The sequence below is a fragment of the Mobula birostris genome, chromosome 28 (assembly GCF_030028105.1).
Source record: "Mobula birostris isolate sMobBir1 chromosome 28, sMobBir1.hap1, whole genome shotgun sequence".
Lineage (NCBI taxonomy): Eukaryota > Metazoa > Chordata > Chondrichthyes > Myliobatiformes > Myliobatidae > Mobula > Mobula birostris.
Window position 1 is genome coordinate 32,465,424 of NC_092397.1, and position 71,777 is coordinate 32,537,200.

Here is a 71,777-nt window from a genome sequence, read left to right on the forward strand (position 1 = left end):
CCCACTAGTCACCACCTGCCATTCCGAGAAACACTCATTCACTGCTACCCTTTGCTTTCTATCTGCCAACCAGTTTTCTATCCATGTCAATATCCTCCCCACAATGCCATGAGCTCTGATTTTACCCACCAATCTCCTATGTGGTACCTTATCAAATGCCTTCTGAAAGTCAAGGTACACCACATCCATTGGATATCCCGCGTCTATCTTCCTGGTTACATCCTCGAAAAACTCCAATAGATTAGTCAAGCATGATTTGCCCTTGGTAAATCCATGCTGGCTTGGCCCAATCCTATCAATGTTATCAAGATATGCCGCTATTTCATCTTTAATAATGGACTCTAGCATCTTCCCCACTACTGATGTTAGGCTAACAGGGAGATAGTTCTCTATTTTCTCCCTCCCTCCTTTCCTAAAAAGTGGGATAACATTAGCCATTTGCCAATCCTCAGGAACTGATCCTGAATCTAAGGAACATTTAAAAATGATCACCAATGCATCCGCAATTTCCAGAGCCACCTCTTTTAGTACCCTAGGATGCAGACCATCTGGACCTGGGAATTTGTTAGCCTTCAGTCCCATCGGTCTACTCATCACCGTTTCTTTCCTAATGTCAATCTGTTTCAGTTCCTCTGTTACCCTATGTCCTTGGCCCATCCATACATCTGGAAGATTGCTTGTGTCTTCCCTAGTGAAGACAGATCCAAAGTACTTATCAAATTCGTCTGCCATTTCTCTGTTTCCCATAACAATTTCTCCCAATTCATTCTTCAAGGGCCAAACATTGTTCTTAACTATCTTACTTCTCTTCACATACCTATGTTACGTACCCCGTAACTGGGTTGCCAAACCAGCAGAAATGGATCACTCAGTTGGAGTCTGGATTACTGGAACTAAGAAAGTTTTATTAAAGACATAAGCAACACAGTACTCTAATAGTAAGGATATAAATGCAACGGGTTAGCAATGAATAAACACACATGTACACAGAACTAGGATAATAGGATCAATCAAGCTCTATCGTTGTCTAGGGGTAAATGACCAGTTTCAAAGTGACAGAGTTCAGTTTAGTTCAGTTCGCAGTTATCGCCGTCGCCGTGGGAGAGAGAGAGAGAGAGAGCGAATGAATATTCAAATCAGATTCCAATCAGACCTTCGATATTCCTCACAGTCAGCTTTCGGGCGAGCCCTTTGTAATGTCTTCTGAGGTCACTGACTGTGACCCCTCCATTTCAGATACGATCGTTCCTCTGCAGTGAACCTGGCACCCAGGGAAGGGGGGACGCACACCAGGTTCCCGCCGATCGTACCTTTCCACCCTGTACGTCTATGGCTTGGTCCCGCGACAGCCCTCCAAAACTCCCACCGACTTGTGGGAGGTGCAATGCTTCCAGGGTCTCGTTACCTTGTGGTGTCGTGTGTGCTGCCTTAGTGAACCTGTCCCTTTTTATCCCCCTGCTGGGGTATCGCCTGTCCATCACACTTCAAACAGTTCAGGGTTCATAAAGGAGCCGATTTTGACAGTTCTCAGACCGGTGTCTCCTTCCGTTAAACTCTCTCGTCTCTTCATTAACATTTCCAAATGCTGCTCTATTGTCTTCCTTATCTCTCTTTCTCCTGAAGAGAGGTGGCAGATCAACTGCTGATCCCACTGGTGCCAGCACAGGACAGTTAACATCTTAGTCTATGTGTACGATTTGTAACCCTCTTTCGTCACACCTAAAAAGAAAAACTTTTGCTATCCTCCTTTATATTCCCAGCTAGCTTGCATTCATACCTCATTTTTTCTTCCTGTATTCTCTTCTTGGTTAAGTTCTGTTGCTCCTTAAAAATTTCCCAATCATCCGTCTTCCCACTCACCTTAGCTCTGTTATACTTCTTTTTTAATGCTATGCTATCTCTGACTTCCTTTGTCAACCACTGTGGCCACTTTCCCCCCTTTGAATCCTTCCTTCTCCAGGGGATGAACTGATTTTGCACCTTGTGCATTATTCCCAAGAATATCTGCCATTGCTGTTCCACTGTCTTTTCTGCTAGGATATCCGACTAGTCAACTTTGGCCAGCTCCTCCCTCATGGCTTCATAGTCTCCTTTGTTCAACTGCAATACTGACATTGCTGATCTGTACTCTGATTGAATGTCCTAGGTGGACGGAATTTCATTGATTCTGTTATAGTTATTATTTACAGATTTGTTGAATAGACAAGAAAATTAATCGGAGTTATATATAGAGACATATATGTATATTGAACTCTTGTCTAATATCTTCAACTCTTCCTTCCTTTTTAAAAGTTCCTTCATCCTACCATTCCTTATCTTCCTCACCAGGACAAATTTATCCCTAACATCTTGCAAACTGCAAGGTAACCTTCAGATATCCTGCAGGAGGACTCCCAAGTCTCTTTGCACCACAGTTTTTGAATTTTTAAACTGCTTAGAAAAAGGCCCACGTCATTACTGCTTATATACATGACTATACAGTTCCCTGCATGACATTCTATCTGCCACTTCTTTGTCCATTCTCACAATCTGTCTGTCCTTCTGCAGATTCCCTGCTTCCTCAACACTACCTAACCCCCACCTATCTTCGAATTGTTTGCAAACCGGAATGAAAAGCCATTAATTCTGTCCTGCGACATGAAAGGAGGTGACCCAGCAGTCCCGAGCACCCGTCACACCTGAGCGCATCCACCTCACCTGTCAAGCCGCTTGCATCGAGCTTAAACTCATTGTCTTTCCTCTCTTTTGTCTGTGCTCCTGTCTATCCTGTTTACCGAATTAGCTCTCATCGGCGACAGTATTATCTCCTGCTCACGGTCACACTGACTGCAACTCACATTTACACTATTCTGCGCATCACTCACAAATCTACAGGATATTGGTCCCCCTCCAGTTCAGGAGCATATAACCATATAACTATTACAGCACGGAAACAGGCCATCTCGGCCCTTCTAGTCCATGCCGATCCCCTACCCTCACCTAGACCCACCGACCTGCACTCGGTTTATAACCCTCCATTCGCTTCCTGTCCATATATCTATCCAACTTAACCTTAAACGACAACATCGAACTTGCCTCAACTACTTCTGCTGCAAGCTCGTTCCACACAGCTACCACTCTCTGAGTAAAGAAATACCCCCTCATGTTACCCCTAAACTTTTGTCCTCTAATTCTCAACTCAGAATCCATCTCTTCTGTACATATCGCTCTACCACAGAAAAAATTGCAATGATCCAAGAACTTCAATCTTGCCCCATGCCTCAGACCCTCAGTGACGTATTCATCTGAATCATCATTCTATTTTTATCCTCACCAATATGTAGCACAGCGTGTAATCTCGAGATTACTGCTCTGAAAGTTGAGCTTTTTAAGTTCTCTCCTAATTCCCCCTATTCACTTTGTAGAAGTTCAACCAACTTTTTACCATGATTTTTTGTTAAGGCATTTGATAAGGTTGCCCCATGCAAGGCTCCTTCAGACTGTATGGAGGCATGGAATACAAGGAGACTTTGCTTTGTGGATCTAGAATTGGCTTGCCCACAGAAACAAAGGGTGGTTGTAAATGTTTCATATTCTCCATGGTGGTCGGTGACCCATGATTTTCCAGAGGAATCGATTCTGGGACCTATCCTCTTTGCGATTTTTATAAATGACCTGGATGAATGAAGTGGAATGGTGGTAAGTTTACTGATGATACCAAGGTTGGGGCTACTGTGCTTTGTCTGGAGGGCTCTCAGTGATTAAAGCGGACATTTATAGGATGCAGAACTGGGCTGAGAAGTGGTAGATGGATTTTAACCGAGGGAAATGTGAAGTGGTTAAATTGGTATGTCCAATTTGAGGACAGAATATAATTTAAATGGTAAGACTGTAAGCACTGTAGAAGATCTAAGAGATCTTGCAGTCCATTTCGATAGGACACTCAAAGCTGCAGTGCAGATTGACAGTGTTGTTAAGAAGGCGTATGTTCTGTTGGCATCATCAACTGTGGGATTGAGTCCAAGAGTTGTGAGGTCATGTTACAGCTATGTAAGACCTTGGTCCGACCCCACTTGCAGTACTGCATTCAGTTCTGATCACCTCTCTACAGGAAGGATGTGGTAACTATACAGGGAGTGCAGAGGAGATTTACAATGACGTTGCCTGGATTGGAGCATGTACCTTATGATAATAGGTTCAGTGAACTTGGTCTTTTTTTCCTTGGAGTGACGAAGGATGAGAGGTGACCTGATAGAGGTGTGTAAGATGGTGACGGACATTGATCGAGTGGATAGCCAGAGGCTTCTTTTCCACGGCTGAAAAGGTTGACCAGAGGGGACATAGTTTTATGGTGCTTGGACATAGGTACCGAGGGGATGCGAGAGGTAAGTTTTTCACACAGAGGCTGCTGGGTGTGGGAAATGCACTGCTAATGCTGGTGGTGGTGGAAGTGAATACAATAGAGTCTTTTAAAAGCCTCTTAGATAGGTACATGGAGGTCAGAAAAATAGAGGGCTATTCAGTAACGACATTTTTGGTGGTCTCTTGAGTAATCTACATGGTTAGTACAATATTGTGGACCAAGGGACCTGTAATGTGCTGTAAATTTCTATGTTCTATATGTACCAGGAGCACTTGAGAATTTTCTGCAGCTGCTGCAACACGTTCCTGATTCTGGTTCTCTGGAGACAGCACAACATCCCTGTATCCCTTGTACAGCCACTGAAACTTGAGTCTTCTCTTGAATGCTGCTCTGCCTGGGTGTGTTGTGATCCGTGTGGAGGGCTGTCAGAGGTTACAATGGGACATTGATAGGACGCAAATCTGGGCTGAGAAGTGGCAGATGGAGTTCAACCCAGATAAGTATGAGATGCTTCATTGTTGTCGGTCAAATACGATGGCAGAATATAGTATTAATGGTAAGACTCTTGGCAGTGTGGAGGATCAGAGGATTAGGGTTGCGAGACGGTGTGGTCTGAGTCCATAGAGCACTCAAAGCTGCTACGCAGGTTGTCTCTGTGGTTAAGAAGGCAGATGCTGCATTGGCCTTCATCAATCCTGGGACTGAGTTTAAGAGCCGAGAGGTAATGTTGCAACTATATCGGATCCTGGTCAGACGCCACTTGGAGTATTGTGCTCAGTTCTGGTCACCTCACTATAGGAAGGGCGTGGAAACCATAGGAAGGGTGCAGAGGAGACTTAGAAGGATGTTGTCTGAACTGGGGAGCATGCCGTATGAGAATAAGTTGAGTGAATTCGGCCCTTTCTCCTTGGAGTGACGGAGGATGAGAGGTTACTTGATAGAGGTGTACAAGATAATGAGAGGCATTGATTGTATGGATAGTCAGAGGCTTTTCCCCAGGGCTGAAATGGTTAGCACGAGAGGGTTTTAAAATGCTTGGAAGTAGGTACAAAGGAGATGTCAGGGGTATGTTTTTTTTTTACGCTGAGGGTGGTGAATGAGTGGAATTGGATACCAGCAGCGATGGTGGAGGCAGCAACGATAGGGTCTTTTAAATGTGAGGGGATCCAGGAGTACCCCTAATAACTGTTTGGAGAGAGACATTTATCATTGATGGTTTGTTTGGAAAGGAGAGAGAGACAGAGTTATTTACCACTGATATGTTGCTTTTGAAAAGAGAGAGACAAAGGTTAACAGTGGACTGTCACTTTAAGGCATTGGAAGTAACTTTGGATTTTTACTGAGTTGGGAGTTGAAGACAGCACCGAGCAGTTCGAAGGTTGCTATGGTGACTGAAGACGGTTGACACTCGATGTTATGATTTTCAGCTGGTTGTTGATGCTACTTCCAAGGACTTGCTGCGTGCTTGTGCACTCCTTTACAGACAAAGGAAGGGGGGACTCTTTGAATGACAGGTGATGCTCAGCCTGGTGAAATAAATGGGAGGTCAGATGATACAGACCTCAGACACATGATCTGGACACTGAATGAGCATAGTTGTGCCCGCAGAGAAAGTGGGTTTTCGAGGATCAATCAGGCGGATTGATCCAAATTGCTATTCCAGTTTGAAGGAGAAGGCGTTGACTGGTGGGGAGTTGTCGATTTGTCCACCCTCACCTGGGTGATAGCTCCACCACAGAAGACCGGTCCCCCTGGTTAAAGTCACAGTCGGTGACTTGTAAAGGGCTTCGGAGGATGACGAGAAGATCGACGGCATCAGCTCACCTGAAGACTCAACTCACTCTCTCGCTGTCTCTCCCCATCACTACTCAGCTAAATACCACAAACTGAACTGAACTGAACTTTACTCAACATCGTAAGACTGTATCTTTTTATCCCTAGACTTAACAAAGCTTGCTTTTTCATACATATATATTCCACACAAGTTTATATATAATCATTGTTAACCTGCTTGATTTATTTACATTTATATTACTGTATTGTGTAGTTACTAATAAATATTATTAGTTTATAGCAATACGAGGCTCCAAAGTGTTTTCCATCTCTGCTGGTTCTTTATCCCCGTCACAGGGTACGTGACATAAGAGACTCCTGGATAGCTACATGGAGGTTAGGAGACAGGGCTATGGTTAAAGCCTTGGTAGTTGAGAGGTAGGGACATGTTCGGCACAGCTTTGTGGGCCGAAGGGCCTGTATTGTGCTGTATGTTTTCTATGTTTCTACCTACATTAATTTACTGGATGACCTCAACCTTGTGACATTCTGCCTAATGAGCAATGCAGCTCCCCAACCTCAGTCACCTCCCTCTGGACTGTTTGAATCATCTGAATCCTGGAATATTTAGCTATCACCCCTGCCTTTCTCTCAGCCAGATCTTTGTAGTGGCTAATTTACTGTGTCACAGAGTAATATTTGCTACAATTACATCTACCTTAACTGTACTATACCTTGCACTGAAATAAACACACTTCAGCCCCTTGGAGCCACTGTGCTCATTAACAATGCCCCATCTTGACTTCCTGATGGGGTTTCTCGACCTCGTCTCTACCTTTTGATCAATGCTACTTACTGACCTGTAGCTCTGGTTCCCACCCATCCCCTTCCTCCACACACATGCCAAATGAGAAAACTCTGCAATGCTGCAACAAAACTCCCTGGCAGAATATTAGCTCCCCTCAGTATAGTGTAACCCATCCTCCTTACACCAGTCCCACCTATCCTGGAATATAACGCAGTGATCTGTGTACTTGATGTCATCGCTCTTGCACCAGATTGTTAGCCATACATTTCCCCTTATACCTTACAATCTCTTAGCTCGCAAGCATGTGGCCCCTGAATTAATCCTGAGATCACCACCCCAGAGTCCTACTTCTTAAATTTCTACCCAACTACCCAGATTGTATTTGCAGAACCTTCTCTCTGCTGTAAGTTCTAATAAGGAACACGACCTCTGGCTGCTCCCCCTGCGTGGCATGATGTAGGTAACACTCATTTCAACAGATACTCTCGACTGTGTCCCCCACTCCCACCCACACCCCGCTAAAGTATTTGCTGCCAGTGATTCCAATGCTGTATATTCATGTATTTATCTGATTGCCTCTTTGTAATGAAAAATGTTTTAACAGTCAGTCAGCGTTCTTTTTTTATTTCAGCTCAGGGTATTTACATATGCATTTGAAAACAAAGGAATTTTGAGAACATCTTTTGGTATCCTGCTTTATACAGGTATTCCTGTCATTTTGAGAACATCTTTCTCTGTGCAACATATCTATGCTGTACCTTGTGAAATAATCCCAGAAACTTCAGCCATCTCTTCACTGCTCTAATCACTGCCAATATCCTTCTCCAGTGTCCTCTGGGCAAGGTCCTCTCTCTGCCTCTGTAAATCCCTTTATTGCATATTTGTGAGTTACGCATCACCCTCTTAAATTGCCACATGAATTCCATCATATTATGATCACAGCCTCGTAAGGGTTCAGTTACATTAAGTTCCCTTATGATATCGGGGCTGTTACGTAACATCCAATCTAAAGACAGATTTTCCCTGAGATTTTCAATCACAAACTGCTCTAAAAAGCCATCTCGTAGGTATTCAACAAATTCTCTTTCTTGTAATTCAACACCAACCTGATTTTCCCAGTCCCCTTCCATACTGAAGTTAACCATTAAAATTGTGTCATTACCCTTCATTTCAGAATCAGGTTTATTATCACCCGCATGTGACATGAAATTTGTTAACTTAGCAGCAGCAGTTCAATGCAATACATAAGAAAGAAGAAGAAAAAAACTGAATAATTAAGTAAATCAATTACAGTATACGAATATTGAATAGATTAAAGTCCTGCAAAAAACAGAAGTAGTATATATTAAAAAAGTGAGGTGGTGTCCAAGTGTTCAATCTCCATTTAGGAATCAGATTGCAGACGGGAGGAGGCTATTCCTGAATCGCTGAATGTGTGCCTTTAGGCTTCTGTACCTCCAACCTGATGGTAACAGTGAGAAAATTGCACGCACTGCATGCTGAGTTCCTTAATAATGGACGATGCCTTTCTGAGATGCCGATCCTTGGAATATCCTGGGTAGTTTATGGCTAGTACCCAAGATGGATCCGTCTAAATTTACAACCGTCTGTGACTGGTTCGGAAGTTGATGGAAAAAAACTTGAGAGGCAAGATTTATGAACATTTGGAGAGGCATAATATGATTAGGAATAGTCAGCATGGCTTTGTCAAAAGCAGGTTGTGCCTTACGAGACTGATTGAATTTGTTGAGGATGTGATGAAACACATCGATGAGGGGAGAGCAGTAGCTGTAGTGCATATGGATTTCAGCAAGGTATTGGACAAGTTACCCCATATAAGGCTTATTGAGAAGGTAAGTAGGATCCAAGGGGACATTGCTTGTGGAAAGCATAGACAGGGTGCAGAGGATATTTACAAGGATGTTTCCTGGATTTGGGATTACTCCTTATGAAAGCAGGTGAATCAACTTGGCCTTTTCTCCTTGGAGCGATGGAGGATGAGAGGTGACCTGATAGAGGTGAATAAGGTGTTGAGAGGCATTGATTGTGTGGATTGTCAGAGGCTTTTTTTCCCAGGGCCAAAGTGGCTGACCTGAGATGGAACAGTTTTAAAGTGCTTGGAAGTAGGTACAGAAGAGACGTCGGGGTAAGTGTTTTTGCACAGAGAGTGGTGAGAGCGTGGAAAGGGCTGCCAGCAATGGTGGTGGAGGCAGTTACAATGGGGTATTTTAAGAGACTCCTGGATAGGTACATGGAGCTTAGATAATTTCTATAGTAAGGACATGTGAGGCACAGCTTTGTAGGCCGAAGGGTCTGTATTGTGCTGTAGGCTTTTTAACTTCTTTCCATCAGGTGCAGTAGTGCACCCATTCCCCCCGCCCCCACCACTTGCAAGACGGTGATGTAGCCTGTCAGAATGTTCTCCACGGTACATCTATAGAAGTTTTTGAGTGTATTTGTTGACATACCAAATCTCTTCAAATTTTTAATAAAGCATAGCTGCTGTCTTGCCTGCTTTATAACTGCATCGATATGTTGGGACGAGGTTAGATCCTCGGAGATCTTGATTTCCATGAACTTGAAACTACTCACGCTCTTAACTTCTGATACCTCTGTGAGGATTGGTATGTGTTCCTTCATCTCTTTCTGAAGTAGCGTCCACAATCAGCTCTTTTATCCTACTGACATTGAGTGCCGCGTTGTGCAGTGAAGCTACTTCACTAGTTGGCATTCCTTATACCTGTATGCCCTCTCGTTACCACCTGAGATTCTATCAAACATGGTTGTATCATCAACAAATTTATAGATGGTATTTGAGCTATGCCTAGCCACACAGTCATGGGTATAGAGAGAGTAGAGCAGTGGACAAAGCACACACTCTTGAGGTTCACTAGTGTCGATTGTCGAGCATGAGGAGATGTTATCACCAATCCGCACAGATTGTGGTCTTCCGGTTAGGGAAAGGAGGATCCAATTGCAGAGGGAGGTACAGGGGCCAATGTTCTGCAACTTCTCAATCAGGATTATGGGAATGATGGTATTAACTGCTGAGCAATAGTCGATGAACAGCATCCTGACATCGGTGTTTGTGTTCTCCAGGTGGGCTAAAGCCGTGTGAAGAATCATTGAGATTGTATCTGCCGTTGAACTATTGCGGCGATAGTCAAATTGCAATGGGTCCAGGTCATTGCTGAGGCAGAACTTCAGTCTAGTCATGACCAATTTCTCGAAGTATTTCATCACTGTATATGTTCGTGCTACCAGGCGATAGTCATTAATGCAGATCACATTATTCTTCTTAGGCACTGGCATAATTGTTGCCTTTTAGAAACAACTGGGAACTTCTGTCCGTAGCAATGAGAGATTGAAAATGTCCTTGAATACTGCCACCAGGTGGTTGGCACAGGTTTTCAGAACCTTTCCAGGCTCTCCATCGGGACCCTCCACCTTGAGCGGGCTCACTCTCTTTAAAAACAGCTTAACGTCGGACTCAGAGACAGAGATCACTGGGTCATCAGGTGCAGCAGGCAACTTCACAGCTGTAGTTATATTCTGCTGTTCAAAGCCGGCGAGTTCATCTGGTAGTGAAGCTATTAGGTTTCACTTTGTATGAAGTAGTGTCTGGCAAACACTGCCAGAGTTACCATACATCCAATGTCACCTCCAAACTCATTCAAAATTGTTTCTTCGCCCTTGATATACCCCGCCGCAAACCATACCTGGTTTTCTGGTACAGGCCTCGATCGCCAGAGTTGTATGCCATAGATCTAGCCTTCAGCAGACGACGTACCTCCTGGTTCATCTACGGCTTTTCGTTTGGGAATGTAAGTACATGACTTTACAATCTCAACCCCACATTTTGGCTACTATAAGGAGACCTATTTTGGATGACCAGTTTTTACCCTTGCAATTTCTTAAATCCGCCCACAAAGATTCAACATTCTCTGACCCTATGTCACCTCTATCTAAAGATGTAATTCCATCTTTTACGAGAGGAGCCACATCACCGCCTGTGCCACCCTTCCTATATTTTGATACAAAGTATATCATTTGATGTTACACTCTCAACTATGGCCTTCTTTCAGCCATGACTCAGTGATGCCCACAACACCAAACTGACCAGTCTCTCATTGTGCCATGAGTTCATTCACATTATACCAAGTGCTACACACATTTAAATATATCACCTTCAGTCCTGAATTATTTCTCCTTTTAAATGTTGTTCCTGTGGTACAATTTAACTCTTTGCTCTGCTTGGATTTGTACCCAATCATTGGCTTGTTCTTCTTTACATTCATGTTATACCCATGATCTACTTGTAAACCTGTTGGGTTACGCTCAGCTCTGTCATAATGGTTCCCAGTATATGGAACAAATCGTAGAACAGTACAGCACAGGAACAGACTGTTTGGCCCATAATATCATGTCAAACCATCTGAAAAGTAAATCAGTAAACCCCAAAAACTAATCCTACTGACCAACACAAAGTCCATCTCACCCCATCCTACTCATATTAATGTACCTACCTCAACATCCCGTAAAAGCCCCTAATGTATTTAACTCCACCATCATAATTGGCATCCGGCACTCTCTGAGTTAAAAAAAAAAAGCATCTCCCTCACATCTCATCACCTCTCATCTTCAATGTATTAGACACTTTACCCTACGATAAAGACACTCCATGTCTAGTTGATCCATCTCTGACATATAGTTATAAATCTCTATCTGATCTCCCCTCAGCCTCTGCTACTCCAAAGAAAACTATCAAGTTCGTCAGACCACTTATTTTAGCACATGCCCTGTAAACCAGACAGCATCCTAGTAAACTTCTGCTCCTTCTCCAATGTTCAGTTCTCAAAATGGGTGAACTAGAACTATATTCGATAGTTCAGATGTGGCCTCAGTGGAGTCCTTTTACAGCTGAAACATCACTTCTTGAATTGAGCTCAGTAACTCAGCTAATAAAAGCAAGCATTTGATAAGCATTCCTAACCACAGATTGACCCGTGTAGTCACTTTCCAGGAGCTGTGAACTTGGACGTCAATCCTCTCTGTTCAGCAACACTGTTAAGGGTCTTCTCCTTAGCATTTAACTACTTGCTTTTGGTCTACCAAGTTGCAACCCCTCACATTTATCCGTGTTCAGCCTGATCTGCCATTTCTCTGTCCTTAGCTGTGAATAATTTATATTACGCTGTATTCTTTGCCAGTTTTCTTCATTATACACAACTGCACCACTATTGGTATAATTCACAAACTAACTAAAGCACCCATCTACATTTTGATTTCGGTCACTTTCATTTCATGGTAAAAATCTTTTTAATTATTATTTAAAATCAACAACAAATACATTAAAGTAATCAAGTGAACATGTCAATACGTACAATAAGAATTAAATTATTGTGACAAGAATACACATCGATTAAGATGTAGCTGTCCTGTGCTGGCACCAGTGGGATCAGCAGTTGGTCTGCCACCCGTCTTCAGGAGAGAGAGAGATAAGGAAAACCATGGAGCAGCATTTGGAGATGTGTAATGAAGGGACGGGAGAGAGAGTAACAGAAGGACAGAGCTGTCCAGATCGGCTCCCCCTTTGAACCCTGAACTGTTTGAAGTGATGGACAGGCGATAGCCCAGCAGGGGGATAAAAAGGGACTGGTTCCCTAGGGCAACACACACGACACCCGAGGTAACGAGACCCTGGAAGCGGTGCGTCTCTCACAAGTCGGTGGGAAGTTTTGGAAGGCCGGTTGCGGGACCAGGCCATAGACGCACAGGGTGGAAAGGCACGATCGGCGGGAACCTGGTGTGTGTCCACCCTTCCTTGGGTGCCGATCTCACCGCAGGGAAATGATTGTATCTGGAAATGGAGGGGTCACGGTCGGTGACCTCAGACGACATCACAAAGGACTCGCCCAAAAGCTGACTGCGAAGGTCTGTGCGTGGAAGCCGTTTTGAATATTCATTCGTTTTGCTCTCTCTCTCCTTCCCTTCACTATCTGCGAACTGAACTGAACTAAATTGAACTGAACTTTGCGTCACTTTGAAACTAGTCATTTACCCCTAGACATTGATAGAGCTTGATTGATCCTGTTATTTTAATTCTGTGTACATGTGTGTTTATCATTGCTGAACTGTTGCATTTATTATCCTTTTGATTAGAGTACTGTGTTGCTTGTTTCTTCAATAAAACTTTCTTAGTTCTAGTAATCCGGACTCCAACTGAGTGATCCATTTCTGCTGGTTTGGCAACCCAGTTACGGGGTACGTAACATTATCAAATAAGTGATTAACAAAGCTAAACAATATATCAATAATAATAAGAAAAAAAAATGTTAAAACTATTTTTTTGGGAAAAGGAAAGGAGGAAAACAGAACCTCTACTAACTAAAACAAAAAAAAACTACTAAAAACAAACAAACATTGGGAGCAGAACCCCAGAGCTATACGCCATACAAGCTTCCATAAAAGAAAAATATCAATCCGCCAACCAAATCCATTTAAACAAGAATCTGAAGGGTCCATCAAAAGAACCCCACCTTTTCTCAAAGACAAATCGAGGATCAAAAGTCAGTTTCCAGGAGCTGTGACTTCTGATTTTCTCCAAACTAAGACATAACATCACCTGAGAGAAGCATTGTATCAAAGCGGGGGCAGAGGCATCTTTCCATTTCAATAAAACAGCCCTTCTGGCCAATAATCTGACAAATGCAATTACATAGAAATACCATAAATATATTGAGGGACAATATCGAACAAAACTGTCAATTTATTAGGTTGTACGTTAATTTTTGAAGCTTTAGAAATTGTAGAGAAAATACATTTCCAAAACTGTTTCAATACAGAACACGACCAAAACATATGTGTCAATGTAGTGGTCTCAGGTTTACATCTATCCCACTGACTTTCAACATTAGGAAATATTTTAGACAGTCTCTCCTTTGTCAAATAGTAACAATGTACAATTTTAAATAGAATTAGAGAGTGACTGGCATAAATCGAAGAAGATTTAACAAACTTCAAAATTCGCAACCAATCCTCTGTTATCAAAGTCATGTTAAGCTCTCTTTCCCAATCTTGCTTAATCTTAAGTAAAGGATAATTGTACTGTTGTAATATTAAATTATAAATTTTCCCAATAAAACCTTTCACTAAAGGTTTCATTTTTAAAATAATGTCTAACCGGTCAGAATCTTGTATATATGGAAAACTACTTAAAGATTTTTGTATGAAATGTCTGACCTGAAGATATTGCAAGAAATGTGAGTACGAGAGAGAAAATTTAGTTACAAACTACTCAAAAGACATCAATTCGCTTTCTTGGAACAGATCTATGAAGGAATAGACCCCTTTATTCCTCCAAAGAGAAAAGGTAGGATCACTAAGTGAAGGTTCAAATAAATAGTTTTGATAAATTAAACTAAGAAGGTTAAATTTTTTAAGATTATAAAAGTTACGAAACTGGTACCAAATTTGTAATGACTGCTTAATCACAGGACATAAATTTAGATTGGAAATTTTTGCTAATTTTACAGGTAAAGAAGCTCCTAAAGATGAAGTTGAGTAAAATTGTTCACAGCTTTTAATTCCAAATCAACCCAAGCTGGTCCTTCATTTTTATCAGTCCAATATAACCAAGAGCACACATAACATATTGCTGTTCGTCCATCGTTGACGTCGAAGAGGACCTCGACACCATAATGATGGTGTCGAGACTAGCGCGTGATTTGGATTTAAGCGAGGGAGAGTTGCACAGCGTCAGCCTCACTCTCTCTTCCCAATTCCCATCTGGATCCAGTGGCAAGACAGAGCCTAGACAGTTGGAGATGGGACTAGGCGCAGTGTGACCAGGACGTCTTCTGTGTCTTGTCCTGCTCTACACGTTCCACGACGCTTGCAGAGACCGCCTTCTTGACCATTGGACCTTCCGCTGCTCTCATCCGCTCAATCCGCTGGAGCCTGTCTTCACATGCTGGGATAGACAACTCCCTATCTCACCGAGGGTTTGAGACCGGTCGGCTACCCTCACCTGGTTTAGCCGGCTTGTCGAAGCCGTTGCCCGGGGTGTGGCTGCTGTCCCATGCAAACAGCTATGGGGAGCCACAGGTGAGAGCTGAGTGCCAGGTGGGGACCAAAGGTGGACTAACCGCCCTGAAAAGGACGCGACATGTTCCCCCACCAGAGGGGCTACCCCTCCCTGACACTCCATATACCCCACACATAATATATATTAACAGCCCAATAATACATTCTTAAATTAGGCAGAGCAAGACCTCCATCCTTTTTTAAATTTTTATAAATGATATTTTCCAATTCTTGGTCTTTTATTATTCCAAACAAAAGATGAAATGATAGAATCAGCCTGATATAAAAACTCCTTAGTTAGAAAAAAGGAATATTTTGAAATACATTTGAAAATTGGGTAAAATCACCATTTTAACTGCATGAATATGGCCAGCTAACGAAAGTGTAAGTGCATTCCATCTACAAAATAATTGCTTCATAACATCCTCTGAGGGAACCAAATTAGCTCTATAAAGGTCTCCATAATTTTTAGTGATGATAACACCTAAATATTTAAAAGAGTCCGTGACGTTACAAGGAATGTCATCATATATAGAAGCAGAATCATTTAGAGGAAATAATTCACTTTTATAAAGTGTTACGTAACCAGCAACAATGAATATCAATCGAGACAGGTTATATAAAAACAACCAAACATTTATTAAACACGGATAAACAATAAAAAAACAAACAAACACCTTAACCAGAAGTTAACCGCTATGTGGCTGTTCAACAAATCGTCACTCGGTACTGATTCTTAAAGCGACAAATACGAAAACAGTTCTTAAAGCGGTAAATTCAAACACAGTTCTTCGAACAGTAAATTTTAAAGTCCAAGAGATTTATACAGTCAATTAGGAGAGACTTTCATGAAGTAACGAATTCCTCGAAAACACGACGTCACTGCCACTCCCAGATGGAAACTGCCTTTTCCACAGGATTCACGGCGACGGAAATAAAACTATTTTAAAGGCACTGACCTTCCTCCATAGAAGAACCTTGCACAGCCTTCCTGCCACTTTCAGCAGAGTCTATCTCATGCAGATTACTCCTTGTTGAACGAATTCAGTAATGGTTGATCCTTTCCAAACCCATCGAAAGTTTCCTTCAGGGTCCCATCTTCACTCTCCAATGTTACTGAAAAGATACATTAACAAACCTAGCAGCAATTGTCAAACTGCTGGCTCAGACTTCTGTACCTTATGCTAGAACACAAAACTCTGTTTAAAATCAAAACTCCGTCATAATGCAAATACACAGCGGAGCGGAGTACCTCATTAACGTTCAAACTGGAAAAACTAACAGCGTCATCAGAGGTCTTCCCTTTTATACTCGTGGTGAACATGAGGTCCTCACGTGACCTCACATCGGCGGGAAAACTACATCAGCTGACCTCCAAAAGACAATTCCATCATTCTCACAAGATCTCCTTGAGGTATGTAACACCTCCCTCCATAAAGAAATGGGTCTCTTAAAGAGTAAAATTTTAACAAATAACAATTTACACAAAAAAATACAAAGGTATAAAATTTACAACATACACAATATATAGTCTTATCTTTCAACACTTTACAAACTAATATACAGTAGGAGTGTTAGAAATGTTAAAATATCACTCCATAAAAAGCTTTTCATTGCACATTTAACATCTAGATAGCCAATCAGCGATCACATTATCTTTACCCTTAAAATCAAAATATTGTACTCCTGTAACATTAAACTCCAATTTAGTAATCTTCTATTTTTGTTTTTTATCTTATCAAAAACACCAACGGATTATGATCGGTATAAACTGTGAGTGGTTTATGAGTAGTACTAACATACACTTAAAAATGTTGTAAAGCCAAAACAAGAGATAATATTTTTTTTCTATTGTTGAATAATTTCTTTGATGGGCATTAAATTTCTTAGAAAAATAAGCTACTGGACGATCAACTTCTTCACTATCATCTCTTTGAAGTAGCACTGCTCCTGCAGCTTCATCACTGGCATCTACAGCTAACGAAAATGGTTTTTCAAAGTCAGGAAATTTAAGTGCAGGTTGACTACATATTATAGCTTCAATTTATCAAATGCCTCGTGACAAGCTTCTGTCCAAACAAACTTTTCATTTTTCTTCAAGAGATTAGATAATGGAAGAGTAATGTTCGCAAAATTCTTACAAAATTTTCTGTAATATCCTACCATATTCAACAATCTTCTGAGAGTTTTTCTACTAGTTGGAGTGGGTACTTCTAAAATTGTCTGAACTTTCGTCTCAACAGGTGCTAATTTTCCCTGACCCACAACATAACCAAGGTAGGTCACTGTGGCATGGCCAAATTCACTTTTAGCTAAGTTAAGAGTTCAGTTAGCTTTTGAAAGTCTCTCAAATAGTTTCTCCACCACAGTAATATGTGCTTTCCATGTATTATTTCCTAACTAAATCATCAATATAGGCATCTGTATCTTTTAATCCCTGAATCACGCTATTAATCATCCTCTGAAAAGTACCTGGTATTTTTTTGGCATTCTTCATTCCAAATGGAAGAACATTATATTCTTATGTTACATACCCCAGAACTGGGTTGCCAAACCAGCAGAAATGGACCACTTAGTTGGAGTCTGGATTACTGGAACTAAGAAAGTTTTATTAAAGAAATAAGTAACACAGTACTCTAAATGTAAGGATATAAATGCAATGGGTTAGCAATGATAAAACACACGTGTACACAGAACTAGGATAATAGGAATCAATCAAGCTCTATTGCAGTCTTGGGGTAAAATGATCAGTCTCAAGTGACGCAGAGTTCAGTTCAGCTCAGTACAGTTCGCAGCAATTGCTGTTGTGCCATTGGAGGGAGAGAGTGAGAGCGAATGATGATATGCAAATCGAATTCAGACAGACCTTGATGTTCCTGCACAGTTAGCTTTCGGGCAAGCCCTATTTTTAATGTCTTCTGAGGTCACCGACTGTGACCCCTCCGTTCCGGATACGTTCGTTCTTCCGCCGTGAACCCAGCACCCAGGTAAGGGCGGACACACACACCAGGTTCCTGCCGATCATACCTTTTCACCCTGTGCGTTCTATGGCCGGTCCCGCGACGAGACCTCCAAAACACCCAGCAACTTGTGGGGGCACACCGCACTTCCAGGGTCTCATTATCTGGTGATCTCGTGGTGTCCCTTGCCTTAGCGAACCTGTTCCTTTTATTCACCTGCTGGGGTATCGCCTGTCCATCAAACTTCAAACAGTTCAGGTTCAAAACAACCAGTGTGACAATACTCGGAACTGTGTCTGTTTCCGTTAATCTCTCTCGTCTCTCATTAACATTTCTGAATGCTGTTCCATTGTTTCACTTATCCCTCTCTTTCTTTCTAAAACTTTTTTATTGAATAAGTATACAAAAAGGTAAGCCATATAGGCACTAATACACTGTTAGAATATAATAAAATTACAGGAGATATTAATGCAGAAAGAAAAAGAGATACAAGCAATGTAATTTAAACATAACATACTAAGGTAACATTATAGTATACTAATTTATATATATCAATAGAGAAAAGGAAAAAAAAAACCCAAAAAAACCCACCGTGCAACTAAACTGAAAGCAAAGCAAAGCAATGGGTTAACTTGGAACCAAGTCCAGTTAAAGAACTTAAAATCACGTCCTCAAACCCAACCTCCCTTAAAAACAGTAAAAAAAAAACAAGAAGGGTATATAAATATGGAGCAAAAAAGAGAAGAAAAAAAAAGTTACATTAAATGAAAATATTGAATAAAAGATCTCCAGGTCTGTTCAAATTTAAGTGAGGAATCATAAAGATTGCTTCTAATTTTCTCCAAATTCAAGCATAATATTGTCTGAGAAAACCAAAAAAAGGTGGTTGGAGCATTAAGCTCTTTCCAATGTTGTAAGATACATCTTTTCGCCATTAAAGTAAGAAATGCAATCATTCTACGGGCTGAAGGAGAAAGATTACTGGAAATTTTAGGTATTCCAAAGATAGCAGTAATAGGGTGAGGAGAGATATCTATATTCAATACCTTTGAGATAATATTAAAAATGTCTCTCCAAGAAGTTTCCAGAGAAGGACAAGACCAAAACATATGAGTTAAAGAGGCTATCTGCTCCGGACATCTATCACAAAAAGGATTAATATGAGAATAAAAGCGAGCTAATTTATCTTTGGACATATGTGCTCTATGAACAACTTTAAATTGAATTAGGGAATGTTTAGCACAGATAGAGGAAGTATTGACTAATTGTAAAATCTGCCCCCAGTCATCCACGGAAATGATAGAACCAAATTTCTGTTCCCAATCTACCCTAATCTTATCAAATTGAACTTTCTTGAGTTTCATAATAATATTATAAATCATAGCCGATGCACCTTTCTGATATGGATTAAGGTTAATTATAGTATCTAAAATGTATGTAGGAGGAAGCATTGGAAAGGAAGAAAGTATAGAACTTAGGAAATTTCTAACTTGTAGATATCTAAAAAAATGTATTCTTGATAGATTATATTTATTAGATAATTGTTCGGAAGACATAAGGGAACCATCTAAAAATAAATCCAAAAACCGTGAAATACCCTTAGTCTTCCAAATTTGAAAAGCACGATCCGTAAAAGAGGGAGGAAAAAATATGTTACCTAAAATAGGAATCGCTAGCCCAGATTGGTTAAGATCAAAAAATTTTCTGAATTGAAACCAATTACGTAAAGTATATTTAACTATCGGGTTAGATACCTGTTTGAGGCGTTTCAAATCAAAAGGAAGAGAGGAACCTAAAATAGAGCCAAGTGTATAGCCCTGAACAGATTGTAATTCCAATGCTACCCATTTAGGAATGGATAGTATATCCTGGTCAAGTAACCAAAATTTCATATGTCGAATATTAATTGCCCAATAATAGAATCTAAAGTTAGGTAATGCTAAACTTCCATCTCTCTCAGCTTTCTGTAAATGTATTTTACCCAGTCTCGGGTTTTTATTTTGCCAAATAAATGAAGAAATTTTTGAGTCAACTTTATCAAAAAAAGATTTTGGAACAAAAATCAGTAATGCCTGAAATATATATAAAAACGTTGGCAGAAAAAAACATCTTAACTGCATTAATACGACCAATCAAAGTTAAATATAAAGGAAACCATTTAGATGAAAGTTGAATGATATGGTCAATTAAGGGTAAAAAGTTAATCTTAAATAAATCTTTGTGTTTACAAGTAATTTTAATCCCAAGATATGAAAAATAATTATTAATCAATTTAAATGGAAAGTTATGATATAAGGGAAATTGTTTATTAATTGGGAAAAGTTCACTCTTACTAAATTTAATTTATAACCTGAAAAGAAACTAAATTGTGCTAATAACTCTAAAACAGCAGGGATGGATTTTTGAGGATTAGAAATATATAAAAGTAAGTCATCAGCATAGAGTGATATTTTATGGGACTTTAAGCCCCGAGTTATCCCAGTAATATTTGGAGATTCTCGAATGGCAATTGCAAGAGGTTCTAATGCAATATCAAATAATAAAGGACTAAGAGGACAACCTTGTCGAGTACCTCAAAAAAGAGGGAAAAACGGTGAGCTTAGAGAGTTAGTATGGACCGAGGCCACAGGAGAATGATATAAGTTTGATCCAGGATATAAATTTCGAGCTAAAATTAAACATTTTAAGCACCTTAAATAAGTAAGGCCGTTCTACTCTATCAAAAGCTTTCTCAGCATCTAAAGAGATAACACACTCAGGAACATTTTGTGAGGGGGTATAAACAATATTTAACAGTGTGCAAATGTTATAAAAAGAGTAACCACCTTTAATAAAACCCGTTTGGTCTTCCGAAATAATAAAAGGAAGTACTTTTTCTAATCTGTTTGCTAATAACTTAGAAAAAATTTTAGAATCAACATTTAATAAAGATATTGGTCTATAAGATGCACATTGAGCAGGATCCTTATCCTTCTTTAATATTAGAGAGATTGACGCTCTATTGAAAGATTCGGGAAGCTTAGCAAGTTTTAATAAAGCCTCAAAAACCCTACAGAACCAAGGGATTAATAAAGGTGCAAAACATTTATAAAATTCTGCGGTAAATCCATCACGGCCAGGAGCTTTCCCCAGGTTCATAGAGGAAATAGCATTCTTAATTTCATCAGTAGTAATGGGAGTATCTAGCATAGAAGACATATCCTGTGAAATCTCAGGGAAGTCTAGGTTATCTAAAAAATCATTCATATATTTAGAGTCTCGAGGAGACTCTGATTGATACAAGGAAGAATAAAAATCAAAGAAGGTTTGATTAATCCCTGCATGATCAAGTATCAGTCGGTCATTTTGATTATAAATCTGATTAATTTGAGATTTAGCATAATTAGACTTCAATTGGTTAGCCAACAGTTTACCAATTTTGTCACTGTGTACATAAAATTCACTTCTTGTTTTCTTTAATTGGTTTACAATCGAGGACGAAAGTAATAAACTGTGTTCCATTTGAAGTTCAGTTCTTTGCTTATATAACTCCTCAGAGGGAGTTGTAACATATTTCTTATCAATTTCCTTAATCTTGTCCACAATTACCAACTCCTCCTGCTTCAGCTTCTTCCTCAAAGCAGCAGAATACAAGATAATCTGACCACCAATATAAGCTTTAAAAGGATCCCAAAGAATGTTCACAGAAATATCCTCTGTATAGTTGATTGTAAAAAAAAGATCAATCTGTTCATTCATAAAGTTAACAAAGTCCGAGTCCTGAAGCAACAGCGAATTAAAACGCCATTGTCTATTATTTTGTGCATTGGCCTGAATTTTAATTGAAAGCTTAAGTGGAGCATGGTCCGAAATGGTTATAGAGTCATAATCACATTTAATCACTGAAGAAATAAGGCGAGAGTCAATAAAGAAATAATCAATTCTTGAATAGGAATGGTGAACATGTGAAAAAAAAGAAAAATCTTTTTCCTGAGGATGCAAAAAACGCCAAATATCCATCGACCCAGAATCAGAGAGGAATGAATTAATCAAAGTTGCAGATTTATTAGGTAAGGTCCGTAGAGGAGCCGAACGGTCCAAAGCTGGAGATAAACAGGTATTAAGATCTCCGCCCCAGATCAACGAAAACTCATTCAAATTCGGGAACTGATTGAATAATGATTTATAAAATTCCGGACAATCCATATTGGGAGCATAAACATTAACCAAAACTACCTTTTTATTAAATAGTAGACCACTAACCAGTAGAAATCTACCATTCGGATCAGAGATAATATCATGTTGTATAAAAGTAACTGAGGAGTCTACAAAAATAGAGACGCCTCGAATCTTAGCGTTAGAGTTCGAATGAAACTGTTGCTCCTTCCAGAATTTAAAGAATTTAAAAAAACGTAGTCTGTCCCCCCTCCGCACATGGGTCTCTTGTAAAAATAGAATTTGTGCTTTAAGTCTCCGGAACACTTTAAAAACTTTTTTCCTTTTAATAGGATGGTTAAGACCATTAGTATTCCAGGAGACAAAATTAATAATAGACTCCATAAACCCTAAAGTCAACCCGCAAAAAGGAGGATTGACGATAGGCTCGATCCACGAACCCGGAAAGGGAACAGAACAAATAAGAGATACCGGGAAGGAGAACGCAACCAATACTTCAATAATGTACATAGCCCAAGAAGAAAAAAACTAAAACGTGAAGCCCCTCCCACCACCCCCCACCCCATGACCCCAAGGCTAAATCTAAAACAGACCAGCCAGAAAGAAGCAAGCACTAAAACTACCCCCATGACTTCCGATAGAGCTCCCTAAAAGAAAGTGTAAATATAAAAAAGATCAGCTAGTTATAAAACAGTAAAAGAACAAAAAAAGTAGATCAATTAAAACAAACACTTAATATAACAGAGAAAAAGCCAGAAAATATAAAAAATACACAACAAACCCCAGACCCTATGAATAAACAAAACAAAATGAAATTATTAACATAAACTAGTTATGAAAACCTACAAAAAAAAGTAGATTCAAAAACTACAAAATTTAAGGCCTCAAAGGAAATATGTAGAATGACGCTGAGGAAATAACCACCCAGAATCCCCTGGGAAAAAGGAATGACGCAGATAGAAAGAAAGTTTAGCAACCATATTAATTAATCAAAAATAAACTTTTCTGCCCATATAAGGCAAAAAAAAAGTGAAAGCCGACAGATTCACAACCTCCGATCAAACGGAGGTAGTTAAAAATTACGATTAAGATGTTGAAGGTGAAAATTGATCCAGATAACTCTGGGCATCCGATGGAGATTCAAAGAAACGGAGGGCTCCATCCAACGTGCGAATCCTGAGACGTGCTGGGTAAAGCAGCGCTGGTTTTAAATCCATCTTGTAGAGTTCCGATATCACAGATCTGTAACGAACCCGTTGATCCTGAATCTGTTTGCTGAAGTCCTCCACGAATCGGAACTGAAGATCCAAAAAATCAATATAACCTTTAGATCGAACAAATCAAAACAGTTTCTCCTTGTCTTGAAAGTAATGAAAACGTAAGATGACATGTCGAGGTTTATCTGACTTAAACGAGTATGATGGAACTCTGTGAACACGATGCAATAACGGTGGTTGGTCAGGAAATACAGTAGGAAATGCATCTCTTAAAAGTTGAGAAAAAAAATTCATTGGGCTGTCAGATTCAGCAGCTTCACGCACCCCAATCATTCGAAGATTCTGCCATCGCATTCTGGATTCTAAGTCAGAGTTTTTAAAGGTCAGAAAGTCAAGTTTCTTCTTCATTACATTGTTTCTTCAATTTTCCCCATCTTGAGTTCATTTTGTTGCGTGGATTTTTGAAGATTAGATATAGCCGACTGGTGTTCCGTAATAGATATTTGTATTTTATCGATTGAATCGGCAATTTTCTGGAAATTAATTGAAATTTCCGCACGAATCAGCTCCGTAATAGAGGTTGAAATTTCCCTTTGAATTAGTTCCGATATAGCTTTCCAAGTCACCGGTGGCTCAGTCGGAGGAAAATCGGTACCTTTCGGTCTAACCGGAGGTTTGCCGTCCTTCCCATTTTTTCCAATCTTAGACATAGCAGACCTTAAAAGCATCCGATTATCAAAGAGCCCAATTTGTTTCAAAGTATTGTAAAAGTTGATGCCTTAATGGTTGGTTAAAATATAGCTGGTCATAAGAAGAAAAACTCAGAGGTAATGGAGCGAGTCAAGAACACGACTTCACTCCATGAGCTCTACCGGAAGTCCACTTATCTCTCTCATTAGCATCAATCTTCTAATAACTTGGTCTTTCGTCACACCCCTATCCTTCAAAGGATTTTTACAGGGGTAAAAATTATAGGCATGAATACATTATTAGATACACACAAATATACATTGGTCATCAGCTATATGGCTAATACAGAGAACTTTAAGTTGTCAACACCTTGATAGACAGTCAGCAATCACATTTTCCGTTCCTTTTATATGTTTTATTTTAGTAATCCTCTAAGACCAGGCTCCAACTTAGCAAACTTCATAGTGGCCAAAAACACTAATGAGTTGTGATCAGTGTAACTTCTCCGTGGTTTTCGTCCCGGACAAAGATAACAAGGGTCGTCCCACACCAAATTAGCATTCTTTGGCAAGAGTTTAGTAAGTGGGGGGGGGGTAATATCTGCAAAGTTTTTTTTTGCAAAACTTCCGATAGTACCCCACCATCTCCAATAACCTTCTCAAGGCTCTCTCGTCTTTCGGGGTGGGGACTTCAGAGATAGCCCGCACCTTAGCCTGCATCGGTGCCAGCTGCCCCTGTCTTCCCACCAATCCCGGATAAGTGATCTTTCCGTGGCTGAATTCACTTTTTGCAAGGTTCACTGTCAGGCTGGCTTCAAACAGCCCCTCCCACGTGTCACTCCAGACAACTACATCGCCAATATACGCTTCTGCGTTCTTTAGCCCTTTTGACACTGAATTAATTGTCCTATAGGGGTGTTGCTCACTAGGCTGACCTGATTTGACAACAACACCATGTCCCGGCTCTTTGCATTGTCTCAGGACATCCGGACATACGAGTGCGTGCCATTTAATTAGCTGTCTTAGCGGCTCGCTCTGTTCGGGGGTTAAGGGAGAGACCTTATCAGCAAAGCTGGCCAAAACAACAGACTTCTCCCATCTGGTCAGCACCATACTTACCTTTTCAAAATGGGTTTTCCCCTTATCAGGTGGCACCCTAGCCTCATTAATTTTCGTGATAACACCGACTAGGTCTGTTAGCCTATCCTGGCAAGCTGTCAGCATATCAAAAGCCTGTAACTGTGTTAGCTCACGTCTACAATAGTCAATAGCATCCTTCCTCCTGTGCGGCCAGTAAAACTCTTTCATAATTCTGTCGACTGTCTTCCTCACCCCAAAATGTCCACTGAGGGGTATCTTGTGGGCTGGGTTAAAAATCTCGCCCCTGTAAATTTTTGGCACCACCGGGCATTCCTCATCTGCGGGCATGGTACTTGGTCACCATTTCCTCCTTAGTACTCTTTCCTTCACATAATAGCCCACAGACTCCCTTTTTAATTCTGCTTCAGAGAGAGCTGTCTCCGTCAAAACCATCAGCTCCGCGTCTCACTCCTGTGCCAGTACAAATTCCTTCCTTGCTAATGATAAATCTAACTCAACTCCCTCACTTCCTCCTGTTTCACTGTGCTCTCTCTTACTTTCTAACCCCTCCTAGTACAAGGTTGGTAAAAACGTCTCAGCTAAATATATATTAGCTTCGGCAGCCTTTCTGGGCATGCGCTGAGTCACTGCGCAAATAGGATAAACCTGTGAGTCCATGGGCGGGTCCTCAATGCTGGCAGGCTGGCTTGTCAGTTTTACTGCTGGGTACACCTCTCCGCCGGTGAGGTCATTACCGAGTGAGACCTCCACATCTTCCATCGGTAGTTCGGGCCTCACCCCGATCGTGACCGGTCTGGAGCCAAGTCGCTTTTTAGGTGTATCTGGTGCAAAGGTACTGCTTCAGTCCCTTTTCCAATGTCTTTTATCACCCTGACCTCACCAGTCTGGGTCTCTGAACTAAAGTCTAACACAATCTTTAATATCAATGACTGACAAGCTCCAGTGTCTCTCCAGATCCATACTGGAACTGGGTATAACCCCTCCTCCACCGACACCAATCCGGCCGAGATAAAATTCTCGCGCCCTTCCTGAACTTTATCAGACCTCGTCTTCCCTAGCGGTCTGTTTACAAGCTCAATACAGCCAGTCGGAACCGTCATTTTCCCTTTCCCCATCTCCTTCTTTGGAGCAAAGCACCTGGACGCAAAGTGTCTGACATTCCCACAATTATAACAGACGACCCCAGGAGACTTCCTACCAAACTGCTCACGGTCTACCTTATCCTTCTCACTAGTCCCCGGCTTACTTTCTGACTTTTCTGGCGGACTCTCTCCGCCGTCCTGACTACCCTTCTGGTAGCCTTTACTTGGGGTAAACTTCGTTTTATGTGTCAACACGTACTCATCCGCTAACTTAGCAGTTGCGGATCAGGTGTCTGCCTCTTTCCCATCTAGGTAGGGTCTCATACATTCAGGGGAACAACCTTTAAACTGCTCAATCAGGATTAGCTGTAGTAGTCTGTCATAATCCCCATTGACCCCTTTCGAGGCGCACCAACGCTCACAATATATCTGCATCTCACGGGCAAACTCTAAATACGTGCGGCCCCATTGCTTCCTCGCATTCCGGAACCTCTGCCGGTATGCCTCCGGGACCAACTCATAAATCCTGAGTATGGCCTCTTTCACCACATCATACCTCTGGGCATCTTCTGCAGACAAGGCCGAGTAAGCTTGTTAGGCTTTTCCTTTAAGTACACTCTGAAGCAAAACAGCCCACTTATCCCTCGGCCAGTCCTGATTTGCAGCAACCTTTTCAAAATGGAGAAAGTACCCATCAACATCGGTCTCCTCAAATGGGGGAACCAGCCGAACTTCCTGGGTTGCCCTGAACCCTCCATCTTGGTTCGGCATGGGCCCCAGCGCTGTCGTCATCTTTAACTTCTCCATCTCAAATTCCCTTTCCCTCTGCTTCTCTCTCGCTTCTCGTTCTAACTGCTTGTCCCTCTCTTCTCGCTCCAACTGTTTGTCCCTCTCTTCTGGCTCCAACTGGTTTACCCGGAACTCGTGCTCGAGTCTCAATATTTCAATCTGCAGCTGTACTGCTTCTGCACCAGGTTTTCCCATAGATACAACCTCCAGCTCCCCTTGGGGAAACACACCTTTAGATACATAATGCTCTATGATAGCTCTGTGCATCCCCGCTCTCCTCATTGTCCACTTCCCCTTAAAAAGATTCAACCATTTGGCCACAGCTGCTAATTCTGATTTCCTGGCATCCTCTAATGCCTGCAAGGTTGGTGCCTTTAGAAATTCCTCAATCTCCATTTCTGCTGTTTGCCCTTTCTTTCTTTCAGGAATTTTAATCCAATCAATTTACCCCGCCCCAAATTTAGCATTCAAAATCCCAGATGAGCCCCCACTTATGTTACGTACCCCGTAACTGGATTGCCAAACCAGCAGAAATGGACCACTTAGTTGGAGTCTGGATTACTGGAACTAAGAAAGGTTTATTAAAGAAATAAGTAACACAGTACTCTAAACGTAAGGATAGAAATGCAACGGGTTAGCAATGATAAAACACACATGTACACAGAACTAGGATAATAGGAATCAATCAAGTTCTATCACAGTCTGGGGTAAAATGATCAGTCTCAAGTGACGCAGAGTTCAGTTCAGCTCAGTACAGTTCGCAGCAATCGCTGTTGTGGAGAGAGAGAGAGAGAGAGAGAGAGAGCGAATGATGATATGCAAATCGAATTCAGACAGACCTTGATGTTCCTCCACAGTTAGCTTTTGGGCGAGCCCTTTTTTTAATGTCTTCTGAGGTCACCGACTGTGACCCCTCCATTCCGGATACGTTCATTCTTCCGTGGTGAATCCAGCACCCAGGCCAGGGCGGACATACACACACCAGGTTGCCGCTGATCGTACCTTTTCACCCTGTGCGTCTATGGTCTGTCCCGTGAGCAGACCTCCAAACTCCCACCAACTTGGGGGGCACACCGCACTTCCAGGGCCTCGTTATCTCGTGATCTTGTGGTGTCTCTTGCCTTAGCGAACCTGTTCCTTTTATTCCCCTGCTGGGGTATCGCCTGTCCATCAAACTTTAAACAGTTCAGGTTCAAAACAACCGGTCTGACAGTATTTGGAACTGCGTCTCTTTTCGTTAATCTCTCTCGTCTCTCATTAACATTTCCGAATGCTGCTCCATTGTCTCACTTATCTCTCTCATTAGCATCAATCTTCTGATAACTTGGTCTTTCTTCACACATATAATCCGGATGGAGTTACAAATGCAGATAACTCTCTACTTCTATCCGTCAAAAGAATACATGAATAAACTTTTAACAAATCAATCTTTGTAAGGAATTTGGCTTGTCCAACTTTATCCACACAATCATCTATCCTAGGGATTGGATATGCTTCAGTTTTTGTCACAGCATTCACCTTCCTGTAATCCTTACAAAACCTAATACTATTGTCTGGCTTGGGCACCATAACAAACGGTGAACTCCAATTCGAATTAGAATGTCTCATCATATCATTTTCTAGCATATACCCAATTTCTTGTTCAGCAAGTTCACATTATTCCCTGTTCATTCGATACGGATGTTGTTTTCTGGGTTTTGCGTCTCTAACATCTACATCATGTGTAGCTACAGTGGTTCTTCTAGGAACGTCTGGAAATAAAATCTCTATATTTAAAAATTAACTGTTTCATCTGCTCTCTCTGCTCTGGCTGTAAATGAGCTAATTGTTCATCAATATTTTCTAGAATTTTTGAATTTTGTAACCTGGCTGAAATAATGTTGGGTTTAAAATGAGTTTCAGATGAATCATCCATTAAGGTTTTATCAAGATCAGACTCATTATTGACCACGACAGTCATAGTAGCAGCTTCTCTCTCATAATACGGTATTATCATATTTATATGACAGCTGTGTTGTCTTTCTATGATCTGGGGTTTTTACCATGTAATCCACATCATTCACCTTAGATTTAATCTCATAAAGACCACGAAATTTAGCTTGTAATGAGTTTGTTTGCACCGGGAAAAGAACCAACACCTTATCTCCAGGCTTAAATAACCTCATCCTAGCTTCCCTATCATACCAAGTCTTCATCTTCTCTTGAGCCAATTTTAAATTTTCCTTTGCCAAGCTATAAGCTTTATATAACCTTTCTTTAAATTTTAAAACATAATCTAGCAAATTAGTGTGTATTTCTTTATTAATCCACTATCCCTTCAACAAAGCCAAAGGTCCTCGAACTCTATGCCCAAACACAAGTTCAAAAGCACTAAAACCTAATGATTCCTCTACTGACTCTCGTACTGCAAAAAGTAGTAAATGTATACCTTCATCCCAGTCCTTTTCATTTTCCACACAATATGTTCTAATCATAGTTTTTCATGTAGAATGAAATCTCTCCAGGGCTCCTTGCGATTCTGGATGATAGGCTGATGAAATAATCTGTTGCGCTTCCAGTTTATAAACTATCTGCTGAAACAAACCAGACATAAAATTACTACCTTGATCCGATTGTATTTCCTTAGGCAACCCAAAATAAGTAAAGAATTTTTTAAGAGCCTTTGTCACAGTTTTGGCTGTTATATTCCTAAGAGGTAATGCATCTGGAAACCTAGATGCTGTGCACATAATAGTCAACAAATATTGATGTCCAGTTTTAGTCTTTGGCAAAGGACCTACACAGTCTACAATGATTTTTCAGAACGGCTCACCAAATGCTGGAATTGGATGTACTGGGGCCACTGGAGTAACTTGATTAGGTTTACCCACAATTTGACACGTATGAGACGTTCTACAAAATGTCGCCACATCTTTTCTTAAACTAGGCCAATAAAAATGTTTAGAAACCTTGTTCATAGTTTTCTTTACACCTAAATGACCACCCAAAGGAATACTATGAGCCATAATTAAAATCTCATTTCGATAAATTTTAGGAACTACTACCTGATGATTAACTTTCCATTCCTCACTAGCAGGAATTGTAGGTGATCTCTACTTTCTCATTAATACTCCCTTTTCAAAATAATATCCTACTGGCACTTTTTCAATTTCACTATCTGGAAGAGCTTGTTCTTTTAATTTGCCTATCTCAGGATTTCTACCCTGCTCTGCTATCATCTCCTTCCACAATAAAGACAAATCTTCAAGGTGAGACTTACTACCAAAATCCTGATCAAATAATGTGGGTAAGAAAGTTTCTGATACATCCTCAAAATTCGAATCTTGAATTGAACAGTTGTGGGTAATAACCTCATCCTGTATATCGGTCTTTTTAGCCTTAGCTCTTGTTACGACACAGGAAGAATCTGTTAGAATCCCTCTGTCGTTCCTCAGAATTTGGATTTACTGTCAAATGCACTTCAGGAAAAACCTGTCCACCTGCTAAGTCGTTCTCTAACAAAAGAGAAACATCATTCACAGGTAAACTGGATTACAGTCCAACTTTAACAACCCCTGTAACTAATCCTGACCTTAAATTTATTCTATGTAAATGTACTGGCATAAGGGAACTCCCAACTCCTCTTATATAATTTACCTCACCAATGTCAGACTCATCACTAAACTTTAGCGCACTGTCTAATATTAGTGATTAAGCAGCTCCAGTATCTCTAAGTATTCTTATTGGTACTGAATTGGATCCTTCTTTCAAGGATACAAACCCTTCTGTTATAAAAACTTCATATCCCTTCTTAACTTGGTCAGACTCTGACACATCTTCATTAGTATTTTCTAAATCCTGTGAATTTACAGATGTTTCAATATGCTGCACACAAGCATCTGGGATGGCTTATTTCTCTTTCTTTTAATCGAGAGCAGTTAGCTACTACATGTCCAGGTTTCTCACAATAATTACAAATAATACCAAAATGTTTTTCTTTCACATATCTCCCTTCATCCTTACTTTTCTCACTAACTTCAGATTTAATTTCTGGTTTACCTTGCCTCTCTGTGCTATTTTTCCTTTTAAAAATTCTACCTGGAGAAAATTTATTCTTATGAATTAAAGCATACTCATCAGCTAATTTAGCAGTCTCCTGCAATGCAGAAGTGTCTCTTTCATTTAAGTATGTTCTCCCTTCAACAGGAATGCTTCTTTTAAATTCCTCCAGTAAAATCAACTCTTTTAATTTATTATACTCCCCATTCACATTTTTAGAGGAAACCCATCTCTCAAAACGCACAGATTTCTCATAGGCAAATTCCACATAAGTTTTTTTTCCACAGATTTCTTCAAATGTCTGAATCTTTCTCTATATGCTTCCGGAACCAACTCATATGCCTTTAATATTAGCTGTTTAACAATATCATAATCCAGTGCTTCATCAGCATTTAAAGCTGTATAAACTTGTTGTGCCTTGCCTTTAATTACACTTTGTAATATCACTGGCCATTGCTCTTTCGGCCACCCTAAACTCAGAGCACAATTTCGAAATGCTGGAAATATTTGTCCACTTCAGCTTCATTAAATGGAGGAGCCAAAATAACCTCACGACTAGCAATAAACTGTTTATTAGAACCAGAAGACTAATTTCCTCTCCTTAATTTCTCCATCTCTAACTCAAATTTCCTCTGGTTTTCACCTTCTCTTTCCTTACCTTCCCTTAGTTTACTTTCCGCTCTTTCTTTGAATTCCCTTAATTTATTTGCCTTTCTTTCAGCAAATTCCCTTTTTTTATTAGCCTCTCTTTCGCCATTTCTGCTTTAAATCTTTCAAACTTTATCTGTTCAAGATGTAACTGCATTTCCAGATTACTCATTGGAAACCTACCTAACACCTCATCATCAAACGTTTTCATACAGATATAATGCTCAGTGAATTTTCTTTGTATTAAAGCCTTTGTGGTATTCTTCGTAATTCCCTTAATATCCAACTTCCTAGAAATCTTCAATACAACAGGTTTTCTCACATTCTCTAAAAACACCGGGTCAGGTGTGACCATAAAATCATCAACATTCATTGCTGCCGAATACCGCTCACACACCAATGAAACTAAAAAAAAACAAGGGGTATTTCCCTTTTCCAAATCAGAATGGCAATTACCAGCACTTAAACTCAAAAATTTGGAACAAGATCCTGGACAAGCCCCCACAAATTACGTTACGTAACCGGCAACAATGAATATCAATCGAGACAGGTTATATACAAACAACCAAACATTTATTAAACCCGGATAAACAATAAAAAAACAAACAAACACCTTAACTGGAAGTTAACCACTATGCGGATGTTCAACAATTCGTCACTCAGTACTGATTCTTAAAGCGATAAATGTGAAAACAGTTCTTAAAGCAGTAAATTCAAACACAGTTCTTCGAATGGTAAATTTTAAAGTCCAAGAGATTTATACAGTCAATTAGGAGAGACTATGAAGTAACGAATTCCTCGAAGACACGGCGTCACTGCCCTCCCAGCTGGATCCTGCCTTTTCCACAGGATTCACGGCGACGGAAATAAAACGATTTTAAAGGCACTGACCTTCCTCCGTAGAATAATCTTGCACAACTTTCCTGCCACTTTTAGCAGAGCTATCTCATGCAGGTGACTTCTTCTTGAATGAATTCAGTAATGGTCAATCCTTTCCAAACCTGTCGAACGTTTCCTTCAGGGTCCCGTCTTCACTCTCCAATGTTACTGAAAAGATACATTAGCAAATCTAGCAGTGTTTGTCAAACTGCTGGCTCAGACTTCTCTAAACAATGTAATCTCTAATGAAGAAAAATCTCTTTATCCCTTTGACTTACTGCCCGATGAAAAGACACTGGTTGTAGCAGAAAAACTGAAACTAATTATCTATTTTTGAGCACTCCTCGCTATATATATATGAACAATTCTCTATGAACTATGAAAACTATCACTTAATTAATGAAGAAAAGGAAGAATAAAAACAGACAATCAAACCAGTTAACAATCTGTCCGCTGTGTATACTCAGTATACCAAACAGACTTTGAAAAAGTCATTCATCAGTCAAATCAAGCAGTTCACATCTTCTTTCAATAGCTCATCAATCAAAGGATATCTTCAACATATCAGAAATCTTCAAAGCCCGTTTTCTTTCAGAAAATTATTCAGCAGACTAATACCATTCAGACCTCGGCCACCTCCAAAATAGAATTAACATAGTCCAATGCCGCATTGGGGTTCCAAAAAAACACGTGGAGTCGAATCTTTGCAAATAATTTTAATCGGGCTGGATAGCGAAGTGATGGGAATAATCCCTTATCATGGGCTATCTTCATAGCTGGAAGGAATTTGAACTGCTGTTCCATAAATTCCCGTGGATAGTCTTGAAAAAAACGAATCTCGGAACCCATAAATTTAAAAACTCTGTGTTTCCTTGTATATGTTATGATTTGGTCTTCAACTTTGAAATGAAGAAAACCTACCAAAACTGACTTTGCTTTATCCGGATCTTGAGATTTTGAAGTGAGAATTCTATGCACTCTTTCAATATCGGGAGGCTGAGGTAGAATATCCGGAAACAGAGATTGAAACAAATTAGCAAAATAGCCCAATAAACTCCCACTCTCAGATCCTTCCTCCAGTCCAAAAATTGGAATGTTATTCCAATGAGACCTTGCTTCCAAATCGATAATCTTGCGTTGAGCCCGTTCCAAGTGGGCTGAAATATCCGTTATCTGACGCTTTGACTCTTTAAGCTCAGTATTCAAGGAAATGATATTCTCCTCTAAGAACTGAAAGCTCTGTCGAAATGACTTCTTCTCAGAAGTGTTATTGTCTATTTTACTCTCGAGAGCCATCACCGCATGTTCTAAACTCTTATCCCAGACAGGCATATCTTCTGATTTTTCTTTCGAAGTTTTTCCCTTTCTGTTGCTGGATTCAGAAAGCTGCCTTCTACATCTTAAAGATTGTGACATAATGACAACTAACCCCTCTAATATCTGACAAATAAAAGTTAAAAATTCAAACTGTAAACTGGGGAAAAGGAGAAATTAAAAGCAGCCACAGAATTTATGTGTTAGCCTATTGAGCTGCAGGCTGAGGTCCCAGAAGAGATCCCTGCAGAACACCACTAATTACAGATCTCCAGCCCGAAAAAGGCTCTTCAAACACTACTCTCTTAATTTTACCAGGAGGGACTTCATTAAATGCTTTAGTAAAATCCATGTAGATTGATATCCTCTGCTCTACCATCACCAATCTCTTTCATCACTTTGCCAGAAAACTCAAGTTGTGAAGATGGGACCTGCCCCAAATGTCGACATGATGGCTCTCCCTAATTAGGCCCTTGCTTCTAAGAGCTCATATATCCTATCATGAAGAAGTTTCTCCACCAATTTCCATCTGCAGGTCTGAAGTTCTCCAGATTTCCCCTTGTTCCCTTCTTACATGCAGGTATAACATTCACGACTCACCCGTCCTCTGGGTCCTCATCTCTGCTAAGTGTGGATATGAAGCTACTGATCAAGACCCCAGCAATCTCGTCTAATGTTAATACTCATTAGGAGACCCAATACTTTCTCCTTATTGACGTCCAAACTCCCTGACGTGTTTATGCATGCAGCACTGTCTCCCACTCCACACCTTTTCACTTTGGTAAATACAGAAGGAAAGTACTTATTATGTACTTCACTCGCAGCTATCTACAGCTATCTTTAAAGTTGGGTAGTTGTGTTCTCTGCCACCTAACTGCAAACCCACTGAAAGGGCAGTCAGGCGAATAGACTTATTATCCAACACCAGGTAGTAGAACAATTCCATTAGTTTGATTGCACCCTTCCTGTTCCTGAGTTCCACTCAATGGACTGAGTCTGAACCCTCAACTGTGTCTCTGCTGTGCGTACCTGTGATAATTTCCCTGATTAGTAGTCCAACTCACATCTCTTCTACCTCCTTCTCTATATTTTCAAAAACTTCAAAAGTCTGGAAAGTTAATCACGCATCCCTGCCCATCTCTCAACCAAGTCTCTGTAATGGCCACAACATTGTAGTTCCACATACTGATACATGTTCTATGTAAATCACCTTCCGTCATAGTACTCCTTACATTCAAATACACTCCATTCAAACATTCAAATACACTCCATTTAAACTATATCTCTCATCATACCTGTTAATTTGATTTTGCCTGGCCATGCTTTCACTGATATCTACCTTCATGTCCAATCCTTCACTTACTGACCTGGTGCTCCGATTCCCAGCCCCCTGCTAAACTAGTTTAAACCCTCACTAGTAGCATATTAGTTCCCTTCCAGTTCAGGTGAAACCTGTCCCTCTTCTACAGGTCATCCCTTGCCCAGAAAAAAGGTTCTAATAATCCAAGCTGGAAACCCTGCCTCCTGCACCATCTCCTCAAGTCACTCATTTATTTATGTGTTATGCTATTCCCACCTACACAAGCCCATGTTACCAGGAGTAATCGTGAAATTATTACCTTGGAGGTCCTTCTCTTCACCCTATTTCCTAACTCTATAAACTCAGTCAGTAGAACCTCTTCCCCTTTTTTGACAATGACATGGTGCCAATATGTATCACGGCCTCTGGCTGTTCATCCTTCCCCTGCAGCCGCTCTGATACACCTGGACCCTAGCACCCGGGAGGCAACACAGCATCGTGGAGTCTCTTTTGTCGCCACAGTATCTCCTGTTTGTACTCCTAACTAATAAGTCCCCAATCACTAATGCATTGCCTAACTTTATCCTTCCCTGCCACAGGGAAACCACCATTGTTTCTTTATCTCGCTTCGAACTTAAAGGAATTTGTAGAATCAGGTACGGGCAAAAGTTTCCAAAAAATGTTAGTGGACTCAAGCTGACTGCCTGAGAACCTCGCTTAAAAACTGCTACACCCTTGACATTGAAGATCACGGAGATCAGGCCCACAGACCCGGTGTTGGATGGTGCAAATAGAAGGAGACCACACCGGTTTCTTACAGAGACCAAAGGCGAGCTGGTGGCGCGTTTATTGGCTGTAAGATACTGTCCCTTGTGTACATGGGAGACAGGAGGAAAGAGGGGGTATGAGACAGGGGAGTTACCGTAGACAGGGTCAGGGCCATAGCCATGAGAGTTATTTCCTTCTGAGACCAAGCGCAACTTCATGGTCCAGGGCTGAATTAGAGTCTCACCTTCCCTGTGATGATTCGGAAGAAATATGACATACTATTAGACCAATACGAGATGAATGAATGAAAAAGGATCTGCTGCTTTCCCAACATATTTGACAAATAAACTTTTCTCAGGATTCCGGCCCGGTGTAGGTATCAAATATAACCGAAGTCTCGATGCCAACAGGCATCAATCCTGATGAGGGTGGCAGAGTTTGTCATCAAAACATTGGTTGTAATCGGCACCGGTTACACGGCTGGAAGCCCACTATGAATAAATATTCTAATAGTACTCGCCTTGTGTGATTTTCCTTTCCTTTGAGCAGAGGAAGGTAAGATTGATGTTTGAGATTTTAAAAAGTGGTGAAGGTCATAGGTGGATTAATAATAGGAAGTTTTTAATTGAAATCTGATGTTTCACATCCATGCAGAAGTGAGGCAATGCAGACGGCGTGTCTAAACAAGGCCAGGGGATGCATTGCAAATGGTGGAATGTGAAGAAACACAGAGGGCCAGAGTGACTCTGGAAAGCATGAGGACAGATCTCCAAAGGTAGGGGTTGAGTTTGATTGGTCAGTTAACAGATGGATGGAGAGTTGCCTTTGTTTGGTGATGGAACTCTGAAAAGCATTTAGACAAATCTCCATTGATAGGGGCTCAGTTCAGCTGGTCATTTCAAGTCTGCGTGGGGACTTGCCTTTGTTCATTGCAGGTACTGAATGCCAGAGAAGGTGGCTCTGCTGGGACTATAGAAGCACAAGTTGGGCCACACATGAAGCGCTGTATACAGTCCTGGTTATTACACCACAGGGATATACAGACAGACCAACATTAAAATTAGGAGGAAGAATCCCCATTCTGCTGCACTAGCGCACTTCTCCATTCAATATTAGACAAGAATTCATTGGAACCCCAACTCCATATCCCCGTATACCCACGGTAAACATTCACCACTTTGTTTGTCAAATACCCACCAACCGCTGTCCGAAAGGTATTCAGTTCTACGCTCATATCTCCCTTAAGGGAGAAATAAAAGTTGCAAAGCCACAGGAATCATTAAGAAATCACTCTAACAGCACGTACCACGGGGCTTAATGACAACATTTATTGCACTGCTGTGAGACGAGCACTATGTGATGAATGATTAGCCTCACAATCTGCCTCCTAAAGATCTTGCACCTTATGGTTTACCTTTCTCTGCAGATGTTATACTTTACTCTGCATTGGATTGTTTGTTTGACCCAGTATGCTAATACGCCAACAAGTCGGGTGGCCTGTCCACATCTGACATTCTGTAACATTCAAGGGATAATTTTGAGTTAGGAAGTTGCTGAGCCTTTAGGAACACAAGGTCATAATATAGTTAATCTTGAAGTACTTTGGGGAAACGTATCAGTAAAAAACAAAGCCATGAAATTGAATTTCAGGAAGTCAAGGTTTGTGCTGACGTGGCAAAGACCTCGGAAGGTTCACTGGAAGGAACTGCTTGACATTGAGTCAGTTGAGGGACAATGGCATCGAGTCACTGCAGGAAATCTCCATGGCCAAGGTCAGGAGAAGCAATAAATCAATAGATAAACTATATGGATGAATAAATATATGTTCAAAAATGAAGAAAAGGCAGCTGTATAAAGAATACAGAAACAGAAAGTAATAAATTTTACCATTGGGGATATTAAAATATGCGAGCTACAGCCATGTGGGAAATTCGGATTGCCAATGGCAGGTTGAGAAGGATATTGCTGATAATGCCAAGACTGATCCCGAAAATTTTGTTAATACTGAAGTCATGAAAGAAACTGTAAGGAGGTACTTAGGTGCATTCAGTATAACAGTGACCTGTGAAGTTATGCTGTGGAAGACAGAGAGGATATTCCTAACTCTTACTTTTCCAAAGTGTTCACCTGTAGAGTCATCAACATGCTAGTAAGTGTAGCAAGAATTAAAGTTGCTTAAAGTGACTCCGATCTTAGAAAATGAGGTCCTGTCTCAGCTGAAAAGGCTGAAAGTTTATAAATCTCAGTGTCAGACAACATATATCCCAGGGTACTTAAAAAATGTCTGTGATTAAAAATACAGGTACCTAACAAGTATTTTTCAAAATTCTGTGAAGATTGGTGAAATCCGTAAAGACATGAAATGGACTAACATTTTCCCAGAATATAAGAAGGGTGACCGCACTGACCCTGGTAATTATGCTCCAGTAAGCTTAAGGTGTGACGTAGGTAAGAACAGGATACACTAATAAAGAACAAGTTTGAAAAGCGGCTGATAAGAACTGGCATGTTAAGAGAAAGCCAGCATGGGTTCAGAAAGGATAAGCACATCTTGCTAATACGCTGCAGTTCTATGAAGAGGCAACTAAAATTTATTATAACAATAGAGAGGTTGATATCATTTATTTGGACTTCCAGAAGGTTCTTGACACAGTACTCCAGAAGAGGTTAATAATCAAATTACAGGAGGTACGGATTCAGGTATGGGATGCGAATGTGAGCAGAATTGGCTCAGAAACAGAAAACAGAGAGTTATGGTGAGAGGATTGTATTCATCCTAGAAGATGTTAAAAGAGGGGTTCCACAAGAACCATTCTTAGGGGCGCTGCTGTGTTTAATTAACATTAATGATTTGGATAAGCACAGAACAAATTTGTTTGCAGATGACACAAAATTAGAGTGTTGGACTGATAACATTCAGGCACAGAATCAATTCAGCTGGATCTAAACACAATCTGGATGTGGGCAGATAAATGGCAGATGAAGTTCAATGTAAGTAGTATTACATACAGGAAGTAGAATTACTGGATATAAATATACAATGGGGGTCCTCAGTCAGAAAGTGCATTGTATGAGAAAGATTTTGGCGTTCTGGAAGACATCACTATCAACATCTAGACAATTCATTGAAGCAATTCGGAAGGCTATTAGAATGTTGGGCTATATAATATGCTCAGAGGAGTTCTTGCGACATTCTCCTTAAGCTGTGTGATGCACTTGTGAGGATACACATTAAGCCTTGTGTACAATTTTGATTCCCATATTTTGTGAGGGATGTGAAAGCTCTGGAGAGAGTTCAGAGAAGGGCGACTAGACTCATTGCAGGATGTGAACTATGCAGAAAAACTGAGCATTACATATGTTCAGCCCACTTTGACATAAAATGAGAAAAGATGCAATAAAAGTGTTCAGAATCATTTTGCGTGGAGGTAAGTTGGATGCCAGCTACTACTTCAAAATTAATGCTTCAACAAGGAAATAGGGCCACATGTGGAGACTGGTTAAAGGGAGATTTCAGACTAAAATCATGAAGACGTTCTGTACAAAGTGATTTGACAGATACAGAATAAAACCCACACTCTCACACTGTATCATAGACTGACCGGTAGAGAATCAACCCTACACTTACACAAGGCGCCAGAAACTGACCAGCAGAGATTGACTCTTACACCCTCACTCTGTAGCAGAGACTAGGAGACAGACACAGGAGCAACATCTCAATCCTGCACCCTACTTTCTGGCTGTCTGCCTAATTGCCTGTCTGTCAGTCGATCTCCCTCTCTCTCAGCTAACGTGTTATCTCACATTTGCCTTTTTTTCTCCTTTACCTATTCATCTCCCTGTTTGGAGTACTTTTCTTTATTATTCAACCAGTTTGCCCATTCCTTTGCAGATTGAAATATTTCTTCTCAATTTCTTTTGACATTTGACAGATTTGAGATGCCCATTAAAGACTGTGACTTCAGCAATATCACACACAAAATGCTGGAGGAGCTCAGCAGAATTTCTTGTGTTGACTTGGATTTCCAACATCTGCATATTTTCTCTTGATTGTATGTTAGCAATTGCTCATTTGACCATTTCCATCCTAATCACGGTCTCACTATTGTATCTTTGTTCGAATCTGTGGTTGTGGGTTTTGAATTGAATTGACTTTATAACTTACATCCTTCATTTACACGAGGAGTAAAAATCTCTACGTTACGTCTCCATCTAAATGTGCAATTTATAGTAAGCATAGAGCATAGAATAGTACAGCACAGTACAAGCCATTCGGCCCACAATGTCGTGCCGACCCTCAAAGCTTGCCTTCCATTCAACTCCTCACCTTAAATTCCTCCATATTCCTGTCCAGTGTGTACAACAGGACATTTGATATAGCATAGAAATACAATAGTACAATTGTCTCTCTCTCTCGGTGTGTGCGTGTGTGCGTGTGTGTGTGAGAGAGAGAGTGAGAGAGAGAGATCGAGAGAGATCGATCAGGAAGAAGCTGAAGTACTAAACAACATTTACAAAATGGGAAACTAGGGACGGAAGTGGAGATCGGTCTGTGTCGCTGGTGTCCGTTCAGAAATCAGTAATTAGCCAACAAAAAGACGAAATATGTAAATGTCGCTGCTTCGTGACAAAACTCAGTCTTTGTAATTAAATCAACCGGCCTATTTTCACCAGAGACTCTGCTGAGGTGATGCCAAAGAATTTTCATGTATTTGTCTCCAATCGCCCGAATATTTACAATAGAGACAAAGGTACTGAATGGAAGTGTTTGTTCAAGCAACTGTGACTGAGCAAGTCAGTGAGGTGTATAACCGTATCTCGGGAGACAGATCCTCTGTATAAATCGGGACCGCTTTGAATGCATCAGCTGTCTGCCGGATCTGTGAACACAGGAGCAACAGAAATCACAGATTCTCACTGAAATGGTGTATCCAGTCATCTGGCGGATAGAAGACGTTTACTATCCTTTTATTTCAGCCTTTGGAATTCCCGGTAAGCCGCAGTGTCAGCTGCCGTGGGCGGATGTTGAAGTTTAATTCCAATGTTGTGATTGCTTCTGCCGCCGGTTTTTAAACTCTCACATTCCAGTCCCGGTATTCCGCTTTTCAGGAATAGAGTGGAAACACCGGGACGACAGATGCTGGAATGTGGATCTAGAAACAAACCGCTGCAGGAATTTAGCGAATCCGCCGACATCGGTGGAACTGAGCTTGTCAGACAGTGTTCTTCCAGCAGTTTGTGATCAGTAATGGGATGTTCCGTCTCTGTGCGTTTGGTCTTGCAGCAGTTGCACTGCATTTGCAAATATTGTGTTAATAGAGCCCGCGGAGATTATACTAATTGATCGTCTACATTTGCATGTGAGCGGATTTCTGAGTTAGGAGCAAGACTCAAACAAATAATTGGTAGTAACAATTTAGCAAATGTGTGGACTTTCGTGTTGTAGATCGAATCTATTGTCGATTTTAAATAAATGTCTGCGGTATGACTGAATGTAAACAGCTGATGGAAAACAGACTGAACTCATTGCAGAGTCAATTAACAAAGCCGGCCTAGTGCTTCAGAGTGAAACGTTTTCCATCTGACAGACATCTGACTACGGCACCGAGTTTGCTGCTGGACTTTGAATTCCTCTCCCCTGCTTCCCTGTGATGGAATCAACGGGAGGCGTCATGTCTGTTTGTGAGGTTGTGTAATTTATTTTACTGTGTAAACTCCTTCTCTGTCTCCACCAAACTGCTGCATTGGCTTCTGCTCAGTGTTTTCTCAACTTGCTGTTCCCTGTCTCTCTTCCAGCGAACTTGGTGGCGATTGTGATCCTGTCCCGGGGAAAGTGCGGTCTCTCCAAATGTGTCACTCGCTACCTGGTGGGAATGGCAGCGGCCGATCTCCTGGTCGTTATCTCCGATCCGCTGATGAAGTGGACTGCTGCGATTTATTTTCCCCGATCATTCCTGCGAATCACTCCTGTGTGCAGACTCGGTGAATGGTTGATTTTCGCGAGCACTGCGGCCTCAGTCTGGCTGACTGTCGCTTTCACCGTCGATCGATTTGTGGCTATTTGCTGTGAGAAGCTGAAAACAAAATATTGCACCGAGAGAACAGCGGCTGTGGTTATCGGGACAGTGAGTGTGCTGGCCTGTTTGGAGACTGTCCCCTGCGGCTTTGTATCCTGGCCTGCAGAAATAATTAACGGTGTTCCCTGGGATTGTGTTATGACACTGAGCTTCACAAACTCTCCCTCATGGTCGGCATTTGAGGTGTTTCACCGCATTTTAGTCCCTTGTGTCCCATTCTTTCTGATGTTGCTGTTCAATATTCTGACTGTCAGGCGGATTCCAGCGGCCAGTCGAGCCCGCAGGAGGCTCCGGGGACAAAAGAGTGGAGAGAATGACAAGGACCGGGAGATGGAGAACCGACGCAAATCCATCGTTTTGCTCTTCAGCATAACCGGTAGTTTCATATTGTTGTGGGGAACACAGGTGGCATTTTCAATCTATCAACGGATTTCAATGAGTTTTGTTTATTGTCACGGATCCCCGTCACATCACAGAACACACAGCGGAAATGCTGCAGGTTCTCAGTTCCTGCACCAACACGTGTATTTACTCCGTGACTCAGAGCAAATTCCGAGAGGAACTGAAGAATGCGCTGAAATACCCACTGAATCGGATTTTGAAACTGATGAAACGTTAGAAATAAATGCTGTAAAGTTTTGCAATTCAGCTGCCGTCATGCTCCCAATTCTATCCACCCACTTGTAGGTGAATGGAAACAATGTGATGAACAGAGTTACAAATCAAACACCAGAAAATCTGCAGATGCTCGAAATACAAAACAACTCACACAAAATCACATCCTGATGAAAGGTCTCGACCCGAAACGTCGACTGTTTACTATTTTCCTCACACAGGATTCTGAAGAAACTCAGCAGGCCAGGCAGCATTTATGGAAAAGAGTAAATTGTCGACTTTTCCTGCCGAGACCGTTCATCAGAATCCTGTTAACTGTTTAATCTTTTCCATTTTGTGTGTGTTGCTTTGGAGTTACAAAACAACTGTTTATAGCTGAGCCCGACGGCATCACTGACCTCACCATCCCAGAGAAACCCCTTTTGCGCCTCACCTCTCGCCCTGTTAAATTGGAGCTTGAGGAGAACCTGTTTTTCCTGCTTCCCGGTTCTGACAAAACTGCCTGATCTTGGAGTTTATTTTCGTCTCTATCAACCACTCCTGCTCCCGTCAAAACCCGTCCTTTCCTTCACCTTCCTTTTCTCCTCCATCTCTACCTGTTGGTTCTCCCTCTCACTGCCAACTTGAACTATCCTCCTGTAGGAGAATGCTCCTGTTTTACAATTGAAGACAGAGAACCGATCCATTCACTTGTCTCTCTGTGAGAGATGGAGAGACAGAGAAAGTGAGCACGAGGTTGAGGGCGCGAAGGAGAGAGCGAGTGAGACATCGCGAGGAAAGGGCGCGCGGGAGAGCACGTGAGGTAGAGGGTGCGACGGAGAGGGTGCCATGGAGATGACGCTAGAGTGAGCGTGATGGAGAGAGCCTGAGGGAGAGCGTGCGGGCGATATTGAGCTCGAGGGAGAGCGACAGAAGGGGACATCGCAAGGGGGAGAGCGCACGAGGGAGTTGGCGGGAGGCAGAGGGCGCAAAGGAGAGCACGTGAGGGAGAGCGCGCGAGGGAGAGGACACAAGAAAGATGTCGCGAGAGTGAGCACGAGGGAATGGGCGTGTGGGAGAGACAGAGAATAGAATGAGAGAGGGAGCGAGATAGTAAAGCGACAGAGACATCGTGAGGGAGAGGGAGAGGGAGGAAGGGAGGAAGGAAGGAAAGAAGCAAGGAAACCGGCTCTGTGACATTGCCGGATCAGCTGTGGTTCCACTCTTTCACAGAGATCGGCTTGTTTCGTGGATAAGTATTGTTTCGAATTATGTATAGCTATACTGTAGACATCAGTTTTCTTTTTGTTCTCTATCAAAATCGTACGAGTTCTAACAAATTCTGTGGTTTCAACACATGTCCAGTCTCCTTTGTTTGCGAATGCATAAGTAAATTGCCTGAGCTGAACCAAAGAAGAATACAATGAATGAATTTTCAAACAATGTTCATTACAAACAGAAAGCACAAAAGTACACGGGGATGGAAAGATATGAATCACATGCAGTGAACACTATAGCTGGGGCACAGACAGGAGTATGTGTGTAAATGAGTGAGATTGCAGGATGATGCATTACCCCAATCATGCCATGGCCAAGGATGTCTCTGAGAAAGTAAGGGCCATTTTGAAAGGGCAGGAGGAACAGCCAGAGGTCATGTTCCTTATTAGAACTAACAACAGACAGACAAGGTCCTGCAAAAAGAATTTAAGGAGTAGGGCATAAAGTTAGGAAATAGTAACTCTTGGGTGGTGATTTCAGGATTATTTCAGGTGCCACATGCTTGCGAGGTAAGATATGGTACGTTGGTACACTTAAATTTCTGGCTAACAATTTGGTGCAGGAGGGAGGGCATCAGGAACACAGATCATTGGGCTTTCTTCCTGGATAACTGGGGCTGGTGTAACAGGGATTGGTTACAGTGAAGGGGAAGTAATATTCTCACAGGGAAGCTTGCTGTAGCCACCCTGACAATTTTTATCATGAGGCATGTGGAGGGGGTTTTGGGATCCAGACCTACCGGTCCGTAAGTAGCATTGAGCGGATGGGGTATTATTTGTTTGATGTGTTCAGGAAGGTTTCCAGAAACCGTATGTAGACGGTCCACCAGGAAGGGAGACATACCTGATATATCGAGAAATTAACCTAGCAAGACGATTGGAGTTTAATTGGGAAAGTTCTATGAATCTTGATTCTGGAGGGTTTCAGATGATTATTGATAAGAATATGTGTGGACCTGCAGGTCGATGATTATAAATTTGTGGAAGAATTGGGCAGGTGTCATAGAGAGTTGTCTGGGAGCTGATGCTACTGGTTGTTACTGGATGGAGCTGATGTCAGCTGATGTCTGATACCGTGAGAGTCACATACAGCCCTGCCGGTCAGAATTTAGTAGTTCCCTGTTCCTATGAGGAGGATAGAGAAGGACAAGGATGGTCAGGAACTTAGGGTGATGAGAAATATTGTATTTGTTTAAAAACGTAAGAGGAGTCATAAGAGGAAGATGAAATTAGACAGGGTCTTGGAGGAACGTACATAAAGCAAGAAACAAGTCACACAGCATATCAGGAGAGTGAAGAGTTATCAAGAAATGTCCTCATTCAGGAGGATCACTGAGAATCCCGATGCATCTTATGCATACACAGAAAAACAACAGTATAGTGGGGAGAGGACAGGACCACCCGAGGACAAAGGTGGGAGTTTATACCCCGAAACAGAGTTAGCATGTGAGGTAGAAAATGAATACTGGTGATCACTAAGGGAAAGGACAAGGAGGAAAGTGTGATGAGAAAGGCTATATGGTGATATTCTCCAGCGTGTTGATACTAAAGAGGAAGTGCTGTTTGGTCTCAAATAATTTTGATGGGTAAGTCCTTTGGGGGAATTTCGTACATTGGGAGACCCAGACCACATGCAGTTAAATGTGATGTTTAAACTGCTGGCACCGTACTGCAACAACAAAGATCGCAACAACATCTGTTTAACAACCGTTAAACACTAGGACAACCACAGCATTTCAAGGACATAGAGCTGTACAACCGTGATAATGGACTTCAATTCATGGACAGTATCTATCCCCCCAATCCCACTGGACATCTTTCAGGATGTAACAGAGAGTTGAAAAAGAGAACATTGAATGATGTGTGCTTCAATTTCCAAAGATTTTTGAGATGCCAGCAGCAGAAAGAGGAACAGAAATGTAGGCAGGTTCTGGAAAGTAGTGAAAACAACAGAGTAGTGTCTGACTGTAATTTCCCCAACATTTGCTCAGATTGTCTTATCAGAGAGGCCTCGAGGAGTGGAATTTGTTGGCATCGTGGAAATATTTCCCAGCATTTACAGCCTATACTATGTCAGTTTGTGCAGATTTAGCATGTGATCTAAAACTTTGACAATGTTCTCTGGAAAACACAGGGGCTTATATTGATGATCTGGTTGTAGGGAATGACACGTGGGAAGAGCATATTGCAACGGTAGAAAAACTGTTTGAAAGATTGTCCAAGGCTAATCTTACTGCGAACCTCGCTAAAAGTGAGTTTGGTCATGCTACAGTTATATATCTGGGTTATGCAGTAGGCCAAGGCCAACTGGCTGCTGTACAGGACAAGGTTCAAGCTATTGCTGAGGTTCCCGTTCCAACTGGCAAGAAAGCTTTGAGAATGTTTTTAGTAATGGTTGAGTATTATCGTAAGTTTTGCAAGAACGTTGCTGACACCATTCTCCCCCTAACGAAATTACTTGGGAAGAGTGAAAGATTTGTATGGAATGATCCTTGCCAAGAGGAATTTGAACATCTGAAAGCCATCCTGTGTTATCATCCTCTGCTCAAAGCACCTGATTTTTCAAAACCATTCTCTATAGCAACAGACACTAGTGACGAAGCTGCTGGGGCAGTATTGTTACAGAAAGGTGTGGATGACGTTGAACACCCAGTAGCTTATTTCTCAAAGAAATTTAATGTGCATTAGGAAAATTATTCCACTGTTGAAAAGGAATTGCTAGCACTTATTCTGGCATTTTGAAGACTATGTTTGTCCTGCTCAGAGACCACTTGTGGTTTACACGGATCACAATCCGTTGGTGTTTCGAACTAAGATGAAGGATAGGAATAGAAGGTTATTAAATTGGACTCTGATATTGCAAGAATATGACCAGACAACGAAACATGTGAAAGGTACTGACAACATTATAGCTGATAGTTTATCTAGATGTTAAGTTAGAAATTCTACACGTTTTTGCTCTATTATCTGTTGATTATACATGTTTCAAACTTTATAATTTTCAGTTAAAGTAAAATTTTGCCTGCGTGTGTGTGAGTGAGTGAGTGAGTGAGTGAGTGAGTGAGTGAGAGAGGGAGAGAGAGAGAGAGAGAGAGAGAGAGAGTGAGTTGTGGAACAAAGACACCTTGTTAAAAAGAGAGAGAGAAAGAAAGAGAGAGAGAGAGAGTCAAGGACTGCTCACAGTTTGTTTATACTTTCTACAAGGATACTAGCAGCATCCATGTTCTTACAGAGAGAGAAGGGAGGAGCTGCTTTATGGACAGTTGGTATTCAGCGTGGTGAGATAAATAGAAGGTCAGCTGTTAGACCTACAGACACATAGTTTTGGACACTGAATGAGCTTTGTTGTGCCCACAGAAAAGTTGGGTTTTGGTGGATTGATCAGGCGGATCGATCAGTGGCTCTAGCAGTGCAAAAAGGGTGTGACCGGTGGGGAGTTATTCGTGTGCCACCCTTGCTGGGTTGACAATTGCACCACAGAAGAACGGTCTGAGTTTGTTGTGGTCACAGTCGGTGACTTCTAAAGGATTTCCGAGGACAACAGGAAGATTGACGGCGTCAGCTCACCTGAAGACTCAGACTTCTCCCTCTCTCTCGCTCCGTCACTACTCAACTCAATACCACAAACTGAACTGAACTTTACTCTCATCGGAAGACTATCTATTTACCCCTAGACTTGATGAAGCTTGTTTTTCATATATTTCCACATATACATATAAGCACTGCTAACCTGTTTGATTTATCTGCACTTATATTACTGAATTACTTAGTAACTAATATATACCATTAGTTATTTGCAATACTGGATTCCAAAGTGCTTTCCATTTCTGCTGGTTCTTTAACCCGTGACAATAGATATATTGTATGTGCAGAGTAAGTAATTTCATATATTCCTTTCCATTCTAAAATTAAAGGACATAATTTCATGGTGAAATTTGCTGACATGGATTAACAATCTTTTGACTGACTGGAAACAGACCAAGGGAGTTTCTTCTCTTCTCTGTGGCAGACATTTACTCTTGGGCCAGTGAAGGGATCGGAGTTTTGAAACAGCTGCTCACAATCCACATGTCACCTGGCCAAGTTAACTACATTTAGACACTCCAAGTTCACAGACAGCAGGGAGCTGGGAATAGAATTTAAGAACAGATCGATGGGGAGATACTGAGCAATTATGCAATAGGTTAGTTTAGGCATACCTGGAGGACTGTGTTTGTGAAACAAATTTGCATCCCCTGTTCACTCACCTGTCGATCTGTTAACTTCCTGAATCCAGCCCGGCAGGGGTATCGTCGTCATCTCCTAACAATTCACCTTCATTCCATGTCTTTTCATTATCATTTCCCTGGTCAGTGATGCCATCTCTCCCTGACCGGCTTACCTTTGGCAAAAGTACATTCACCGGGAAGCACAGGAAAGACACTCCAGTGGTGGCGCTCATCTCACGCACAATGGACAATAATGGTGTTTCTTAGCGTCAATCACACCAGGCACAGGACTTCTCTGAAGGAATTCCTCACATCTGTCCCTTGGGCTCAAACATCTTCAACTGTATCCTCAATGACTTTTCTTTCACTGCAAGATTTGAAGAGTGTTATCACAAACACGAGAAAATCTTGAGATGCTGGAAATCCAATTTAAACACACACAAACTGTTGGAAGAACTCAGCAAGTCAGGCAGCATCTGTGGATCAGACGCCATCTGTGTAAAGTTACTATTGCAAATGGAGCAGATCGCTCGGCTGTTTTTTTTAAATGCAAAGTGATGTGTGTTTTCAGCATTGTCAGTTTTGGTTTCCAAGTTCATTGTCTCCAGCATGTTCTTCAATTTTTGACACAATCTGATTGAAACATATAAGATTATTAAGGTATTGGACATGCTGGAGGCAGGAAGCATGTTTCTGCTGATGGGTGAGTCCAGAACCAGAGGCCACAGTTTAAGAATAAGGGGAAGGCTATTTAGAATGGAGTTGAGGAAAAATTTTTTCACCCAGAGCATTGTGGATATGTGGAATGCTCTGCCCCAGAAGGCAGTGGAGGCCATGTCTCTGAATGCTTTCAATAAAGAGATGGATAGAGCTCTTAAAGATAGCGGAATCAAAGGTTATGGGGATAAGGCAGAAACTGGATACTGATTGATGATCAGCCATGATCACAGTGAATGGCAGTGCTGGCTCGAAGGGCTGAAGGGCCTACTCCTGCACCTATTGTCTATTGTCTAACCCAAACGGCACCAGCCTGTCACACTTCCCAAACCCCACACACCACCAGCACAGTTTGTGGCTGGACTTGTACTGACCAGGACTTCGTCCCTCTCCTTCCAAAAACATCTAATAATAAAGCCCTGCACTCCGGCCGCTCAAATCTACAACACTGAGCCTTGGCAATTCTACTTCATGCTAATCCAGGTTGTTTAACAGAACTACTGTCACAGCAATTCCGACACGCATTCGTAATGTGAATTCTGTCTGCGGAAAACACCTGTTGATCGTATCTGATCCCAGGGCCTCTATATTCAATAATGCTGAACTAACAGAATTATTTTCTGCCATTCTGATGGCAGTTTTTCAACTGATAAACCTTGTCTCTCCAGGGATTCGGTGTAGCCTGCCGAACGTTCCCAGAGTTTCTTAGTCTTCCCGTTCAAATTAAATAAATTCGTAGAATCAAGCAAGCAGAGGGCAAAAGTCACAAAGAGCGTCAGTGGATTCGGTCTGATTGTCTGAGAATTTTGCTTATAAACTGCTGCACCCTGACACAAGATCTTGGATGGCAGACCCACAGGCCATGGAGTGGATCATGAGAATAGAAAGAAACTGCACCAGTTTCCTTCTGAAGACCATTGGGCACTAGATGCCGTCCCTTCTGATCATGGAATACAGAAAGAAACTTCGAACTACAGTACAGGACAAGACGGTTTGACCCACAATGTCGTGTGGAACCAGCTGAAAACTATATCAATAAATCTCCATGAAGTGATCGCTCTGACCCACACAATGTCATTATCCCAGGCTGCAGATTGTGAGCATCCTCCACCCTCTAAGCAAAAAACTTAACCCTCATATCTCCTCTGAATCTACACCCTCTCACCTCCAATGCATGCCCTCTGTTACTGGAGATTTCTATCCTGGGAAAAAGAAACTCCATCTCTGCTTGATCTGCGCTTCACATAATCTTACAAACCTCTATCAGATCTGCCCTCAGCCTCCACCGATCCAAAGAAAATACCCCAACTTTGTCAAGCCTCTCATAATAGCCTGTCCCCTAAACCAGGCAGAAACCAGGTAAACCTCTTCTGCACCCTCTACACTACCTCAACATTATTCCTATATCTGGGCGAGCATAACTGAATGTAATGCTTCAGATGCGGCATAACCAGGGTCTTTTTAAATTACCTCGTGACATTTGAATTCAAGGCCTCAAATAATAAAACAAGCAGTCTATAAGCATTGTTAACCACATGATCAACCTGTGTAGCCACTTTGAAGGAGCTATAAACGTGGGCTCCAAGATCTTGCCATAAACTGATTACTGTCTCCTTGCATTTCTCCAACCATTTATTTGGGCTGAACTCCATCTGACATTTCTCTGCCCATATCTGCAACTGATCGAAATCACACAGAAGCCGTAGCACAGATCCCTGCAGAATACTGCTGACCACAGACCTCGAGCTCCAGCAGGCGAGCTTGTTGTCCTTCTTGGATGCGAGGAAGGGGAAGAAACGGCAGTTTGAGGCGTGAATCCGGTGGAGAATGAAGTGTAGGAGAGGTCCATGGCAGACGGTGGAGAGTCCCGGAGTGGTGGCAGAGAGGGACAGGGCCCGTAGGTATCTCCGCATGGCAGCGAGCGTGGCGCGGAGAATCCTGCGGGAGCAGCGGAATGAGCAGTGGTCAATGAAACGGAGGTACCTGGGATCCTCGCTGGGCCCGAACTGGGAGGCCTGGAACCGGAGCTGGAATCCCTGCGATAACAGATTGCGGCGGAGACATGCTCCCAGGAAGGAGGCGTGGCTGTGGTAGCAGGTCTGAGTCAGGATGTGGTCGAAGAGTCGGAGAGAGGCAGAGATCACAGAGGGGGAGCAGTGAGGGAGGGTCTCACTGAACTCCCGTCGAAGAGAGGATTTAAACTTCTTCAGGGTAGGCATACCTTGAAGAGACTTTGCAGCGGAGTAGCAAATCGTAAAGACAAAATAATCTGCAGATGCTGTTGTCAAAGGAACACTCACAATGCGCTGGAGGAACTCGGCAGCACCGGATGCAATAGATGACCCCAACAGATTCACAAGAAAAATATTGCCTCACCTGGAAGGACTGTTTGGGGTCCTGAATAGTGGCAAGAGAGGAGATGTTGGGACAGGTGTAGCACTTACGCTTACAGGGATAAGTGCCGGGTGGAAGATCCGTGGGGATGGACGTGCGGATAAGTGAGTCTCGGAGGGATCGATCCCTGCGGAAGGAGGAGAGGGGTGGAGAGGGAAAGATGTGCTTATTTTCTTAGTGCTTAGCCTGTTCCTAATATTGTACTGCAGGGGTCGAGACATTTTCCTCTCTGCTACAATCATATGAGAGATGTAAAGGATGAGAGAAGAATAAGCCATTCAAGGACCTTTGAGAAACAGAATGAGATCATGCGAATGAAAATAGTGTAACACCAGACAACAGATGACAGCTGCTGAAAATGAACGACTTGAATACTGAATTCAGCCGACCCAGTCCTTCACACGCATATTGTAGTGTTTGAGTCACACCAATTGAGGGCACGGATCCCATCAAGTCCAAGTCAGTACTCTGGAGGGATATCCATTCCCCCTCCAGACAGCTTGCAGGCCATATCCTTCAACTGCCAATGCTATTTCCATTTGAAATCACATCTACTTCCAACAACCTAAAACATCAGATACCTGGACTTGCCTCTTGCTGTATCAAAAAGTTCTTCATTCACATCCTTTATTGGTTGCCCAAAACCTCAAATCCATCTCGTCTAATTCAGAAGTAAATTTATTTGCCTTACCTAATGGCTTGATATTAGATTGGATTATGTGGACACTCAGTCCTCGTTTATTGTCATTTATAAATGCATGCATTGAGAAATGATACAATGTTCCTCCAGGATGATATCACCGAAATACAGGACAGACCAAGACTAAAACTGACAAAAACACATAATTATAACATATAGTTACAACAGTGCAAAAGAATACCGTAAATTGATAAAGAGCAGACCATGGGCATGGTAAAAATAAAAGTTTCAAAGTCCCGATAGCCCCAACATCTCACGCGGACGGTAGAAGGGAGAAACTCTCCCTGCCATGAGCCTCCAGTGCCGCAAACTTGCCGATACAGCATTCTGGAAGCACCCGACCACAGCTGACTCTGAGTCCGTCCGAAAACTTCGAGCTCCTGACCAGCACTCTGACACCAAGCACTGTCTCTGCCGAGCGCTTCGACCCTGCCCCGGCCGCTGAGCAACAAGCAAAGCCAAGGACTCGGGTCCTGCCCCTCCGGAGATTTCGGATCACACAGTAGCAGCGGCAGCGAAACAGGTATTTCAGAAGTTTCACCAGATGTTCCTCCGTGTTCTCACGTCTGCCTCCATCAAATCAGAATTGTGCACGGCACCCTACTTGATAGATAACAGATATTCATCACGGAGTGGCTGCTGTGCACCGCGTCACATCGCCGTTTTCTCCTCTCCAATTTAACATCAACATATCAAATGGAGCCTGGACAATGATACAATGTCTGCCTTAGGATTTGAGTGCAAGACTGCTCACTTCCACTCTGGTTCCTCTATCCCGATTTCACATCACCTCCCTCATAGTTCCGCCTTCTTCTACTACTGCGCATTGTTCTCCTGCCAATCACCTCCCTGCTTCCCCTCCCCCACACCTTCATCTTTCAAATTACTGTTTTGTTCAACTACCAGCATTCTTCAAACCCTCCCCAAAGAACTTCCTTCAGTTCTGACGAAGGGTTTCGACCCGAAACGTCGACTAATCTTTTCAACTGATGCTGACTGACCTGCTGCGTTCCTCCAGCGCATTGTGAGTGTTCCTAAGAGGACCGTCTGTGGTTCTATCCACCTGGGGGCAAACCCCGGCCTTTCTGGCAGCACCCTCACCATAACTTGGTCGCCGGGCTGTGGAAAAACTATCCCCTCTCCCTCTGGCTCTTTTTGATCAGCGATTCACTGTTGTTGTTTCACTCGGTCCTTTAATACTTTAAGTTGGTTGCAAAGGTCTTTCATGTATTGGGTCATTCTATCCCTGACTGTCCCAGGCTCCCCGCAACCCATAATTACCCCATAAGGGAGTCGCATTGCTCACCCCATCAATAATTCGTAGGGGCTGAGACCCAAAGTGCGGTTCGGGGTTGCGTGCAATCTCATCAAGATTCCTGGTAATACATCAACCCATGTCTTTCCTGTCTCAGCTATAGCTTTGGCTAACGCATTCTTGATTTCTCGGTTCATCCTTTCTACCATCTCTGAACTCTGGGGGTGGTAGGGTATGTGGAACCGTTGTCAAAACCCTAGTAGTTGGCACATTTCCTTCATCATTTTCCCCGTGAAATGTGCTCCCTGATCTGAATCCACCTGAACTGGGGTTCCCCAGCTTGGGAGGATTTCCTGAACTAGGATCCATGCAGCAGTGCGGGCGGTGCAGTCAGTTGTTGGGAAAGCCTCTACCCACCGAGTGAAGTGATCCATAATTACCAGACAGTAGCTTTTCCCCGTGCTTTTTAGCAGGGGCCCTGTGAAGTCTATCCGGATGTTTTCCCAGGGTCCCCTCGGCCGAGGCTGATTTGCCAGTTGTAGCTTTCTGCCCTTACCAGGGTTATGCTGGGCACAAATGATACAACGGCGGCAGAATTTCTCAACATCCCCACCCATCCCTGGCCACAACCAGTCCTGCCGGAGGGTTGTGATCATGCTCTGCCTTCCCTCATGCATCACCCCATGATAAAACTTTAGTAGTATCTGTCTAATACAGGGTGGGTCCATCGCGACTATTTCCTCCCCATGTGTCCAGCACCCATCTGATCCCTCCTTTGCTCCTTTTAATCTCTATTTTTCCTTCTCTTCTGCCTCTGTCTCTTCATATAATTTTACTAAGCTAGCTTCTGTCATTTCCTCCTGCACACTTGCAATTTCAGTTGCCTCTTGCCCCCCTGCTGCCTTATTCGCAGCAATGTCTGCCCTCAGAAGAACTGGGAAAACTTTATATTCTGGAGTGGCCGCAGTCTCTCTGAGTATCCCTGGTGTTTTTGTTCCTTCGCTATACCCTGAGCAGCAGTCAGTGTGTCATTTTGTATAGGGTCCGGCTTAGGGGGTTTATACAGACCCTCCTCTATTTTAACTGGGTTTACCTTCACCTGCCCACAATCTTGCTTGTCTCTAGCCCACACTGCTGGGAACTGTTGACAAGGTAACCCATAGACACCATCCTGGCTCCAGTCTCTAATGATCAGGGCAGCTGCGCCTATGCTAGCCAGGCCGTGTATTCTGTTGGTTGTGCGCATTCACTGCCCCTGACTCGTCCACATTATTTCTCCCTTTCTCGAATCTACAAAAGCTCCTGCTTCCCTTAGGATGTCTATTCCAAGGATCGTGCCCTCATTATTTGGACATACCCAGAAATACACTGGAAGCTGCACTCTCCCGATTTCTAGTACCTGCAATTCGCTTCTTTCTGCTTTTACTGTTTTCCCTGCTACATCCCTGATATAACTGGCCTGTCCGGTTGTTGGTAACGGTAAGTTTGTTATCGATACCGTGCCCCTGTGTCCACTAACATATTGCATTGCCGTCCCCCTAACAATGCCGTTGTGTACACCCGCGGGTCACCAACGCTGGCAGGGCAGCCCGCTGCCACATCTTTTTCTGTCCTAAGAGGCACCGTTACTAGCTCTTTTATCTGATCGACAGTCAGACCGGTTGCTGATGGGGTGAGTGACTGGGTGTCTGCCGTGACCGTCGCCTGGGTTTTCCCCCTCCCTTTTGGACACTGTTTCCAGCCATGCCCCGACAGGGCACAGCTGTAGCATATCAACTCCTTCACTGCCTTATACTTGGTCCGGCAGTCCTTTGCTGGGTGCCCTGGCTGCCGGCAAGCAAAACAAGCCCTCCCAGACATCACAGCAGCTGCATCCACTATACCCACTTTACGATTTCTCTTGCCTTTTCTATGGTCTATCTCACTGGCCCACGAAACTATCTCAGAGTAGTTGGACCCTATCGTTATGCCTAAATCTAAAACTTCCTGGTGGGCTAGGCTCAGGCCTGGCTTCAGCATTTTTAGGAAGACTGGGTCGTCCCTCCCTGGGTTATCCAACCCTGAATACTCCTCGTACACTCGGTATTTACGTTCTGCATAATCCATGGCTGTCTCGTCAGCCCTCTGGGTCACTGCCATTATCGTTCCCCAGCTACTCTCACCTCCCCCCAGCCACTGCCTCACTTCCCCTTTAAAAGAGCAATATCTTTCTTCATCACTGGCGCTCCCGGTAGTTGTCCATGTACCATTCTGCACCCTCTGGGCCATCCTGTCCCACGTATTCCTCGGGCACTTGGCTTTCACTAACACATGTACATCTTTAGGGTGCATCTGGTGAATTTCAACCATTTCCTCGAGTTTGCGCCAGAACTCTGAATTCCCACAGGCGACTTTAAGTGAGGGCAACTTGGACAAAATGCTCTGTTTCTCACCGGGGGTAAAGGGCGTATGAATAGTCGTAATCAAGGTCAAGGGCTGGCTCGGATCATCAGAGTTCTCAACCTGATGTTGCCTGACTTCAATAGGTGCCATTCTGGTTGATCTCTCTGGGTAAAACCTCTCCCTGAGATATCTCCATACTAATTCCCACACTACACAAAATATAAAACTGCAGAGTATGTACTCCACAATCTGCCAATTTCAAGTACCCAAACTCATGATGCCTGCTGTATTCCCTCGCATCACACTTGCAAACGCATACACTAAAATGCAGCTCCCCGAACAAGTATACACGCCCCCACTCTGGCGTCTCGAACCGTACCGTTGGTTACCACCTTTCGCAACTGGTGGTTCAGGTCTCACCAAGTTAACCAAGTTAACATGCAAAGGTTCCTCACTTATATAAACACACATGCACACGCACACAATACTTTAATATCTACCAGTTCAGCTCTCCACTTTCGTCATACCTCGTGTTCCCATGTGTCCACCGACCGAACAGATCCAAGTGAGAGTGTTATTTTCAAAAAATACTCACCAATTTCGACTGCTAGGATCGCTGGCCACACGACAGATCACGAAGTATCCCACTCCTGACACCGAATGTTGTATCGTGTGTGAAATCACCGGACAGACAGAGTCACTGGTAGATAGAAAGCAGCTTCTTTATTCAACACAACAAGGTACAGCAGGCATCTTACGGACGGAGACGCTTTCCGTAGAAAGGTCTGCTAGCTCAATGTGGGCTCGATATTTATATACTTTATACTTTATTGTCGCTAAACAATTGGTACTAGAACGTACAATCATCACAGCGATATTTGTTTCTGCGCTTCCCGCTCCCTGGATTACAAATATTAAATATTAAAAATAGTTAAAATTTGTAAATATTAAAAATTTAAATTATAAAACATAAATAGAAAGTAGAAAATGGGAAGTAAGGTAGTGCAAAAAAACCAAGAGGCAGGTCCAGATATTTGGAGGGTACGGCCCAGATCCGGGTCAGCATCCGTTCAGCAGTCTTATCACAGTTGGAAAGAGGCTGTTCCCAAATCTGGCCGTACGAGTCTTCAAGCTCCTGAGCCTTCTCCCGGAGGGAAGAGGGTCGAAAAGTGTGTTGGCTGGGTGGGTCGTGTCCTTGATTAACCTGGCAGCACGGCTCCAACAGCGTGCGGTATAAAGTGAGTCCACGGACGGAAGATTGGTTTGTGTGATGTGCTGCGCCGTGTTCACAATCTTCTGCAGCTTCTTTCGGTCTTGGACAGGACAACTTCCATACCAGGTTGTGATGCACCCTGGAAGAATGCTTTCTACGGTGCACCTATAAAAATTCGTGAGGCTTTTAGGAGACAGGCCAAATTTCTTTAGTTTTCTCAGGAAGTAAAGGCGCTGGTGGGCTTTCTTGGCAGTGAACTCTGCTTGGTTGGACCAAGTCAGGTCATTTGTGATACTGACCCCGAGGAACTTAAAGCTTAAATATGCTAAACACAAAGGCAATCGCTACTTGAAAAGTTGCAGACAATGCATAGGCAATGCTTCCTTTTGAAGCTACATACAAAATATCACACCATCCTTTCCTTCTGATGCCAACATATCTGGGTTGGTATCCACAGCCTTTAGGATTTACTTGGCATTTTGCGTGCTAACATAGAAGACAATTAATATTTATAATGTATAGATAATAGTCTTCAAAACCGCAGCATTAGGTCAAACTATGGCGCCAGAAGCATCTGGTATTTACACCTTTTAGGAAGCCCATTGTGGTGGACTCAATCCACAGTCCTTCGTCAAACAGTTAAAATAGAATCTGGTGGGCAAAGTCATTTAAGTGTAAACATATCACCAACCCAAAAAAAAAACTCACTCCAACAGCATGAATACTTTTTATCGGCACTTTACTTGTAGGGACAGTGATGGTGAAAGGGGGAGGGAAAGAAGACCTGGGGAGGAGTGGTCTCAAGATCCTCAGGTGTTCCTCCCGATGGGATAAAGCACAAAGAGGGGAAATATCAAACAGAGATGAGAATAGAACTGTGATTGTCATGAGAGATTTAATCAGAAGCAGATTAGGGTAGCGCTGCATTGAGTACCTTTGCTTTGTGAGCTGCAGCAACCATGATCTGCTGGTGACAACCCATTCCAATTGAGTTTCCCATTCACATACCGACATATCGGTCCCTTACAGCTGTCTTAACCAGTGGTGGGGTAGTAATGGGACAAGCTCTCACTTCCCATTAAATGCAGACAACGGTGTGTGCCTCAAATTGCCTCTGTCAATCAAGTCCAGCTCCTGGCTTTTACATGTGGCTTCGCTACTACACCCGATGAACTGTTTCCAGTGACAGGGGAAGGTGCAAATGGGTTTACTGGCGTCATACAACGAACCGCTATGGGCAGATGGGGCTCCTCAGCCATACTTGGCAGATCAAGTGGAAGAAAGATTCTGATCTCAAACCTCCACTGGCCTGTGGCAAGACCTATTCATGGGAAGACTTCGGGAGTAAACCCTGAGGAACAATCCGGAGCTGGATTGCCTGTCGGTCCTGTGTTCAATGCAGACTGGCAATCCTGCAACACCGCTGGTGCCTGACTGCATCGGTCTCTGCCGTTGCTTTGCATTCATCAGCTGTGTGGAGAGCAGGGGCCCCTGCATGGGCAACTGCTTGCTTTCCATATCGTAATTCCCCGACTTGCAGATCGGCTTCGAAACACGGGTGCAATATCCATGGTCGATCCTGACCAGCGGAGGACCATGATCAACATGTCTGTACACGGCCTCCTCCCTCTACAGTGAGGCCGAGTACAGGTTGGATGAGCAACGTCTGATATTCTGACAGTGTAGTCTCCAATCTCGATGGCATGAACATTGATTTCTCCAAATTCGAGAATAACTACCCTCTGTTTCCACAACCCACCCCCACTTTTCTTCTGACTTTTCCCCCATTCTCATGCCATTTAACCCCTTCACCTCTCCTCACGCATCCTCATGACTTGCCCATCAAGTCTTTCTGGTTTTCCACCTCCTCCGTGTCATCCCATGGTCCAACATTCTCTCCCATTAGGTTTCTTTCTCTTCATCTCTTTGCCTTTTCTGCCTGTCACCCAGCTCCTCACATCATCATCCCTCCACAAACCACACATTCCCCACCCCTCACTTGTCTTCCTCCCCCTCCCTCACCACCTTATTCTGGCTTTTGTCCCTTTCTTTCTAATCCCGATGAAGGTTCTCAGTCCGAAATGTCGACTGTTTGCTGAGTTCCTCCAGCATTTTCTGTGTGTTTGCTTCAGCCTGTGCATTGATTAAGCTAATCAAACTGGTACAGTGGAAGAGGAATTTGCGGAATGGTCAGAGACAGTTTCTTACAGCAGTATCTCACCCATGAACGGGCCATTTCAGATGTAATCTGTGTAATGAGGTGGGATTACAGAGAGATCTTGTGGTGAAGGATCCCTGAAGAAGTGATCACAATGTGGGAGATCTCCAGTTCACAGATTGAGGGTGAACACCAGGGTCAGAACCAGTGTCCTCAACCTAAATAAAGACAATTACAGAGACGTGACAGTGGAGTTGTCTGGGACAGATGGGGTAAATAGGCTCAGGGACAGGTCAGTAATGAGCAGTGGCAGATGTTCAAGGAGACTGTTCGTAACACTCAGCAGACGTTGATCACGATTAGATAGAGGGATCACAGAGAGCAAAGAACATTCTGTGGTCAAAGGAGGCAGACAAGAGGATCAGGATTTTTCCAGGAGCCAGTGATGAGACTAAATCTAAAACTAACAAGGAAAAAGCAGAGAGATTAACTCCAATAATTTGCATTAGTGTTCACAGTGGGGGCACAGCAAACATCCCACAGATATCTCATGGTGACATTTCAACATTGTGCCATAATGTGTAACAATCACCATCACGAGGGAAAAAAAATAATGGGACTAAAAGCAAACATTACTTGGTCCCAAAGACCTGCACTGGAGGCTTTCACAGGAAGTCTGGAGAGAAAGTAGAGACATTGAAGTCTGTCAAAACTCACTGTTACAGAAAGGTCCCAGTGGAGTTGAAAGCCATTGTTGAAAAAGGGTGGAGGATGAAAAGCAGGTAACTGTAGTCCAGTTAACTTCACTTCAGGTACTGGGGTCTATAATCTATAAAGAAATAATGTCATTTAGAAAAGTTTAATGTCATTGAAATAAGTCACCAGGGTTTACAGTCAAATTCACACAGCACAGAAACGAGCCCTTCAGCTCAGATGGTCCATGCTGACCAAAGTTCCCATCTGAGCTCGTGGTCTGTAACCCCCTCACCACCACATTATGATCAAGGTTATCCTCCTCTTTGTCCCATTTCCTTCCATTTGGCCCATAACCTTCAAAACCTTTCCTTTCCATCTACCTGCCCAAGTGCCTTTTTAATGTACCTGACTCAACCACTCCCCATAGCAGCTCATTCCATTCACTGACCAGTCTGTGTGTGGAAAAGTTGCCCTTCAGGTCCTTATTAAATCTCATCTTAAACCAATGCCCTCCAGTTCTTGATTCCCCAACACTGGCAAAAAAGACTGTTCTCTTTCACCCAACCCTGGTCCTTCATGAATTTATACGCCTCTGCAATATTAGCACTCATTTTCCAACATTCCAGGGAAAATTGTCTAAAATCCTTCCCACAAATCTCCTCTGCACTCTTTCCAGCTTAATGCTGTCTGTCATTCAGCAGGGTTACCAAAACAAATCATTCTGGTCGCCAATGAATCTCCTCAGCTCCAGGGTGGACAAGGTCAACTGTGTAATAAGGACACACTTCTGTAAAAAGCTGACACTGTATACCAAGCACACTGAGCTGCCAGAGCACAGCACCGGCCAGTGAGGACACAGACCAGTACAACACCCGGCTCTCTACTACAAAGTTCAAAGCTGAAAGTAAATGTATTATCAAAATACATTTCTGTCACTATATACAACCCTGAGATTTATTTTCTTGTGGGCATACTACCAGCTTGTTAGAGCGGTGGGGGAGGATGAAACTAATTTGGCGGGGGTGGGTTGTAGAAACCAGAGTGGAGGCACTCAGGATAGGAGGGAAGGTAAAAAAGCAAAGATAGCATGCAATTACACTGTCAGATGATAGGACATCACTGCAGCCAGCAGGGTGAGTATCAGTGCATGAGGAATCAGAATCAAAGGGTAGCGATACTGTACTCAGAGTGTTATATCTCTATCCACAGAGTATAAGAAATAAGGTGGATGATCTTATTGCCCTATTACAGATTGTCAGATATGATGTCATGGCCATCGCTGAGTCGTGGCAGAAGGATGCTTGCAGTTGGGAGCTAAATGTCCAAGGTTACATGTTGTATCAGAGAGATAGGAAGGTAGGCAGAGGGGGTGGCATCAACTCAGTAGAAAGTTGTGATATCGGATCAGAAGATGCTGAATCATTCTGCATTGAGTTAAGAAACTGCAAGGGTAAAAGGACCCTGATGGCAGTTATATACAGACCTCCAAACAGTAGCCTGGATATGGACCACAGATTACAACAGGAAATAGCAAAGACATGCCAAAGGGCAACGTTATGATAGTCATGGGAGATTTCAACATGCTGGTAGATTGGGAAATTCAGGTTGGAAATAGATCTCAGGAGAGTGAGTTTGTTGAATACCTACAAGAAGGCTTTTTAGAACAGGGATCAGCTACATTAGATTGGGTGTTATATAATGAAACCAGGGTAATTAGGGAGCTTAAGGTAAAAAAATCCTTAGGAAACAGTGATGACAATATGATTGTGTTCAGCTTGAAATTTGATACAAAGAAAGTAAAGTCTGACGTATCAGTATCTCAGTGAAGTACAAGATATTACAGTGGTATGAGAGAGAAGGTGGCCAAAGTAAATTGGAAGCAGATGCTGGCAGGGATCAAGCAGAGAAGCAATGGTGTGAGTTTGTGGGAAAAATGAGGAAGATGCAGGATAGATGTATTCCAAAAAATGAAGAAACACTCAAATGGCAAAATGGGGCTGATGAGGGAAGTCACAGCTAATGTAAAAGCAAAAGAAAGTGCATCCAACAATGCAAAAATTAGTGGTAAGACAAGGGATTGGGAAGCTTTTAAAAGCCTGCAGAAAGAATAACAGGAGGGAAAAGGTGAAATGTGAAAACAAATAGCAAACAATATCAAAGTGCATAGTAATAGTTTTTTCAAGTATGTTAAAAATAAAAGAGAGATGAGAGTGGATATAGGACCACTGGAATACGAGGGTGGAGAAATAATAAAGGGGGACAAGGAGATGGCAAATGAACTAAATGGGTATTTTGCATGAGTCTTTGCACAAGACATTAGCAGTGTACCAGATATTGAAGGGTATGAGGGAAGAGAAATGAATGCAGTTATTATTACAAGTGAGAAGGTGCTCAAAAAGCTGAAGGACTTGAGGGTACATGTCACCTGGACCAGATGTACTGCACCCGACGGTTCTGAAAGAGATAGCAATAGAGATTGTGAGGGCATTAGTAATTATCTTTCAAAATCATTGGACTCTAGCATGGTGCCAGATGACTGGAAAACTGCAAATGTCACCTCACTCTTTAAGACTCCAGGAAAGCAACAGAAAGGAAATTATAGACCAGTTAGCCTGAACTCAGTGGTTGGGAAGTTGTTGGAGTCAATTTTTAAGGGAGGAGTTACGGAGTACTTGGAGACACAGAACAAGATAGGACAAATACTCAAACACGAGGAACTCTGCAGATGCTGGAATTCAAGCAACACACATCAAAGTTGCTGGTGAACGCAGCAGGCCAGGCTAACTCTCTAGGAGGAGGTACAGTCGACGTTTCAGGCCGAAACCCTTCGTCAGGGCTAACTAAAGGAACAGCTAGTCAGAGATTTGAAAGTGGGAGGGGGAGGGGGAGATCCAAAATGATAGGAGAAGACAGGAGGGGGAGGGATGGAGCCAAGAGCTGGACAGGTGATTGGCAAAAGGGATATGAGAGGATCATGGGACAGGAGGCCCAGGGAGAAGGAAAAGGGGGAGGAGGGGAAACACAAAGGATGGGCAAGGGTTATAGTCAGAGGGACAGAGGGAGAAAAGGGAGAGTGAGAGAAAGAATGTGTGTACATAAATAATGGATGGAGTACGAGGGGGAGGTGGGGCATTAGCGGAAGATAGAGAAGTCAATGTTCATGCCATCAGGTTGGAGGCTACCCAGACGGAATACAAGGTGTTGTTCCTCCAACCTGAGTGTGGCTTCATCTTTACAGTAGAGGAGGCCGTGGATAGACATATCAGAATGGGAATGGGACGTGGAATTAAAATACGTATGTGGCCACTGGGCGATCCTGCTTTCTCTGGCGGACAGAACGTAGGTGTTCAGCAAAACGATCTCTCAGTCTGCGTCAGGTCTCGCCAATACATAGAAGGCCACATCGGGAGCACCGGACACAATACATCACCCCAGCCGACTCACAGGTGAAGTGTCGCCTCACCTGGAAGGACAGTCTGGGGCCCTCAATGGTGGTAAGGGAGGAAGTGTAAGGACATGTGTTGCATTTGTTCCGCTTACAAAGATAAGTGCCAGGAGGGAGATCAGTGGGGAGGAATGGGGGGGGGGGGACGAACGGACAAGGGAGTCGCGTCGGGAGCGATCCCTGCAGAAAGCAGGTGGGTGGGGAGGGAAAGATGTGCTTAGTGGTGGGATCCCATTGGAGGTGGCGGAAGTTACGGAGAATAATATGTTGGACACGGAGGCTGGTGGGGTGGTAGGTGAGGACCAGGGGAACCCTATTCCTAGTGGGGTGGCGGGAGAATGGAGTGAGAGCAGATATGCGTGAAATGGGGGAGGAAGGGAAGTCCCTTTGTTTAAAAAAGGAGGACACCTCCCTCGTCCTGGAATGAAAAGCCTCATCCTGAAAGCAGATGCGGCGGAGATGGAGGAATTACGGGAAGGGGATGGCATTTTTGCAAGAGACAGCGTGAGAGGAGGAATAGTCCAGATAGCTGTGAGAGTCCGTAGGCTTATAGTAGACATCAGTAGATAAGCTGTCTCCAGAGATAGAGACAGAAAGATCTAGAAAGGGGAGGGAGGTGCCGGAAGTGGACCAGGTAAACTTGAGGGGAGGGTGAAAGTTAGAGGCAAAGTTAATAACCACGTGGGTCCGAGCTATGCCTGCCTTTTTGTTGGCTTTGTGGAACAATCTATGTTCCGAAAGTGGGGGACAGATGCCAGAATAGGTTGGGAACATAGATTGTTAATGGTCATATACTGAACCAAACCCCTCAGAAGGTGACCAAAATGCTCCCATCCCCTGTGCACCCTTTTTATCTGGGAATTTGGGGAGGTACTCTGAGTAACATGAAGAGAGATGTCCTACAGCTTGGTCACAGCGGGGGGGGGGGGGGGTGCAAATACCTTCTCAGAGGATAAGGGGTTCAGTGGAACAAGCCCACAGCTGAGAATGAAGGTGACAAACCCCACTGCATTGGAGGACTGCTGTGGTCAGGCTTTCATATCCCTCTGGGCCTTGCTCACTGAAGCCGCTGTGCATGTGCCTCTAATATTGTTACACAGTTCCCTGTATGTGGCATCACAGGTAGACAGGGTTGTGTGCTCTACTTGCCTTGTCAGCCAAAGAACTGCCTCTCATTAGAGTTGGACAAAACTGTTTAAAGACAGATTTAAAGGGGATCTGAGGGGTAAATATTTCACACAGAGAATAGCTGGCATCCGGAATTAACTCCCAAAATAGAGTCACTGGTCTATACAGAAATGAAACAGTCCCTTCGGTACAACTCATCCCCGCCGACCAAGTTGTCGACCTGAACTCGGCCCATCTGCCTGCATTAGGCCCGTATCCCTCTCAACCTTTCCCATCCATGTGACTGTGCAAATATGTTTTAAATATTGTACCTGAGGCAGAGAGCCGGTGCAGTGAGGCGCTGACAGACACTCACTGTTCCGCGGGCAGGAAGAGGAGAGGCGGATCCCACAGCGGAGCCGAAACCCCAACAAGTAGAGACCGGCTCCACCATCTCGGACTTCCCGCACTGGACCGTTTCCCTGGAAACGACGGCGGTGACAGTGGGTCCCCTGTGACGTCACCGCGTGTTTGTCACGTGACGGGGCAGCGGGAGCTGTCAATCAGTGGAACCGCCAGAAAACTCGAGAGCATCGTAAATAGAATCGGTCTGGGGAGGGTGGGGGCGGATTTCCAGGAACGGTGACTCTCCCATCCCACCTCCGGGAAGTGACTGTAATATTCACATTGCAATCTGACTCTTCGGTCCTAGAAATATTTAATGTTTGTATTTTGTATATTTTTGTGTGGATAGTCCTTTTAATTTTGGGTAAAAAACGTTGGAACTGAATCACATTCATCAACCTTCCTGGTAACTTCCTCAAAAACACTCTACAAGATTGGTTAGACATGACGTACCATCACAAAGCCGTACTAACTATCCCCAATCAGTCCCTCTCTACCCAAATAATTATATCTATGGTTGCTTAGAATACCTTCCAATAACCTTCCTACAACTGAGATTAGGCTCACTGGCCTACGATTTCTTGGCTTATTCGTAGACCCTTCCTTAAACAATAGAACAAAATTAACTATCTCCCAAACCTCTAGTACTGCACCGGTGGATGAGGAGGTTTAAGATATCTCTGCTCGGACCCTGGAATTTCTGCATTATCCTCCCGCAAGGTCTGTGGGATCACCTTATTGGGCCAGTATATTTTTTCACCCTAAGGCAGCAAACTTCTCCTCTTCTGTGATCTGCACATGGTCCATGACCTCGCTGCAGCATTGTCTTACATATATGTCCCTCTCCTAAGGATTTACAGTTGAACAAAATCTACCTCCTGCAACTCTTGTGGCTCCACATATAGATTACCAATCTGATCTTTCAGAGGACCAGTCTTACCCCTTTCTATCTTTTTGCTCTTAATATATCTGTATAAATGCTTTCGATTTTCCTTCATCTTTTCTGCAACAGTAAACACGTTTTCTTTTCACCCTCCTGATTTCCTTCTTATGTCTTCTCCTGCATCTCTTAAACACCTCAAGTACCCATTTGTTCCTGCCTCTCAAGACCTGCTACATACTGTACATCTGTCATTTTCTTAATCCACTCTCAATTTCTCTCAGAAACAAGGGCCAAAGTTTAACCTGTTAGCCTTGCCTTTTATTCTGAAAGAAGATACAAATTCTGTGGTCTCAGAATTTCACTTTTGAAATCCTCACACTTCCAAATCACACCTTTGCCACAAAATATCCTATCCCAATCCACACTTGCCAGATCCTTCTGGTACCATAAAATTGGCCTTTCTCCAATTTTGAATCTCAACCTGAGGACCTGACCTATCCTCTTCCATAATTACATTGAAACTAATGGCATTAAGATCACAGGATCTGAAGTGTTCCCCTGCACAAACTTCTGTGACCTGCCCTGTCTCATTGCCTAACTGGAGTTCTGGTACCGCACTCTCTCCAGTTGAAACTTCTGTGTACTGATTAAGGAAACTTCCCTGAGACAAATTTGACAAACTCTTCCCATCCAGCCCTTTTATGGTATGGAAGTCACACTCAATATGTGGAACTTTGAAATCACACACTATCAGAACCTTAATTTTCTTGTAACAGTCTGTGATCGCTCTAAAAGTTATTTCTGCTAAATCCCATGGACTGTTGGGTTATCTATAATATAATCCCATTCCTTTCTTAATTCCTCAGTTCCACCCATATAGCCTCATGAGACAACCTCTCCAGTCTACTCTGACTGAGCACTATAGTGACATTTTCCCTGACTAGTAATGCCACCTCGCCCCCTTTAATCCCTTCTGCTCTATGACATCTAAAACAATGGAACCCTGGAACACTGACCTGCCAGTCCTGCCCCTCCTGCAATCAAGCCTCACTAATGACATAATTCCACATGTTGATCCATGCACTGACCTCATCTGTCCTTTCCTACAATACTCCTTGTGTTGAAATATACGCAGCTCAGGACATCAATCCTACCTTGCTCAAGCTTTTCATTCCTGACTTTGTACGTGGGGTTAACAACATCTTTTCCAACAACCACTTCACTATCTGCTCTGGTGCTCTGGTTCCCATCCCCTTGAAACTCTCATTTAAACCAACACCCCTAGTAAACCTTCCCACTAGGATATTAGTCCCCCTCAAGTTCAGAAGAGAACCCAGTGATACGGAAATCTGAAGCCCTCCCTCCTGCACCAACTCCTGAACCTCTATAAACTGTATGATCTTCCTATTTCTGACGTCACTGGCATGTAGCACAGGTAGCAATCCTGAAATTCACAACCCTGTGGATCTTGTGCTTTATGTAGCACCCAACTCCCTGAACTCACTTTGCAGGACCTCGTCAATAACCCTCACCACGTCATTGGTACACAAGTGAATCACAACCTCAGGCTGCTCACCCTCCCACTTAAGAGTGCTGTGAAATTGATCTGAGATGTCTCTGATCCTGGCAACTGGGAGGCAGCAACCATCCGGGAATCTTGTTCTCATTCACTTAAACTCCTTTCTATTCCCCTAACCAATGAACCCCCATCACTACAGCTCACCTCTTCTCCCCACTTCCCTCCTGAACCTCAGAGCCAGACTCAGTCCCAGTGACCTGACCCATGTGGCCCACGGTATTCCAAAGTGGTGTATGTGTTGTTGACGGGAACAGCCACAGGGATACTCTGCACTGCTTTCCTATTCACTTTCCCCCTCCTGACAACCATCCCGCATCTTGGGTTTAATCACTTCCCCCATGTCCTGTCTATCAACAACTCAGTCTCTTGTGGGATGCAGAGTTCATCCAGTTCAATCTCCAACTCCTCAGCACGGCCTGATAAAAGTTTCAGCTTTATGCCTTCTAGCAGCAGTAGTCATCAAGGACACTGGATGTCTCCATTTCTTCAGTCGTAGAAGAGAGCATTACAGAGGGTCATTCACTGATGGGGTTATAACACAGACCTCCCAAGACGGTCTTGTTACATGCACGTGCAGTTCAACTCTTTGAATGATAATGCAGAAAGTTTGAAGTTAATAATTCATCTCCTTCTACCTTCGGCCATGAACTTATCAATTACCCCTCGTATGTCTATTTTAATGTGAGGAGTATTATGAATAAAGCAGATGAGCTTAGAGCGTGGATCAGCACGTGGAGCTATGATGTTGTGGCCATTACATGGATGGTACAGGAGCAGGAATGGCTTTAGGTGTTTCAGAAAGGATAGGGAGGGAGGCAAAAGAGGCGGGGGTGTGGCACTGTTGATCAGGGATAGTGTCATGGCTGCAGTAAAGGAAGAAGACATGGAGGGAAACAACAGGAATTCTGCAGGTGCTGGAAATTCAAGCAACACACATCAAAGTTGCTGGTGAAAGCAGCAGGCCAGGCAGCATCTGTAGGAAGAGGTGCAGTCGACGCTTCAGGCCGAGACCCTTCGTCAGGACTAACTGAAGGAAGAGTGAGTAAGGGATTTGAAAATTGGAGGGGGAGAGGGAGATCCAAAATGATAGGAGAAGACAGGAGGGGGAGGGATGGAGCCAAGAGCTGGACAGGTGATAGGCAAAAGGGATACAAGAGGATCATTGGACAGGAGGTCCGGGAAGAAAGAAAAGGTGGGGGGGGACCCAGAGGATGGGCAAGAGGTATATTCAGAGGGACAGAGGGAGAAAAAGGAGAGTGAGAGAAAGAATGTGTGCATAAAAATAAGTAACAGATGGGGTACGAGGGGGAGGTGGGTCCTTAGCGTGTTAGAGAAGTCGATGTTCATGCCATCAGGTTGGAGGCTACCCAGATGGAATATAAGGTGTTGTTCCTCCAACCTGAGTGTGGCTTCATCTTTACAGTAGAGGAGGCCGTGGATAGACATGTCAGAATGGGAATGGGATGTGGAATTAAAATGTGTGGCCACTGGGAGATCCTGTTTTCTCTGGTGGACAGAGCGTAGATGTTCAGCAAAGCAGTCTCCCAGTCTGCGTCGGGTCTCGCCAATATATAAAAGGCCATATCGGGAGCACCGGACGCAGTATATCACCCCAGTCGACTCACAGGTGAAGTGTTGCCTCACCTGGAAAGACTGTTTGGGGCCCTGAATGGTGGTAAGGGAGGAAGTGTAAGGGCATGTGTAGCACTTGTTCCGCTTACACGGATAAGTGCCAGGAGGGCGATCAGTGGGGAGGGATGGGGGGGACGAATGGACAAGGGAGTTGTGTAGGGAGCGATCCCTGTGGAATGCAGGTGGGTGGGGAGGGAAAGATGTGCTTAGTGGTGGGATCCCGTTGGAGGTGGCGGAAGTTACGGAGAATAATATGTTGGACCGGGAGGCTGGTGGGGTGGTAGGTGAGGACCAGGGGAACCCTATTCCTAGTGGGGTGGCAGGAGGATGGACTGAGAGCAGATGTACATGAAATGGGGGAGATGCGTTTAAGAGCAGAGTTGATAGTGGAGGCAGGGAAGCCCCTTTCTTTAAAAAAGGAAGACATCTCCCTCGTTCTAGAGTGAAAAGCCTCATCCTGAGAGCAGATGCGGCGGAGACGGAGGAATTGCGAGAAGGGGATGGCGTTTTTGCAAGAGACAGGTTGAGAAGAGGAATAGTCCAGATAGCTGTGAGAGTCAGTAGGCTTATAGTAGACATCAGTGGATAAGCTGTCTCCAGAGACAGAAACAGAAAGATCCAGAAAGGGGAGGGAGGTGTCGGAAATGGACCAGGTAAACTTGAGGGGAGGGTGAAAGTTGGAGGCAAATTTAATAAAGTCAACGAGTTCTGCATGCGTGCAGGAAGCAGCGCCAATGCAGTCGTCGATGTAGCGAAGGAAAAGTGGGGGACAGATACCAGAATAGGCACGGAACATAGATTGTTCCACAAACCCAACAAAAAGGCAGGCATAGCTAGGACCCATACGGGTGCCCATAGCTACACCTTTAGTTTGGAGGAAGTGGGAGGAGCCAAAGGAGAAATTATTAAGAGTAAGGACTAATTCCGCTAGACGGAGCAGAGTGGAGGTAGAGGGGAACTGATTAGGTCTGGAATCCAAAAAGAAGCGTAGAGCTTTGAGACCACCCTGATGGGGGATGGAAGTATATAAGGACTGGACAGCCATGATGAACATAAAGCGGTGGGGGCCAGGGAACTTAAAATCATCGAAAAGTTTAAGAGCGTGAGAAGTGTCACGAACATAGGTAGGAAGGGATTGAACAAGGGGTGATAAAACCGTGTCGAGGTATGCAGAAACGAGTTCGGTGGGGCAGGAGCAAGCTGAGACAATAGGTCGGCCAGGACAGGCAGGTTTGTGGATCTTGGGTAGGAGGTAGAAACGGGAAGTGCGAGGTATGGGAACTATAAGGTTGGTAGCAGTGGATGGGAGATCCCCTGAGCGATTAAAGTCGGTGATGGTGTGGGACACAATGGCCTGGTGCTCCTTAGTGGGGTCACGATCGAGGGGTAAATAAGAGGAGGTATCCGCGAGTTGTCGCTGTGCCTCGGCAAGGTAGAGGTCAGTACGCCAGACTACAACAGCACCCCCCCCCCCCTTATCGGCGGATTTAATAATAAGGTTAGGATTAGTGCGGAGGGAGTGGAGAGCAGTGCGTTCCGAAGGAGTGAGGTTGGAATGGGGATAAGGTGCGGTGAAGTCGAGACGGTTGATGTCCCGTCGGCAATTAGCGATAAAGAGATCCAGAGCAGGCAGAAGACCAGAGCGGGGTGTCCATGAAGAAGAGGAGGGTTGAAGACGGCAGAAGGGGTCATCGGTGGGGGTGGAAGAGTCCTTACCGAAGAAGTAGGCTCGGAGACGGAGACGCTGGAAGAAAAGTTCCGCATCGTGGTGAACACGGAACTCGCTGAGGTGTAGGCGAAGAGGGACAAACGTGAGGCCCTTACTGAGAACAGAGCGTTCTGCCTCCGACAGTTGAAGGTCGGAGGGGATGATAAAGACCCGGCACGGATGAGAGCTGGGATCAGAGGGGGGAGGGGGGAGGCTGGGGGTGTCAATGGAGAGGGGAGGGTTGTGGTGAGAAGAAGATGGAGCCGCTGAGGGCCCAGGAGTTGACGATGGGATCTGAGGAAGACGGGGCTGCGGAGTGGTGGTGGGGGGAGGGGAGACGGGAGTCACAACAGCAGCACATAAAGACCCGGCCTGGAGTTCAAGGCTGGAGTCGCAGTTGGTGGTTGCGCAATCGCTTTGAATGTCTCCATGGTTGTTGCTGGAGTCCAGGTTTTTAATATGCCCTGAGGTGTTGGAGCCGGCGAGATCAATGGCAGAGGCCGCAATCTGAAGTTCATGCCTGCTAGTTTCAGGGCCAACAGGCTCTGGAGTCCGTAGATGTAGGATCTTGCGATCTTTGCTTAACATGACAAAGTCAAAAAAACGGCGATTGCAGGCGTGAATCCGACGGAAGATGAAATACGGGGAGGACCATTACAGACGGCGAAGAAAGTGTCCCGAAGGTGTGGAAGGGTCTGGGATAGGGACACCAAGTACACCTCCTCATGGCGGAGAGAGTCGCCTTCAGAGCTTGACGGGAGAAGCAGCGAGAGGCAGAGTCAATAAAATGTGAGTACCTGGGATCCTCAGAAGGTCCAAATTGAGATATGGAGGGGTTGTCTATGGAGTCTCTGTTGGTGGAAGGTAGGAACAGGAAGGGGCCAAAAACTCGACTGTGTGTGTTTTTATAGACCACCCAATAATAACAGGGACATCGTGGAGCAGATGGGGAAACAGATTCTGGAAAGGAGTAATAGTAAGTGTTGTTCTGGTGGGAGATTTTAATTCCCCAAATATTGATCAGCATCTCCCTAAAGTGAGGGTATAGATGGGGTAGAGTTTGCTAGGTGTGTTCAGGAAGGTTTCTTGACACAACATGTAGATAACCCTACAAGAGGAGAGGCTGTACTTGATCTGGTATTGGGAAATGAACCTGGTCAGGTGTCAGGTCTCTCAGTGGGAGAGCATTTTGGAAATAGTGATCACAATTCTATCTCATTTACCATAGCATTGGAAAGAAATAGGAACAGACAAGTTAGGAAAACGTTTAATTGGAGTAAGGGGAAATATGAGGTTATCAGGCAGGAACGTGGAAGCATAAATTGGAAACAAATGTTCTCAGGGAAAGGTACAGAAAAAATATGGCAAATGTTCAAGGGATATTTTTGCGTGGGATTCT

The 71,777-nt window shown here is 43.2% G+C and overlaps 1 long non-coding RNA gene across 1 annotated transcript; it reads right to left on the reverse strand.

Moving 5' to 3' along the window:
• Positions 1–28,546: 28,546 nt before the first annotated feature.
• LOC140189075 (uncharacterized) lies at positions 28,547–59,748 on the reverse strand. Its single transcript, XR_011883443.1, has 3 exons — positions 59,641–59,748; positions 32,579–32,734; positions 28,547–29,571 (listed from the first exon to the last, which is right to left on the reverse strand). It is a non-coding gene; the product is annotated as an uncharacterized lncRNA (long non-coding RNA).
• Positions 59,749–71,777: the final 12,029 nt, after the last annotated feature.